Source organism: Ranitomeya variabilis, chromosome 1 (genome assembly GCF_051348905.1).
Source record: "Ranitomeya variabilis isolate aRanVar5 chromosome 1, aRanVar5.hap1, whole genome shotgun sequence".
NCBI classification, from domain to species: domain Eukaryota; kingdom Metazoa; phylum Chordata; class Amphibia; order Anura; family Dendrobatidae; genus Ranitomeya; species Ranitomeya variabilis.
The window spans coordinates 24,427,977-24,500,065 of NC_135232.1; the positions used below are offsets into that span (position 1 = coordinate 24,427,977).

Sequence of the window (72,089 nt, forward strand, 5' to 3'; positions counted from 1 at the left end):
GTCACAGTCTGATAAGCTGCAGCCAAGAAAGAAAAAAAAAAAAGAGACTGGGCTCACTCACGCTGCTCCTTTCGTTCACAGCAGGGTGCCAGCTCTTTGTGTCGGCTCATTCACAAACGACACATCACTAGCTGAGACGCAGTTGCAGCCACCGCTGGAGGAAGGTGAGTATTACATCTTCAGGGAGGGGGGCGGGAGGGAGGAGGGGGGGTGGGCACTTGACCCCAGAGTTTTATAAAAAAAAACAAAAAACCTAGCAGCGCAAATCCAGTTACTACAGAATCTGCCGCCCCCTCTCTTCTGCCGCCTGAGCCAAAGAGCTCAAATCGCCTCATGGTAGCAGCGTCACTGCTCACACGAGCTGCAGGGGGCAACATGCAAGAGGTGTTAGAGGTGCACAAATCAGAACTGGCGTTGGACAGAGGGGTTTTTATGACCAGGTTGTGGAGTGATTTCGCAATGACCGCAGATACGACAGGTACTGCAGCATCAATTCAAAGTGACAGGAGACAGCATTTGTCCAGTATGGTTACCAACTATTTTTCCTCCCTTATCGATGTTCTCCCTCAACCGTCATTCCCATTTGATTACTGGGCATCCAAATTAGACACCTGGCCAGAATTGGCAGAATATGCATTGCAGGAGCTTGCTTGCCCAGCTGCTAGTGTGCTATCAGAAAGAGTATTCAGTGCTGCTGGTTCAATACTGACCGAAAAAAGGACTCATCTGGCGACCCAAAATGTTGATGATCTAACCTTCATTAAAAAGAACCAATCATGGATTTCTAATTACTTTGCCCCACTTTTCCCGGCTGACACCTAGCTTTCCTGTAAAAAGGTCTTGCTTTTGGACTCGTCTTACTGACTTCTCCAATTTCTCCATTTGCAGCTGCTGAATGTCCACCATAGGCCATTTTTACACCTCCCTAAATGGGCTGACTCCCCCCACGGGGCCGTGGTCACAACTTGGCGCAATCACCCGTGCGAGTGCCGTTTGGCTGAACAGGTGGGTGTGCCCACTCTTAGGCGACGGCACTGGCACAGGGTCCCTCATAGTACAATGAAGTGTCTCTGGCGGTGGTGGTGCACAACCAACGACAGACACACCGTCGTAATATGAGGGGCCCTGGGCCAGTACCGCAGCCCACGAGAGAGTGTCCCCCCCCCCAGCTCGAACAGTGCTCTACCACTTGCAAAATTACCTCTCACTGCTCCACCACTGTTTAGTCTGTGCTGTTAAATCCTTCAATGGCACTGCCAATACCAATTTGTTGACATGATTGTTGATAGTAAAAATATACAGGGGCCCTGCCCTACATTTACACCAGTTAATACTTTGCGCCAACTACCACTGTCTGAAAGTCAGCAGAGGAGCCCACCCCTGTACCTAGGTATGGCACCTGTTTATTTGTGAATTTTTTTTTGGGCCAGACATTCACCTCACTTTATTATTTTGGCCTACTAACTGTGTCAGACACTACTTACAGTTGTCCTCCACTGAACAAAGCTAGGCCGCCTGCGTACTCCTGTAACCGATTTTTAACTGCATTTTGCCTATTACTTTTTTGGCCCTACTAACTGTGTCTGCCCCTCGGTGCAATCGTCCTTCGCTGACCACACCAATGCTGCCTGTGTAACCCTGTAACCTATTTAAACCTGCATAGAGCCTACTTTTTTATTTTAGGCCTAGTAAGTCTGTCTGCGGTCCCTCCTTGCAATCGTCCTCCGCTGACCACACCAATGCTGCCTGTGTAACCCTGTAACCTATTTAAACCTGCATAGAGCCTACTTTTTTATTTTAGGCCTAGTAAGTCTGCGCCACTCCTTCCAATTGTCCTCCGCTGACCACACCAATGCTGCCTGTGTACCCCTGTAACCTTTTTTTAAACTGTATTGAGCCAACTTTTTTGTTTAAGGCCTACTACCTGTGTCTGTCTGCGCCACTCAATACAGCTGTCCTCCTCTGAAAAAAGCTGAGCTTCAATTGTCAGGTTTTCAGCCTATAGGAATTTGAAAGCTGCATTGGGCCTACAAGTTTGGTTGGGGCCTACTAATGGTGTCTGCCGCTCCTTGGTGTTCTCCAGGTTTACTTGCCTGAGCTTCAATCTCCAGGCTCTCATTAAGTTGTTGTTAATATAACACGGCATTAGGCCTACTAGTTTGGTTGGGGCCTACTAACGGTGTCTGCCGCTCCTTGGTGTTCTCCTGTTTTTTTTTCCTGAGCTTCAATCTTCAGGCTTTCGGCCTATATTTGAAATATGAAACTGCATTTGGGATACTAGTTGCGTTGGGCCTACTACGGTGTCTGCCGCTCCCTGGTGTTGTCCTCCACTGGACAAAGCTGAGCTTCAATCTTCAGGCTCTCATTAAGTAGTTGTTAATATAACACTGCAGTTGGCCTACTAGTTTGGTTGGGGCCTACTAACGGTGTCTGCCGCTTCCAGGTGTTGTCCTCCACTGAACAAAGCTGAGCTTCAATCTTCAGGCTTTCATTAAGTAGTTGTTAATATAACACGGCATTAGGCCTACTAGTTTGGTTGGGGCCTACTAACGGTGTCTGCCGCTCCAAGGTGTTCTCCAGGTTTACTTGCCTGAGCTTCAAACTACAGGCTTTCGGCCTATAGGGAATTTTAAACTGCATTTGGGCTACTTGTTTGGTTGGGGCCTACTAACGGTGTCTGCCGCTCCTTGCTGTTCTCTTCCACTGAACAAAGCAGTGCCGCCTGTTTACTAATGTTACCAATTATGAACTGCATTTAGCCTAGTTACTTATTAGGGCCTACTCACTGTGTCAGTCTCTCATTACAGTTGTCCTCCACTGAACAAAGCAATGCCGCCTGGTTAGTCCTGTTACCAATTTTGAACTGCATGTAGCCTACTTTATTATTTGGGCCTTTATCTGTGTTTCCTCCTCATCCTGCCCATTGCCCAGCCACTGCTAGATGAGTCTGCTGGTACATTGACCCAGACCACTACATTCCCCTTGCACTCTACACAGCCAGAATCTGACCCTGCTGAAAGTAAGGTTCCCCTTCCCGCATGTTATACCACCTTACACAGGGACAAAGAGGAAGGTGCAGATGAAAGTGCAGGTTCCTTCATCAGGTGGGGGGGCATACTCGTTGGCGACGTCACTGGCACAGGGCCCCTCATAGTACGCAAAAGTGTCTCTGCCAGTGGGAGGCGCCACCCGCTGTCAAACACACCGCCGTAGTATGAGGGGCCCTGTGCCAGTGCCAATGCGAACGAGTGGGCCCCCCCTGCTTGCTCAGGATCACAGCACATGCAAAGTTGAAATACTTACCTCTCCCTGCTCCACCGCCGTGACGTAGTCCGCGTTTCCTGGGCCCACTAAAAACTTGAACCAGCCCTACCCCCCCCCAACTTTTGCCAAATGACCCTCAGTTTTCAATGCCTAACTATTATTATAAGGTAAATTAAGATTGACAAGCTTCAATAATAAGAATGGATGTTTTTGCCATTAAAATGGGCACTGTAGGTGTTTCTGTCCTCCACTCACTGCCGACTTTGCTTCCCCATTGACTTGCATTGGGTTTCGTGTTTTGGTCGATCCCCGACTTTTGGCGATAATCGGACGATTTCACTTGACTCGACTTTTCACAAAGTCGGGTTTCACGAAACCCGACTCGATCCTAAAAAAGAGAAAGTCGCTCAACCCTAGTGGTGAGTTCTCCTTCAATGGAAGTCTTCACACAGAGGCTGGACAGACATCTGTCTGAGATGGTTTAATGACTCCGGCATTGAGCCGGTGGTTGGACACGATGACCCCGGAGGCCCCTCCAACTCTAACATTCTATGATATAAGTTGGTCATCTGCAAAGATTCTGTAAAGGAAGCTTGTAATTGTAGAAAGCTGCCAATAGGGGGCGCTTGTGTGCGGCTTACATGTAATTGAATCAGGAGACCACTAGATGGCCTCCTATCTATTACTGTAAGGCTATGTGCACACGTTGCGGATTGGGGTGCAGAATTTTCCGTACAAAATCCGCATTTCCAGGCAAAAACCGCAAAAAAACGCAGGTGCGGATTTTATGCGGTTTTGATGCCGATTTTATGCGGTTTTTACCCCTGCGGATTTCTATTGTGGAAAGGATCAGAAACGCTGCAGTTCCGCACAAAAGAAGTAGCATGCTACTTCTTTTGTTCCGCAGCGGGTTTCATGCGGATTTTTCCGCACCATATTAGCACAGCCTTTTTTTTGTTTCAATTGATTTACATTGCACTGTAAATCACAGTGCGGAACTGCAGCGTTTCTGCGCAGAAAAATTCACTGCGGATCCGCACCAATTCCACATCGTGTGCACACAGCCTGAAATGTCCCCTAGAATTTGAGAAGCACATTTCCTGCGCTGGCCGCAGTTGAACCTCTGACTAGATGGCAGCAGTCTACCATTAAAGGAGTGAATGACAGGACTAGAACTCTAGCGCCACCTGCAGGAAGTAGCAATCCTAATAGTCAATATCGACTCTACTGAGCCTTGTCACATGATTTTGAGATTTTGGTTTTGGCTTTTATCCTAAGTCATGTGACAAGGCTCGCTCAATAGTTGGTATTGACTTTTAGGATTGATAATTCCTATAGGAGGCACGAGAGTTCTAGTCCTCTTCCTCTCTGAAGAGACAATTTGCATATTTCGCAAAGTAGCATTGCGGCTTAAGGCTATGTGCACACGTCAGGATTTCTTGCAGAAATTTCCTGAACAAAACCGGACATTTTCTGCAAGAAATCCGCATGCGGATTTTTCACTTTTTTTTTTGCGTATTTCTCGCGTTTTTTGCGCTTTTTTTTTCTTGGAAAAAAACACAACATATGCACAAAAATTGCGGAATGCATTATAAATGATGGGATGCATATGTATGCGTATTGTAAGCATTTTTATCGCATTTTTATAGCAAAAATACATGAAAGATCCGAAACATGTGCACACAGCCTAAAAGTCTCTTAAAGGTAGCATGTCAGGCTTCACATGTCACTCTCCCCTTGGATCCCAAACGAGGGCAGCAATGTAATTCAATAAAGTGACCACTAGATGTCACCAGTGTGCTCCCTGTAGCACACACAGTTTCAAAAATGTAACGCTATATAGTCACCACTAGGTGGCGTCTGGTTCAGCTCTCGCCACAAGGAATTTCTTATGGTGATCACTGATGATCACTAGGAGACACTGCTGCAATCTTCTACAGAACACACATTTCCATAGATTGTAATTCCAAAAGGAACCTCTAGAGGATGTCTTGTTACGATAGTCTCAAATAATAAGATAAAACAACCACTGGGAATCACCCAAGTAACACAGTATCTACATGGCATACATTCCATTACATGTAATTCTGGAATGTCACCACTAGATGGCGCAGAGAAATAATTGAGCTACTTCTAATTTAATAAAGTGACCACTAGATGTCACTCGAACATGACCTACTAGGCATAGATTCAGTTATATGTAGTTTCATAAACATACCACTAGAAGGCGACTTGGCCATTGTCTGTGTAATTTGAATAAATGACCACAAGGTGTCACTCGTTCATCACCTATAGGGCATATAGTCTATTACATGTCATTTTAAAATGCTACCACTAGATGGCACCTGAACACGATTTTTTGCGTGTAATTGGAAAAACCAACCACTAGATGTCACTCGTCCATCTCGTCAGGGGTATACATTCTGATACATGTAATTATAGAAACACACCACAAGGTGGCGCCTCCTCAGAGTCACGGCCCCGCTTGTAGACACGCAGAATATGACGTCACAGCTCCTCCTCCCTTTCATGACGTCTTTAATCCCCTCCCTCTCTTACGTCACTGCCCCGCCGGTAGGCGATATGCCCGCTCCGAGCGCGGTTTTGCGGGCGATCCTTTCCCGCTGGAGATCGTACAAATATCGGTTTGTCCCCCGCAGACTGATTGTATTTACAGAGGATCTGTAGACCCCGCAGCAAGGAGTGAAAGAGGGTCCGAACTATGTGCAAACGCCGGTGACCGCCAGGTGGCACCAGAGGTCCTGCCGCTTCCTTACAGTTTGTTGCTTCCGTGTAATTTTATGCCGCTGCCACAAGATGGAGCACGTCTTATTGTGCAACTTACCTGTAATTGCACAGACGGCCACGAGATGGCGACCGTGTACATTTGAAGCACATTTATAGCGTTAGTATGCAGATGAACAAAGGAACCACTAGATGGCAGCCGTGAGGCACTTAAGTTCATTCACTGCCGTGTACTTGCACTAGAGGGCAGCAGAGTACTACAGTGCATGCCATTCGGTAGATTCACCACTAGATGTCGCCCGTGTATAAGCTATAGCTACTTGTGCAGCTACTGCTTGGCGATCTGCAGGCACTACAACTCCCATCATGTCCTGGATTAAGGGGACAGAGACGGAACCTGTTCATGTGGATTCCCTCGCGGCAGCCACATTGTACGGAGCAAAATCTTACTTAGAACATACAGATTATACAAATAAAATATTAAATATAAATTAAATACAATTATAAGATTAAAATATGTATAAATATACAATAAATGTTAATAAAGTAATAAATCGCCATCAATGCAATAAATAAAAGTGCAAAGACGTGACATAGTGTATTCCCGTGCAGTGTCGGTGAGCGCTGCGGCACATTGGCCTTTTTCTTTGCATTTTTCCTCTATAGAAATGAATACAGGTGAAGACTATAAAGCCGCGAGAATAAAGCACAATCCTCTCTACGACTCCAGAATAAAGTCCTGACCCGCAGAAAGCGACGAGGCGGAATAAGCCATTGCTCGTGTCCTCGAGGGGTTAATACCTCGGCTCCTCACTTCTGCTCTTCTTCCTCCTCCAGGACGCTGCGCTGTGTGTCCGCCGGCCGCGCTGACAAGGTCGTGGCGGATGACGACGTCTGCTCCTCGCTCGTCACTTTCTTTCGGGTCCTGTTCACATGGGATATAAATGCACAGACGGATCTGCTGTCGCTGCTGCCCCCGACCACCCGCGCCATGTACCCTGCACCCGATACCAGCGGTCAGCAGCACAGACATCATCACACGCTGCACCCTGCGGACGCCATCTACGAGTGTCTGGGGTTCTACATCGATCGGCAGCCGAGCACCATGGAGGCCGCAGGAACCGGAGTGTTCGTCTCCAAAGGGTTTGTGCCTAAAGGAGCCGTAGTGTCAATGTATCCGGGTAATGTCCTAAATGTCCGCACCCAGAACATCCTGTGTACACGAGCACCCCCTCCGAAATCACAAAATATACCGCCCAGAACAGCAAATCTAAGTACATTACTGATCCTGAGTTACATACTGTATTATACTCCAGAGCTGCACTCACTATTCTGCTGGTGCAGTCACTGTGTACATACATTACATTACTGATCCTGAGTTACATCCTGTATTATGCTCCAGAGCTGCACTCACTATTCTGCTGGTGCAGTCACTGTGTACATACATTACATTACTGATCCTGAGTTACCTCCTGTATTATACCCCAGAGCTGCACTCACTATTCTGCTGGTGCAGTCACTGTGTACATACATTACATTACTGATCCTGAGTTACATCCTGTATTATACTCTAGAGCTGCACTCACTATTCTGCTGGTGCAGTCACTGTGTACATACATTACATTACTGATCCCGAGTTACATCCTGTATTATACTCCAGAGCTGCACTCACTATTCTGCTGGTGCAGTCACTGTGTACATACATTACATTACTGATCCTGAGTTACATCCTGTATTATACCCCAGAGCTGCACTCACTATTCTGCTGGTGCAGTCACTGTGTACATACATTACATTACTGATCCTGAGTTACATTCTGTATTATACTCCAGAGCTGCACTCACTATTCTGCTGGTGCAGTCACTGTGTACATACATTACATTACTGATCCTGAGTTACATCCTGTATTATACCCCAGAGCTGCACTCACTATTCTGCTGGTGCAGTCACTGTGTACATACATTACATTACTGATCCTGAGTTACATCCTGTATTATACTCCAGAGCTGCACTCACTATTCTGCTGGTGCAGTCACTGTGTACATACATTACATTACCGATCCTGAGTTACATCCTGTATTATACCCCAGAGCTGCACTCACTATTCTGCTGGTGCAGTCACTGTGTACATACATTACATTACTGATCCTGAGTTACATCCTGTATTATACTCCAGAGCTGCACTCACTATTCTGCTGGTGCAGTCACTGTGTACATACATTACATTACTGATCCTGAGTTACCTCCTGTATTATACCCCAGAGCTGCACTCACTATTCTGCTGGTGCAGTCACTGTGTACATACATTACATTACTGATCCTGAGTTACATCCTGCATTATACTCCAGAGCTGCACTCACTATTCTGCTGTGCAGTCACTGTGTACATACATTACATTACTGATCCTGAGTTACATCCTGTATTATACCCCAGAGCTGCGCTCACTATTCTGCTGGTGCAGTCACTGTGTACATACATTACATTACTGATTCTGAGTTACATCCTGTATTATACCCCAGAGCTGCACTCACTATTCTGCTGGTGCAGTCACTGTGTACATACATTACATTACTGATTCTGAGTTACATCCTGTATTATACCCCAGAGCTGCACTCACTATTCTGCTGGTGCAGTCACTGTGTACATACATTACATTACTGATCCTGAGTTACATCCTGTATTATACCCCAGAGCTGCACTCAATATTCTGCTGGTGCAGTTACTGTGTACATACATTACATTACTGATCCTGAGATTCATCCTGTACTATACTCCAGAGCTGCACTCACTATTCTGCTGGTGCAGTCACTGTGTACATACATTACATTACTGATCCTGAGTTACATCCTGTATTAGACTCCAGAGCTGCACTCACTATTCTGCTGGTGCAGTCACTGTGTACATACATTACGTTACTGATCCTGAGTTACATCCTGTATTATACCCCAGAGCTGCACTCACTATTCTGCTGGTGCAGTCACTGTGTACATACATTACAGTACTGATCCTGAGTTACATCTTGTATTATACTCCAGAGCTGCGCTCAGTATTTTGCTGGTGCAGTCACTGTATACATACATTACATTACTGATCCTGAGTTACATCCTGTATTATACCCCAGAGCTGCACTCACTATTCTGCTGGTGCAGTCACTGTGTACATACATTACATTACTGATCCTGAGTTACATCCTGTATTACACTCCAGAGCTGCACTCACTATTCTGCTGCAGTCACTGTGTACATACATTACTGATCCTGAGTTACATCCTGTATTATACTCCAGAGCTGCACTCACTATTCTGCTGGTGCAGTCACTGTGTACATACATTACATTACTGATCCTGAGTTACCTCCTGTATTATACTCCAGAGCTGCACTCACTATTCTGCTGGTGCAGTCACTGCGTACATACATTATATTACTGATCCTGAGTTACATCCTGTGTTATACCCCAGAGCTGCACTCACTATTCTGCTGGTGCAGTCACTGTGTACATACATTACATTACTGATCCTGAGTTACATCCTGTATTATACCCCAGAGCTGCACTCACTATTCTGCTGGTGTAGTCACTGTGTACATACATTACATTACTGATCCTGAGTTACATCCTGTATTATACCCCAGAGCTGCACTCACTATTCTGCTGGTGCAGTCACTGTGTACATACATTACATTACTGATCCTGAGTTACATCCTGTATTATACCCCAGAGCTGCACTCACTATTCTGCTGGTGCAGTCACTGTGTACATACATTACATTACTGATTCTGAGTTACATCCTGTATTATACCCCAGAGCTGCACTCACTATTCTGCTGGTGCAGTCACTGTGTACATACATTACATTACTGATTCTGAGTTACATCCTGTATTATACCCCAGAGCTGCGCTCACTATTCTGCTGGTGCAGTCACTGTGTACATACATTACATTACTGATCCTGAGTTACATCCTGTATTATACCCCAGAGCTGCACTCACTATTCTGCTGGTGTAGTCACTGTGTACATACATTACATTACTGATCCTGAGTTACATCCTGTATTATACCCCAGAGCTGCACTCACTATTCTGCTGGTGTAGTCACTGTGTACATACATTACATTACTGATCCTGAGTTACATCCTGTATTATACCCCAGAGCTGCACTCACTATTCTGCTGGTGCAGTCACTGTGTACATACATTACATTACTGATCCTGAGTTACATCCTGTATTATACCCCAGAGCTGCACTCACTATTCTGCTGGTGCAGTCACTGTGTACATACATTACATTACTGATTCTGAGTTACATCCTGTATTATACCCCAGAGCTGCACTCACTATTCTGTTGGTGCAGTCACTGTGTACATACATTACATTACTGATTCTGAGTTACATCCTGTATTATACCCCAGAGCTGCGCTCACTATTCTGCTGGTGCAGTCACTGTGTACATACATTACATTACTGATCCTGAGTTACATCCTGTATTATACCCCAGAGCTGCGCTCACTATTCTGCTGGTGCAGTCACTGTGTACATACATTACATTACTGATCCTGAGTTACCTCCTGTATCTCTTTTTTATTATAAAAGTACAAAACAAAACTTACAGGCAAAGCTTACAGACAAACTCAATAACAAAACAAATTATTCACAGTCCCCAAAAGTCCAATGTCCAGCATATTTATACAAACAAAATGTTCCTCCATTTCATTAATACCCCCAGCAAGGGAAGAGACCTCAACCTATATCCTTTTTCCTCTCCCCTTGTACCTTTTTCCCTCATACACACATACCCATGCATTCACCCCGAGAAAAATAAACAAAAGTCGGCCAACTGCCCTAAAGAAAGCAAATAGGCCACCTGGCCAAAACTTAATCATATATTATTATTATTTTTTTTTTTTTTTTTTTTTTTACCTCCTAAACTAAACCACCACCATTCCCCCAAAGGTCCCACGAAAGTTTGTGGCCTATCACACAAGGTCCCACGAGAGTTTGTGGCCTTCACTATACAACAAGGTCCACAGAAGTTTATGGCCCTTTTTTCCTCTTCTTGGCATCCCGCCGGACGTCCATTCTCCAAAACCCATCCCCCCACCCCACCTAAACTAAATCCCCCCTACACGCATCATAGTACACATGTAACATATATACAACCTTATAATAACATATAATCAATAATAACATAATAACCAATACACACCTTAACCATGACCAAAGAACAGGCCCAAGTTCAATGCTTGCAAGCCCTATACCCGGGTTACCAATTACAAAACAAAAATCTATAAGTGAGGGTTACAGCCCACCACCAGGAACTGGAGACCATAGAGGCTCTCACCCTAATCTACCGCACATCACCCTGACCCTCCCTAACAACACAAAAGAGAAAATCCTGTCCCTATAGCCCTACCAATCTCTCCCTACCTGCCCCTACCTGTCCCTCACTGACCCTCACTACCAACCTAATACTAACTACCTGTCCCTAAAGACTGTCCCTATCTGTCCCTCCCTGTCCCTACACATCTATCTGACCCTACAAAATAAAGATAAAAAAGACTAACTCAACCCTATCACAGGCACACAGAACCTAACTCTCCCTAGGGCACATTAAAGGAGAAACCCTTCCAAAGAAGAGAGGCCCTCCCTGCACCCAGCCTCTCAAACTCCAGCAAGCGCACTTTTGCCAGGTCACCCAGGATGTTCCTAATCACCTCTTCCCTGGGGAGGACTTTCCGCTGAGTAGACACTAGACACCGTGCATTCCACGTGTGGAACCTAGTTACTAAACTAACTAAGAAAACAGTGCCCCGATCTCGGCCACCAAGGGACCTGAATGCCCCATAGGCCCACTCCGCATAGGAAAGGCCTGCCAGCCTAGGCCAGCCAATGGAAGCACCCACCCTGCTGTAGACCTCTGTATTAAAGGGACACCGAAGCAGGAAATGCTCCATGCTTTCAAGCATACCGCCACACTCTTCGCGGGGACAATCCCGGTCATCAGAGCATCTGCACTTCAGGTTGTCCCTCACATACAGCTTCCCATGGAAGCAGCGCCAAGCCAAGTCCCAAAACTTCAAGGGGATCCGCTTAGAGTTCAATAACCCGAGCCCTACCTCCAGATCCCAGCTTGGGCAATCCCTGAGCGCCAGGGGCTTCTGAAAGTGGGTCAACAGGACCCTATTGTCAAGTAACCTTCTCGACATGGTCCTGATCTCCCACACTCCCAGACCCCACCGACGGATCACCTTCAGAACCGGGGTAGCATAAGCCGGAAGATGCCCATGAGGTGTTCGAAGGTCCTTTACCTGCCCTCCTGTCTCCCATTCCTGGAAGAAAGGCCGAAACCACCCCCTACAGGAGAATACCCACAGAGGAGCCCTCTCTGACCAGAGGTTGGCGATGTTTGCCTTAAGAAAGGTGTTTACTAGAAACACCACTGGGTTGACCATACCCAACCCTCCTAGTCTCCTCGTGCGGTACGTGACCTCCCTCTTGATTAGGTTCAGCCTATTTCCCCATAACAATTGGAAAAACAGGCTGTAGACCCGTGTCCAAAGAGGCTCTGGCAAGATGCAGACGCTGCCCAAATATATTAGCAAAGGAAGCAAATAGCCCTTGGCAAGACTAACCCTTTCCCTTAGGGTCAAAGACCAACCCTTCCACTGATCCACCTTCTGGGCGGCAATCTTAAGTCTGCCCTCCCAGTTTTGCTGGGGATAGTCCCCCGGGCCGAAACTGATGCCTAATATTTTTGCTGTGGCCTGAGGCCCTGGAAGGGTGTCCGGGAGATCAAAACTTGGATCTCCCCCTCCCAGCCAGAGACTCTCACACTTGTCCCGGTTGATCATGGAACCGGATGCCACCGAGTAGCGTTCAACCTCAGACATCACCCAATCTGCCTCCTCTCTCGAGGATACAAAAAGGGAAACATCATCAGCGTACGCCACTACCCTCAAGGCGGCCTCTGGCTCCGCCTGGTCCATCCTGACTCCCACCAACGGTCCACGCTCCACCCTCCTTAAAAGGGGGTCGATCGCAAACACGTATAACAGCGGGCTCAGAGGACAGCCCTGGCGGACACCAGACCTCACCTCAAAAGGGTGTCCGACCCAACCGTTCACGAGCGGAAAAGTCTCTGCCCCATTGTATAAAACTCTCAACCAATCAACAAACCTCCCAGGCAGACCATACCTCAGAAGGACGGACCAGAGGTACTCATGGTTAACCCGGTCAAAGGCCTTCGCCTGGTCTAAGGACAGCAAGTACCCCTTCCAGTGACCTGCCCTGCCCTGCTCCACTGCCTCCCGGACACCGAGCACAGCACTAAATGTACTGCGGCCTGGAACAGAGCAGTGCTGGGCCCCCGAAAGGAGCCGGGGCGCAAACTGCACCAGCCGATTAAAAAGCACCTTTGCCAGAACCTTTCGGTCCGTATTGAGAAGCGCTATGGGACGCCAATTCTCAATACGGGACGAGTCTTTACCCTTTGACAGGATAATCAGGGCTGACTTCCTCATTGAACTGGGTAGAATGCCCGAGGAGAGGCACTCATTAAAAACCTCAGTCAAGAGGGGGACCAAAGAGTCCCTAAAAGTCTTGTAGAACTCGGATGTTAAGCCATCCGGACCGGGCGACTTTTTGGGCCGGAGCCCATCAATCGCCCGTCTCACTTCCTCTTCCCTGATTGCTTCTGCCAAAACATGAAGAGAGGGGTCATCCCCTGGCTCAGGGATGGTTTCAGTCAGGAAAGCCGACATCTCATCCCGATCAGGATCCCTCCTCCCCAAGAGGTGCAAGTAGAAGGATCTGACCACCTCCAGGATCCCTGATTTGGATCTGTTCAGGGACCCCGTACTGTCAATCAGTCCTCTCACCATCTTACAATTCACTGACAACCTGCAGTTTCTGTAAGGGTCGGGCGAGCGGTACCTCCCGAAATCCCTCTCAAAAACCAAGGATGTGTGCCTATCATACTGGCACCCCTTGAGCAAGGTCTTCACCCTGGAGATTTCCTCTCGGTCCCCTCCAGTCGAGACGAGCTGCTCGAGTTTCCTCCCCAGCTCCCGATACAGGCGGTACCTGTTCAGGCCTCTGAGGCTCGAGAGCTGACGGAAGAACCCTGCGATCCTTCTTTTGAAGATCTCCCACCACTCAGACTTACTGCTACAAAGACCCAAGAGAGGTACCTGGCTCTGAAGAAATTCCTCAAAGGACTGTCTTACTTCCGCCTCTTCCAGAAGGGACGAATTCAGCTTCCATAGGCCTCTCCCCATCCGGGGGGTCTCTGTAACATTCAAAGTAAAGAAAATGAAACAGTGATCGGAGAACTCCACCTCAACAGCGGACACTGCAGAAGAGACGGCTTCCTCCTTTAAAAAAAACCTATCTATCCTAGACCTACTGCTTCCCCTAAAAAAGGTGAAACCCTCGTGACCTGGGGTGTGCCGGATGTGGACATCCACCAGGCGAGCTTCGCTTACTATGCTATTCAAGGCTACGCTATCATAAGCCAGCCGGTCTCCGGGGCCTCCCCTATCACGGAGTCTGGTTACAGTATTAAAATCCCCACCGAAGACCACCTGCCGGCTCGTAAAAAGATAGGGCTTGATCCTCAGGAAGAGACATTTACGGTCCCACTTGGATTGTGGGCCATAGATATTGATGAGCCGAAGCTCCTGTCCCCTCATGAAGACGTCAAGGACCAAACATCTCCCCATTTCTACCTCGATCACCCGTCTGCATTCCACCTCCACGGTCTTAAAAAGGACCGCTACCCCGCTATACGGCTCGGCCGCAAGAGACCAGTATGAGGGCCCACTCCTCCATTCCCTCTTTGCTTTGTAGATGGACCCCAGGTCCGTTAGTCTGGTCTCCTGCAAAAATAAAATATCAGCCTCAACCCGGGTGAAAAAATCAAAGGCCGTAAATCTAGCCGTATCTGACTTTATGCTGGCGACATTAATCGACGCCAGAGTCAACGGGGTAGGTTCCGCCATCATGGGTGATTGAGTTAGATGGCCTGTTTTTTAACCGTACCCCCTGTTTTCCTCTCCCCTTCTGAGGAGGAGCCCGACTCACCCCTCCTCTTTAAAGATACCGAGGTGTCCATATCCTCCTTTATAGCACTGGATTTCCCAGAAATAGATTCCTTGCCCCTGGACCCCGAGGTAGTCCCCCCTCCAGAGGAGTGTGAATCCCCCGGAGGACAGACCTCACCACTCCCCGAAGGAACCCCAGATGTTGCGACCGGCCCCTCACCCCCGACCTCCGACACAGCAGAGTCATCGAGGGCTTGGAACCGATTGGAGAGGGGGATCAGAGGGGAGTCAGCGAGCCCTTCCGTAGGCACCCCAGTGGCCAGGGGGGGGGGCTTAGATTTTTTAGCCTTGTTCTTCCTCTTCTTCCGACTCTTACTGGTACGATTGTCACCCGTTTTTTTAGGCTGCTCCACCACCTCTTCATCCAGACTTTCATACTGGGAAGAGTTATCAGAAGCAGCCAACTCCTCCCTCTCCATCCTCCGGATCTCCTCGCTCACCGCCTTCTCCCCCAGGGCCTCAGAGGCTTCGGCTGCCGTCTCCAGGGTGGGGGCAGTCATCACCCCAGTTGCCTGAGGCTTATCCTGCCCCCTGCCCTTACGGCTCCTCACCTGTTGCCACTGGTGGGCAGATGTACCAGCCTCGCCTTTCCTCACCGACCCCTCAGCTCCCCTCATGCCTCCACCCTCAGCCACAGCAGAAGTTGCACCACCGGGGACCCCCCCTTGGCTCCCCCCTGCCGGGCCAGAGATGGTGCTGGAAAAGGAACGGGGGCAGCGGCTATACGGGTGACCAAGGTCACCACACAGGTGACACCTAATGTCACCACAGGCCGCGGCAAGATGGCCTACCCCGCCACACAAGGCACATTTCTGTACCTTGCAGCCTGCGCTGAAGTGGCGGGGATCACCGCACCTGTGGCAGACCTTCGGTTGCCCCTGGTAGAAGATCTGGATTCTGTCCCTCCCCAGAAATGCTGAGGAAGGGATGTGGGTGACCGTACCTCCTGAAACCTTCAACTTTACCATGAAGGTCCAGCCCCCTGACCAAATGCCAAACTCGTCCCTATTTTTTTTAGGGACCTCGGTGACTTCCCCATAACGGGAAAGCCACGTCATTATGTCGACCCCAGAGAGTGACTCGTTACTTGTCAGAACGGTCACCCTCTTTACACTATTTTGGCGAGACACCGCCTGCACGGCAAAGTCTCGCCAGCCGGGCTCCCCCTTTGCCAGTTCGAAATTCGACCAGAAAAGCTCCAAGCCCTCTGGCCGAACAAAACTGACATCGAAGAAGGAGGTGCCAAACGGATGAATCAGGGCAAAGATGTCCGTCGCCCTGAAGTCCATCTTCAGAAGGAGCTCCACAACCCTCGCCCTTGGCGGGCACGCTTCACTGCCCCTCCACCGAAGACGGACCACATTCCGCCTGGCCACCCCCTGCCCGGCTGTCGGGAGGGACCAAACCGTTTCCCCTTCCCTTTTATCTTGGAAGGCAGTCTGGCCGTGTCTATCCAGCCAAAAGGCCAAGTCCACCACTCTTCCCTCTACTTCAATCGTCCGTTCTCCCTTTTTGAGGGCCTCCAGGAAGCGGCGCCGCAAAACGCTATCCCTGAGGTCCAGAGGCGAGGAAACCCCCTGACTAGACCCTGAGGCTCCAGCCACCACCCCCGAATAACTCCGAGAACCTGTGGCTGGGGGGGCAGATGGACCGGCCCCCTCCCCCCTTCTCCCACTACCATCAGACACCGTACTCACACTTGCCACCTTAGACGCACTGCCACTCGCATCCTCAACCATAGACACTTCCATACCCGCACCCTCCTCATCCACTCCATCAGTCACCCCACTCTCACTCACATACACACTGGGGTCAGTTTTATTTTGCCTCACCTTTTGGGTATTTCCAGGTTCACGGCTACCGCCACCTACTGGTGGCATCCTCCCTGCTGGGGGGTTTGGCACACACAGCGCTGCTGTCCCTTTAAGAGTCCTGCTGCCATGGGACTTAAGCAGCACAGCCTGACTTTCCACCATAGCAGGCGCAGAGTCTCCTCCCTCACTGGCAGGTAGGAGGCCAGGTGCAGACCCACCTCCAGCTCCATCCTGCCTTGTCACCGGAGCCCCCACCACAGGTAAGCCCCCAGACTCAGGGGACCCCACCAGGCAGGCGCCCTTGCTGCTATCTGCTGCAGTCCCTGCTCCATTGCTGACAGTAGCTAAGACCATTTTTTTTCCCTTTCTTTGGGAAGCCACGCCCCCAGCCTTCAGCCGCACAGCAGAGCTTTCCAAAGCTGCTCCTACATGGGCAGCGGGTGCCGAGGAGGCCACGCCCCCTGAGACCGGCCGCAGCGGGACCCCCAGAGCCGACCCAGAGCTGGATCCACCCCCAGGAATCCCCCCAGCGGTACCAGTCCCCTGAGGCACAGCACCCCCCACCACCACACCCTGGGCCACAAACAGCCTGGCCACAGCAACTCCAGCGGCTGGCCCCAGGCTAGGCCACTCCCCCTCATCATCCACCAGCGGCGGTGCCCCCAATGCAGGAGACCCCGACTTCACCGCAGACCCCGCCAGGGGAGGCCCCACCATTTTCTTTTTATGAGCCTGTAATGCCGAAGCCGCAGGCCCCTCCCCCTTTACTTTACTAGGTGCCTGGGACCCCAGAAGCGATCCAGATTTAGCGGATCCGTAAGTGGGGGACCCGGACACCCCAGCGCTCACCGCCGGAGATGCGGTCCCGGCTGCCACTCTCTTGCCCACCTCTGGGCCACCTTCCACACCATGCTCCATATAAGACACATCACTACCCCCTCCGTTACCACAAACAGAGGCAGCGCCCTGCGTGTCATGGCCTGTAATCTCCCCGCTCCCCCGCTGCGGACCCACAACAGAGTCCGAGCCGGGGTGGGTAGCGGGTGCCGCACAGCGGGATCGGGGGGCCCCAGAGAGGGGGACATACACATATTTCTCCACAGTAGATGTTTTCTTCTTCTTACTTTTTTTTGCCTTTCTCTTCATCCCCCTCCTGGTTGCCTCGTCCTCACAGATCTCATCCCCGAACCTCAACTGGTTAAAACGGACCGGGGACTCGATCTGCCGGATCTGCTGCATGACGAGGCAGCCCCCCTCGCTGCTACTACCACCATCCTCATCCTCCCCCTCGCTCCCGCTGTCCCCTGAAGGGCCAGAATCTGACGGGAGAGCCACCTGCTCGGGGGCTATCCCGCTATGCGACGCCTGGAGATCTCTTACCAGGCCACCAGGCGGTGGGTAGGGCGCGACCTCCTCCTCGCATTCCTCATCATCCTCCTCCACCACCTGGCTGGAGCTCCGTGACCCCTCCGGAGCCCCACCGGTCATGGCTCTGAACCGGTCGTCGTTCTCCAGCTTTTCACGGAAGGGCCCGCTGCCATCCAGGATCTCACACCTCCGGCTTTCCAGGTCTTGTATGGATTGTTTTATCTTCTTGACCGCAGCGGATAGCTCGGCCTTCCTATTGCCGGAGGCCCTGTCAGACCTGTCCTTAGCTACCCTCAACTCCCCCCAGAGGGATTTTAGCTTCCTTGAGGCGTCCTCATACTCGCAGAGGTGCGCATGGATGCGTGAACCATAGCCCACGGCGGATTCTCTAGCCGCCTTAGTACCCCAACCAAGGGGCACCGCTGCAGCACCCCTGCTCGTACTCGGCCTACCTCCGGGGGAAGGAGCCGCCGCGGCCTCAGGGGTCCTACGGGTCTTCATGCTGGATCCCTTGCCTGATCCTTGGCCAGATCTTGTGGCCCTAGCCGGAGTTGGAGTCCTCCCACCCCCCGCCGGCTTGGACCGGGAGGCGGGAGCCGGGGGCCCAGCCCCGGAGGCCAGTCCCAAAATGAGCCTTCTTTCCTGGGAAGGGGGCAGACAAAAAAGTCCTGGATGAAAAAGTTTACCTCCCTTCCCAGGAGCTCTCTCTATGCAGCACACAGAGCACACGGCAAGCAGGCTCCACCTCTTCCTGCTGTGCAGTCACTGTGTACATACATTACATTACTGATCCTGAGTTACATCCTGTATTATACTCCAGAGCTGCACTCACTATTCTGCTGGTGCAGTCACTGTGTACATGCATTACTGATTCTGAGTTACAGCCTGTATTATACTCCAGAGCTGCACTCACTATTCTGCTGGTGCAGTCACTGTGTACATACATTACATTACTGATCCTGAGTTACCTCCTGTATTATACTCCAGAGCTGCACTCACTATTCTGCTGGTGCAGTCATTGTGTACATACATTACATTACTGATCAAGAGTTACATCCTGTATTATACCCCAGAACTGCACTCACTATTCTGCTTGTGCAGTTACTGTGTACATACATTACATTACTGATCCTGAGATTCATCCTGTATTATACTCCAGAGCTGCACTCACTATTCTGCTGGTGCAGTCACTGTGTACATACATTACTGATCCTGAGTTACATCCTGTATTATACCCCAGAGCTGCACTCACTATTCTGCTGGTGTAGTCACTGTGTACATACATTACATTACTGATCCTGAGATTCATCCTGTACTATACTCCAGAGCTGCACTCACTATTCTGCTGGTGCAGTCACTGTGTACATACATTACGTTACTGATCCTGAGTTACATCCTGTATTATACCCCAGAGCTGCACTCACTATTCTGCTGGTGCAGTCACTGTGTACATACATTACAGTACTGATCCTGAGTTACATCTTGTATTATACTCCAGAGCTGCGCTCAGTATTTTGCTGGTGCAGTCACTGTATACATACATTACATTACTGATCCTGAGTTACATCCTGTATTATACCCCAGAGCTGCACTCACTATTCTGCTGGTGCAGTCACTGTGTACATACATTACATTACTGATCCTGAGTTACATCCTGTATTACACTCCAGAGCTGCACTCACTATTCTGCTGCAGTCACTGTGTACATACATTACTGATCCTGAGTTACATCCTGTATTATACTCCAGAGCTGCACTCACTATTCTGCTGGTGCAGTCACTGTGTACATACATTACATTACTGATCCTGAGTTACCTCCTGTATTATACTCCAGAGCTGCACTCACTATTCTGCTGGTGCAGTCACTGCGTACATACATTATATTACTGATCCTGAGTTACATCCTGTGTTATACCCCAGAGCTGCACTCACTATTCTGCTGGTGCAGTCACTGTGTACATACATTACATTACTCATCCTGAGTTACATCCTGTATTATACCCCAGAGCTGCACTCACTATTCTGCTGGTGTAGTCACTGTGTACATACATTACATTACTGATCCTGAGTTACATCCTGCATTATACTCCAGAGCTGCACTCACTATTCTGCTGTGCAGTCACTGTGTACATACATTACATTACTGATCCTGAGTTACATCCTGTATTATACCCCAGAGCTGCGCTCACTATTCTGCTGGTGCAGTCACTGTGTACATACATTACATTACTGATTCTGAGTTACATCCTGTATTATACCCCAGAGCTGCACTCACTATTCTGCTGGTGCAGTCACTGTGTACATACATTACATTACTGATCCTGAGTTACATCCTGTATTATACCCCAGAGCTGCACTCACTATTCTGCTGGTGCAGTCACTGTGTACATACATTACATTACTGATTCTGAGTTACATCCTGTATTATACCCCAGAGCTGCGCTCACTATTCTGCTGGTGCAGTCACTGTGTACATACATTACATTACTGATCCTGAGTTACCTCCTGTATTATACCCCAGAGCTGCACTCACTATTCTGCTGGTGCAGTCACTGTGTACATACATTACATTACTGATCCTGAGTTACATCCTGTATTATACTCCAGAGCTGCACTCACTATTCTGCTGGTGCAGTCACTGTGTACATGCATTACTGATTCTGAGTTACAGCCTGTATTATACTCCAGAGCTGCACTCACTATTCTGCTGGTGCAGTCACTGTGTACATACATTACATTACTGATCCTGAGTTACCTCCTGTATTATACTCCAGAGCTGCACTCACTATTCTGCTGGTGCAGTCATTGTGTACATACATTACATTACTGATCAAGAGTTACATCCTGTATTATACCCCAGAACTGCACTCACTATTCTGCTTGTGCAGTTACTGTGTACATACATTACATTACTGATCCTGAGATTCATCCTGTATTATACTCCAGAGCTGCACTCACTATTCTGCTGGTGCAGTCACTGTGTACATACATTACATTACTGATCCTGAGTTACATCCTGTATTATACCCCAGAGCTGCACTCACTATTCTGCTGGTGCAGTCACTGTGTACATACATTACATTACTGATCCTGAGTTACATCTTGTATTATACTCCAGAGCTGCGCTCAGTATTCTGCTGGTGCAGTCACTGTATACATACATTACATTACTGATCCTGAGTTACATCCTGTATTATACCCCAGAGCTGCACTCACTATTCTGCTGGTGCAGTCACTGTGTACATACATTACATTACTGATCCTGAGTTACATCCTGTATTACACTCCAGAGCTGCACTCACTATTCTGCTGCAGTCACTGTGTACATACATTACTGATCCTGAGTTACATCCTGTATTATACTCCAGAGCTGCACTCACTATTCTGCTGGTGCTGTCACTGTGTACATACATTACATTACTGATCCTGAGTTACCTCTTGTATTATACTCCAGAGCTGCACTCACTATTCTGCTGGTGCAGTTACTGTGTACATACATTACATTACTGATCCTGAGTTACATCCTGAATTATACTCCAGAGCTGCACTCACTATTCTGCTGGTGCAGTCACTGCGTACATACATTATATTACTGATCCTGAGTTACATCCTGTGTTATACCCCAGAGCTGCACTCACTATTCTGCTGGTGCAGTCACTGTGTACATACATTACATTACTGATCCTGAGTTACATCCTGTATTATACCCCAGAGCTGCACTCACTATTCTGCTGGTGCAGTCACTGTGTATATACATTACATTACTGATCCTGAGTTACATCCTGTATTATACCCCAGAGCTGCACTCACTATTCTACTGGTGCAGTCACTGTGTACATACATTACATTACTGATCCTGAGATTCATCCTGTAATATACTCCAGAGCTGCACTCACTATTCTGCTGGTGCAGTCACTGTGTACATACATTACATTACTGATCCTGAGTTACATCCTGTATTATACCCCAGAGCTGCACTCACTATTCTGCTGGTGCAGTTACTGCGTACATACATTACATTACTGATCCTGAGATTCATCCTGTATTATACTCCAGAGTTGCACTCAATATTCTGCTGGTGCAGTCACTGTGTACATACATTACATTACTGATCCCGAGTTACATCCTGTATTATACCCCAGAGCTGCACTCACTATTCTGCTGGTACAGTTACTGTGTACATACATTACATTACTGATCCTGAGATTCATCCTGTATTATACTCCAGAGCTGCACTCACTATTCTGCTGGTGCAGTCACTGTGTACATACATTACATTACTGATCCTGAGTTACATCCTGTATTATACTCCAGAGCTGCACTCACTATTCTGCTGGTGCAGTTACTGTGTACATACATTACATTACTGATCCTGAGATTCATCCTGTATTACTCCAGAGCTGCACTCACTATTCTGCTGGTGCAGTCACTGTGTACATACATTACATTACTGATCCTGAGTTACATCCTGTAATTATACCCCAGAGCTGCACTCACTATTCTGCTGGTGCAGTTACTGTGTACATACATTACATTACTGATCCTGAGATTCATCCTGTATTATACTCCAGAGCTGCACTCACTATTCTGCTGGTGCAGTCACTGTGTACATACATTACATTACTGATCCTGAGTAACATCCTGTATTATACTCCAGAGCTGCACTCACTATTCTGCTGGTGCAGTCACTGTGTACATACATTACATTACTGATCCTGAGTTACATCCTGTATTATACTCCAGAGCTGCACTCACTATTCTGCTGGTGCAGTCACTGTGTACATACATTACATTACTGATCCTGAGTTACATCCTGTATTATACCCCAGAGCTGCACTCACTATTCTGCTGGTGCAGTCACTGTGTACATACATTACATTACTGATCCTGAGTTACATCTTGTATTATACTCCAGAGCTGCGCTCAGTATTCGGCTGGTGCAGTCACCGTATACATACATTACATTACTGATCCTGTATTATACTGTTATGGACCTGGTGGTTTGGAGCACCCGAAATGACCTGATGGTTAAAATGAAAAAAAACTGGGACAAGCTCTGAGGACGTGGTAACTCTACTGACCGCAATCCCTAATCCTAGCACACACACTAGAAATAGCCGTGGAGCGTACCTAACTCTCCCTAGACGCCTCTTCACAGCCTAAGAGCTAACTACCCCTAAAGATAGAAATAGTAGCCTACCTTGCCTCAGAGAAATTCCCCAAAGTAAAGGTAGCCCCCACAAATATTGACTGTGAGTTAAGAGGAAGTAACAAACACAGGAATGAAACAGATTTTAGCAAAGGAGGCCGAATCTTCTCTAGACAGACAGAGGATAGGAAAGGGAACTATGCGGTCAGTATTAAAAACTACAAAAACCACGCAGAGTGTGCAAAAAGACCTCCACACTGACTCACGGTGTGGAGGTGCAGCTCTGCACCCCCAGAGCTTCCAGCTAGCAAGGAAATATCATAATAGCAAGCTGGACAAAAACATAGCATGTACTAAGAAATATATTCAAAAAAACAATGAACAGCAAATGGACTAGCAAGGACTTAGCTTCTGCTGGAGTAGACAGGTCATCTGAGAAATCCAGGAGAGATCTGAACCAGTACTGAGACATTGACAGCTGGCATGAATTAACGACCTGGGCAGAGTTAAATAGGGAAGCCAGCAGCAACAATAAACGAGGCAGCTGAGAAAGCCACCCTCAAAGATCAGCAGTTCCACTTAAAGCCACCAGAGGGTGTCCAAGAACAGAACTCACCAAAGTACCATTCACGACCACAGGAGGGAGTCCGAGAACGGAATTCACAACATTATACTCCAGAGCTGCACTCACTATTCTGCTGGTGCAGTAATTGTGTACATACATTACATTACTGATCAAGAGTTACATCCTGTATTATACCCCAGAGCTGCACTCACTATTCTGCTTGTGCAGTTACTGTGTACATACATTACATTTCTGATCCTGAGATTCATCCTGTATTATACTCCAGAGCTGCACTCAGTATTCTGCTGGTGCAGTCACTGTGTACATACATTACATTACTGATCCTGAGATTCATCCTGTATTATACTCCAGAGCTGCACTCACTATTCTGCTGGTGCAGTCACTGTGTACATACATTACATTACTGATCCTGAGTCACATCCTGTATTATACTCCAGAGCTGCACTCACCATTCTGCTGGTGCAGTCACTGTGTACATACATTACATTACTGATCCCGAGTTACATCCTGTATTATACCCCAGAGCTGCTCTCACTATTCTGCTGGTGCAGTCACTGTGTACATACATTACATTACTGATCCTGAGTTACATCTTGTATTATACTCCAGAGCTGCGCTCAGTATTCTGCTGGTGCAGTCACTGTATACATACATTACATTACTGATCCTGAGTTACATCCTGTATTATACTCCAGAGCTGCACTCACTATTCTGCTGGTGCAGTCATTGTGTACATACATTACATTACTGATCAAGAGTTACATCCTGTAGATCTTTTATTATAAAAATGAAAAACATAACAATAATAGCAGAAAACATAACAAAAATATTAGCCAGAAAATAATCAGTATACTGAACACTGGTCCAGCCGCTCATTCTCTCCTCTCACACATATTATACAGTATATACAGAACAATAACTTCAGGTCCGGTCACCAAACAAAATAATAATAACAAATAAAATAAACAATGGAAAACAAAGACTATATACATTTTTTTTTTTTTTTTAGTTTTAAATAAAATAACTACAAATTAAACAAATATATACAATACTAAGCTATCCTCCATTCCCAACCCCCCGCACTGACCTGAGAGCTGGTCCTGCGTCTCATGCCTCAGTCCATGTCCAACGTCCATAGGCCAGATCAGGCAGTGCCAGTTTTTCCCCCAAACAACCCAGTGACCCATAGTCCCACAAGATAATCCCACCTCCCCCCTTTTCCCACCACCCAACCAAATACCTACACCCAATTCTATATCCCTATATACAATATATACACTATATACAGCAGCACACACCACAATAATTACAAAACACGAAGCCCAAGTTCGGCGCCTGCAGCCCTACATCACTGTATAATGATCAAACAAAACAAAAATGTACAGTGTCAGCAGCAGCCCACCACCAGGAAAGGAGATGACCAGACTAGGGCACACTAAAAGAAAAGCCCCTCCAGAGGAGCGCGGCCCTCCGTGCGCCCAGTCTCCCATACTCCAGAGAGCGCACCTGCACCAGGTCACCGAGTATGGTCCTAAACACATTGTCCACTGGGAGGATTTTTCGTTGCGTCGATACTAAGCACCGTGCGTTCCACGTGTGATACCTAACCACTGCGCTAACTAGAAATAAGGTGCAGCGGTCCCGACCACCCAGGTCTCCGAAAGCTCCATAGGCCCATTCTGCATAGGAGAGACCGGCCAGCCGAGACCAGCCAATGAAGGCGCCCACCCTGTTGTACACCTCTGTGTTGAAGGGACAATGAAGCAGGAAGTGGTCCATGCTTTCCAGCAAGGTACCACAATGCTCCCGAGGACAATTCCTGTACTCAGAGCTCCTACACTTCAGATTGTCCCTCACACACAGTTTCCCATGGAAGCAGCGCCAAGCCAAGTCCCAAAACTTCGAGGGGATCCGGATAGAATTCAAAAGATGTAAACCCACCCCAAGATCCCGACTTGGGCAGTCCCTGAGCGCCAGAGGCCTCTGGAAATGGGTCAACAGAACCCTACTGTCAAGTAGTTTCCTTGGCAGAGTCCTGATCTCCCACATTCCCAGACCCCACCGACGAATTACCTTCAGGACCAAGGTAGCGTAAGCCGGAAGATGTCCATGCGGTGTGCGAAGATCCTTCACTTGCCCTCCTGTCTCCCATTCCTGGAATAAAGGCTGAAACCATCCCCTACAGGAGAATACCCACGGAGGAGCCCTCTCTTTCCAGAGGTTTGCGATATTGATCTTAATGAAGGTATCCACAAGGAATACCACAGGGTTGACCATACCCAACCCTCCTAGTCTCCTCGTACGGTAAGTAACCTCCCTCTTGACCAGGTTCAGTCTATTCCCCCATAACAGTTGGAAGAACAAACTGTAGACCCGAGTCCAGAGAGATTCCGGCAAGATGCACACACTGCCCAGATAAATCAGTAAAGGGAGCAGGTAAGTTTTGCTCAGGATCTCCTCCTCCCAGCCAGAGACTCTCACACTTATCCCGGTTGATCTTGGACCCGGATGCCTCCGAGTAGCGATCTACCTCTGACATCAGCCACCCTGCCTCCTCGTGAGAGGAAGCAAACACAGTGACATCATCGGCATACGCCACCACCCTCAGAGTGGCTTCCGGTGCTGCCTGATCCATCCCGATCCCGGCCAACGGTCCACGCTCCACCCTCCTAAGAAGAGGGTCAATCGCAAACACGTACAGCAGCGGGCTCAAGGGACAACCCTGGCGAACACCGGACCCAACCTCAAAAGAGCTACCAATCCAACCATTCACAAGCGGGAAACTCTCTGCCCCACTGTACAAGGTCTTAAGCCAATCAACAAACCCCCCCGGCAGGCCATATCTCAGAAGGACGGACCAGAGGTACTCGTGATTAACCCGATCAAACGCTTTTGCCTGGTCCAGTGACAGCATGTACCCCTTCCAGTGACCAGCCCTACCCTGCTCCACTGCCTCTCGGACACAGAGCACAGCACTAAATGTTCTGCGGCCTGGAACAGAGCAATGCTGGGCCCCCGAAAGGAGTCGGGGTGCAAATTTCACCAGCCGATTAAACAGCACCTTTGCCAGAACCTTCCTGTCTGCATTGAGAAGCGCTATGGGACGCCAATTCTCAATGCAAGACGGGTCCTTACCCTTTGACAAGATGATCAGAGCAGACCTCCTCATTGACTTCGGCAGAGTGCCCGAGGAAAGACAGTCATTGAATACCTCAGTCAAGAGGGGAACCAAAACGTCCTTAAAGGTCTTATAGAATTCAGATGTTAAGCCATCTGGACCAGGCGATTTTTTGGGAGCAAGCCCTTCAATCGCCAACTGAACTTCCTCTTCCCTGATCATTTCTGTCAAAACGTCAAGAGAGGGGTCTACCCCTGGTTCGGGGACAGCTTCTGCCAGGAAAGCCGACATCTCATCCAAATCAAGATCCCTCTTCCCCAAGAGGTGCGAGTAGAAGGATCTGACAACCTCCAGGATCCCTGATCTGGATCGCCTCAGGGACCCCGTAGTGTCGACCAGTCCTGTAACCACTTTACTATTCACTGACATCTTGCAGTTTCTGTAAGGGTCGGGCGAGCGGTACTTCCCGTAATCCCTCTCAAAAACCAAAGATGCGTGTCTATCGTACTGACACCTCATAAGCAAAGATTTCACTCTGGAGATCTCCTCGCGGCTACCTCCAGTTGAGACAAGATGCTCGAGTTTCCTCCTCAGACCCTGATACAGGCGGTACCCGCTCAGACTCCTGAGGCTCGAGAGCTGGCGGAAGAATCTCGCCACCCTTTCCTTGAACATCTCCCACCACTCTGACCTACTACTACAAAGATCCAGTAAGGGTACCTGGCTCTGAAGAAAATCCTCAAAGGACTGTCTTATCTCCGCTTCTTCCAAGAGAGACGAATTGAGCCTCCAAAAGCCTCTTCCCATCCGGAGGGTCTCTGTAACATTCAGAGAAAACAAAATTAAACAGTGGTCGGAGAACTCCACCTCAACAACAGACACTGCTGAAGAGACAGCTTCCTCCTTTAAATAAAACCTATCTATTCTGGACCTACAGTTACCTCTATGATAGGTGAACCCCTCGTGGCCTGGGGTGTGCCGAATGTGGACATCCACCAGGCGAGCCTCACTAGCTATACTATTAAGGGCGACGCTATCATAAGTCAGCTTGTCTCTGGAACCTCCTCTATCTCGGGGCCTCGTGACAGCATTGAAGTCCCCTCCAAAGACAACCTGCCGACTTGTAAAAAGGTAGGGCTTGATCCTCATAAAGAGACACTTCCGGTCCCACTTAGATTGGGGACCATAGATGTTAATGAGCCGGAGCTCTTGTCCATTCATGAGGACATCTAAGATCAGGCACCTCCCCATTTCTAACTCAATAACCCGTCGGCATTCCACCGGTGCGGTAAAAAGGACCGCCACTCCGCTATACGGCTCGGCCGCAAGAGACCAATAGGAGGGCCCGAGTCTCCACTCCCTCTTAGCTTTAAACACATCTGCCATGTTTGGCAGCCTGGTCTCTTGCAAAAAGAAAATGTCAGCTTCAACCCGGCTGAGAAAATCAAAGGCCGCAAATCTAGCTGTATTTGACTTTATGCTGGCGACATTAATGGACGCCAGCGTCAACGGAGTGGGTTCCGCCATCATTGGTGATTGAGTTAGATGGCTTTCTTTTTCCCACTCCCCTTATCCTCTGCCTCAGAGGAGGAATCCTTCCCCCTCTTTAATGACATGGAGGTATCCATTTCCACGCATTTTTTATTTTTTTCGTCCTCGTCTCCGGACTCTGGGCCAGTCCCTCCCTCCAAGGATCTTACGTTCCCAGAAGGAGGAGACTCGGCGCCCCCTGTGAGCCCCGCCGAAGCCAGAACCTCACCCTCAGCTTCCTCCTCAGAGGAAGAGATGTTTTCAAGGGCTTGGAACCGGTTAGAAAGACCAACCAGAGGGGAGTCGGTTTTTCCTTCCTTAGGTACCTTGGTCAGAGTGAGAGAAGATTTTTTATCTCCCTTCTTTCTCTTCTTTTTGGTGCCGAGCTTACGCTTGTCCTCTAGCCACTGCCTATTATCCTCATCCATACTTTCATAATGGGAGGACTCTGAGACAGTGGCACTCTCCTCCCTGTGGATCCTCCTGACCTCCTCATCCAACTCATCATCCCTTGGGGCCTCAGCAGCAAGACTGGCATCCAGGACAGGGGCCGCCCCAGTAGCCCGAGGCTCGCCCAGCTCCCTATCCTGTCTGCGCTTGTCTAGACGCCTTAGCTGGGCAGGCGTCTTTTTATTGCTTTTCTTCCTTGGCCCCTCAGCTCCCTCACCCTTGCTAGTCCCTTCCACAGCAGAATCAGCCTCACGGCTTTCTCCCACCGGGGTCACGACTGCGTTAGCGAAGGAGCGAGGACAACGGCTGAATGGGTGACCTAACTCACCACACAGGTGGCACCTAATCTCCACACAAGATGCAGCAAGATGGCCGACATCCCCACACAATGCACACTTCTGCACAGTGCAGTTTGCGCTGAAGTGTGTGGGGTCGCCGCACTTGTGACAGAGCTTCGGTTGCCCCTGGTAGAAGACCAGGATACGATCCCTACCCAGGAAGGCAGATGATGGTATGTGGGCAACCGTACCACCTGAACGCTTAAGTTTTACCATAAACGTCCAGGCCCCTGACCAGATACCAAACTCGTCACGGTTTTTCTTTGGCATCTCCACTACCTCTCCATACCGGCCAAGCCACGTCATGATGTCATAACAAGAAAGCGACTCGTTACATGTCATCACGGTCACTTTCTTGACTTGATTTTGGCGAGACACCGCCTGAACGGCAAAGTCTCGCCAGCTGGGCTCATTTTTTGCCAACTCATAGTTCGACCAGAAAAGTTCAAGCCCCTCCGGCCGAACAAAGCTGACATCAAACTCAGGTGTGGAATAGGGATGTATCAAGGCGTAGATGTCAATCGCCTTGAAGCCCATCCTCAGCAGGAGCTCCACAACCTTCGACCTTGGAGGACACGCATCACTGCCCCTCCACCGAAGACGGACCACATTCCTACGCACACTACCCGGCCCGGCTGTTGGGAGGGACCACACTGTATCCCCCCCTCTTTGCTCTCGGAAGGCCCCGAGGCCATGCCTCTCTATCCAGAAGGATAGATCAACCTCTCGACCCTCTACCATTAGTGATCTCTCTCCCTTCTTTCGAGCCTCCTGGAGACGCCGTTGCAACATGCCGTCCCCAGAGCCCAGAGACGAGGAGGACGCCCTATTTCCCCCGGAGGTGACAGCGGCATAACTCCTGACAGGTGCTGCCACCACCGGGGGGGCAACCGGACCAGTGACCACATCCACACCAACAGTATCACCATTACCCACCTCCATAACCTCCTCACCCTCCACCAAACCAGCAACCACACCACTAGACAAAGAGTTTTCCTCATCCATACCCACCACCACATTCACTCCTGCTGGACCAGTGACAACAGGGGGTGACATTTTGGCCTCCGCATCATCAGGCACAAGGGGCTGAGTCTCCTCCACAGAACTGGAGGTGACCTCACCCCTGGTTTTATGTGTGCCCTCCGCATCATCAGTTGATATTTTCCGCTGCTTCATGGTTGCTACCAGGCGCCGCTGATCTTTCGCTGCTGTGAGGCACCGCTGATCCTTAGCATCAGGATCTTGTTGACCAGCGGCGCCAACACAGAACAGGACTTTGGTGGGAGGACCGGAACGCCCTGCCCCGGTAACCCCCTCACACTGCCGCAGCTTCTCAACTAAGTGATCAGCGGCAACAGCATTCAGGGGCACCGAGGCTACCGGAGCTGCCCCTGACACCGGGCTGCTCCCCCCTCCCACTGGGGAGCACACCACAGTATCGTGGCCTGATTTTTCGCCCGCCGCCGGGCCGCCCTCACTGTCCAGCCTCTCGGCTGATGCACCTGCTGCTACGTCCCCGCTACTACAAGCAGAGACGGAGCTCTGCGCCTCACTACATTGCTTTATAGTCTCCCCGCGCCTTTGCACCGGATCCACAGCAGAACCCGGGCTGGGCTGGGCAACGGGGCTTATACAGTGAGGTGACCCTGCAGCCGACTCAGGGGGTACAGGGAGGGGGGCATATACATAGCTTACCGCTTCCTGCAGCTTAGGTTTGATCTTCACCTTTTTTTTCCGGCCCCCAGGTGCCTCCTCTGGCAAATCATCACCAAGATGGAAGTTCTGAAGGCACACTGGGGACTCCAGGAGCTTGATCTCTGCCATTAGTGCCCCTCCCTGGCCGATGTCACTGTCCTCCCCAGAGCCAGCAGAACTGCGACGAGATGTCATTGTCGCCTGTCCAGCAGGGACCTCGCTGCACGTGGCCTGTGAGTGACTAAGCAGGCTGCCAGGTGGGGTTTTCTGCTGGTCATCCTCCTCCTTCTTATCATCATCATCATCATCATCATCCACCTGGCTCCCAGGCTGCAGCCCTATCTGCCTTTGCTCTCTGTTATCAGCCATTTCTCTAAATCGGTCTTCATTTTGCAATTTTTCTTTAAATGGTCCACTTTTTTCTTGGATAAAGGCTTTTCTTACCTCCAGGTCATTAATTTCAAGCTTCAGCCTCTTTACCTCCGCCTGGAATTGCGTCTTCCTGGGTCTGGAGGCGCCTGCAGCTTTTGCGCTTGTGCAGCGCAGCTCCTCCCGGAGCCTTCTCAATCTATTGCTTGCTTCTTCATACTCACGAAGGTGGCTCATGACCCGGGAGGCATAGGTGGACACAGACTCCCGGGGTCTCTGCAGCGCCCAACCCTCCTCAGTGAGGTCGGCCTCACCTCCGTGAGCACTCAGCTTTCCTCCGGAAGGGCCGTCATCCTGCACGCTAGCAAGCTTCTCCTCCATGGAAGCCTTGCGGCTTCTCTGGGTCTCTGCAGACCTGGGGGGAGTAGGAGCCACATTGCTGCGACTCCTGGTGGAGCGTCTCACCCCCGAATCCTCTGATGTGCAGGCTGGTTGCTGGTTCTTTCTGCCCCCCGCCAGCCTGGTCCGGGAAGCAGAAGCCTGGGACTTGGCCCCCTCATTCATCCCAGGAAACCCACTCACTCCCTGGGTAAGAGAGAGAGCAGGTCCCCGGGCGGAGAGGTGGTGGTTCCCAGGAGCTCAGGAGCACACTGCAGGTTCAGCAGCGACCGCACCCACAATCAACACAGTGAGTAGCAGCTGAGCAGAGCTGCACCCACTATCCTGCTGGTGCAGTCACTGTGTACATACATTACATTACTGATCCTGAGATTCATCCTGTATTATACTCCAGAGCTGCACTCACTATTCTGCTGGTGCAGTCATTGTGTACATACATTACATTACTGATCCTGAGTTACATCCTGTATTATACTCCAGAGCTGCACTCACTATTCTGCTGGTGCAGTCACTGTGTACATACATTACATTACTGATCCTGAGATTCATCCTGTATTATACTCCAGAGCTGCGCTCACTATTCTGCTGGTGCAGTCACTGTGTACATACATGACATTACTGATCCTGAGTTACATCCTGTATTATACTCCAGAGCTGCACTCACTATTCTGCTGCAGTCACTGTGTACATACATTACTGATCCTGAGTTACATCCTGTATTATACTCCAGAGCTGCACCCACTATTCTGCTGGTGCAGTCACTGTGTACATACATTACATTACTGATCCTGAGTTACCTCCTGTATTATACTCCAGAGCTGAGCTCACTATTCTGCTGGTGCAGTTACTGTGTACATACATTACATTACTGATCCTGAGTTACATCCTGAATTATACTCCAGAGCTGCACTCACTATTCTGCTGGTGCAGTCACTGTGTACATACATTACATTACTGATCCTGAGATTCATCCTGTATTATACTCCAGAGCTGCGCTCACTATTCTGCTGGTGCAGTCACTGTGTACATACATGACATTACTGATCCTGAGTTACATCCTGTATTATACTCCAGAGCTGCACTCACTATTCTGCTGCAGTCACTGTGTACATACATTACTGATCCTGAGTTACATCCTGTATTATACTCCAGAGCTGCACCCACTATTCTGCTGGTGCAGTCACTGTGTACATACATTACATTACTGATCCTGAGTTACCTCCTGTATTATACTCCAGAGCTGAGCTCACTATTCTGCTGGTGCAGTTACTGTGTACATACATTACATTACTGATCCTGAGTTACATCCTGTATTATACCCCAGAGCTGCACTCACTATTCTGCTGGTGCAGTCACTGTGTACATACATTACATTACTGATCCTCAGTTACATCCTGTGTTATACCCCAGAGCTGCACTCACTATTCTGCTGGTGCAGTTACTGTCAGGGCCGGCGTTAGGGGCAGGCAGACCAGGCAGCTGCCTGGGGCCCCCACTCCCCCAGGGGCCCCCAGCTAGCGGCAAATCACGCAGCCGCTATGGGGCCCCGGGCCCCTGTGAGGCAGGGGGCCCGCCTGCCGCCAGCGCTGACTCCCCCGCCGCATTGAACTGTACCGGCATCTGCCGGTACAGTTCAAAGCAATGATGGAGGAGAGAGCGTCACCTGACGCCCCCTCTCCCATCATTCCCCGCTCTGCCTCTGACACAGCGGGTGCGCGCGCACTCACTGTGTCCCAGGCAGAGCAGCTGCAGCCGCCGACACAGGAGCAGCGCGGGCACGTGTGGAGAGGTGAGGAGCTTGTGTTTTTTTTTTTTCTTTTTACTGGACGGGGAGAGGAGAGGGGAGGAGGGGAGAGGAGAGGAGAGGGGGGGATGTGAGCTGTGGTGTACACCACTGGGGGCTGTGCTGTATACTACTGGGGGCTCTGCTGTATACCCCTGGGGGCACTGCTGTACACCACTGGGGGCTGTGCTGTATACTACTGGGGGCTCTGCTGTATACCCCTGGGGGCACTGCTGTACACCACTGGGGGCTGTGCTGTATACTACTGGGGGCTCTGCTGTATACCCCTGGGGGCTCTGCTGTATACCCCTGGGGGCTCTGCTGTATACCACTGGGGGCTGTGCTGTATACCCCTGGGGGCTCTGCTGTATACCCCTGGGGGCTCTGCTGTATACCCCTGGGGCTCTGCTGTATACCCCTGGGGGCTCTGCTGTATACCCCTGGGGGCTCTGCTGTATATTACTGGGGGCTCTGCTGTATATTACTGGGGGCTGTGCTGTATACTACTGGGGGCTCTGCTGTATACCCCTGGGGGCTCTGCTGTATACCCCTGGGGGCTCTGCTGTATACCCCTGGGGGCTCTGCTGTATATTACTGGGGGCTCTGCTGTATATTACTGGGGGCTGTGCTGTATACTACTGGGGGCTCTGCTGTATACCCCTGGGGGCTCTGCTGTATACCCCTGGGGGCTCTGCTGTATATTACTGGGGGCTCTGCTGTATATTACTGGGGGCTGTGCTGTATACTACTGGGGGCTCTGCTGTATACCCCTGGGGGCTCTGCTGTATACCCCTGGGGGCTCTGCTGTATACCCCTGGGGGCTCTGCTGTATACCCCTGGGGGCTCTGCTGTATATTACTGGGGGCTCTGCTGTATATTACTGGGGGCTGTTCTGTATACTACTGGGGGCTCTGCTGTATACCCCTGGGGGCTCTGCTGTATACCCCTGGGGGCTCTGCTGTATACCCCTGTGGGCTCTGCTGTATACCCCTGTGGGCTCTGCTGTATACCCCTGTGGGCTCTGCTGTATATCCCTGTGGGCTCTGCTGTATACTACTGTGGGCTCTGCTGTATACTATATGGAGGACTATGGCGTGTGCATTTTAATATATGGAGGACTATGAAGAGTGTATTATACTATATGGAGGACTGTGGAGCACATTATATTATATGGAGGACTATGGGGTGTATTTTACTAAACAAGTAAAATGCTGCATATTCATTGGGTGATTGGATTGTTTATGCCGGAATAAAAATCATTGTTCTCAGCAGCACATCACCCTATGTAAACTGTAGATGTGCTGCTGATAACATGATACTGTATGGTGATCTGTTAGTGATCTATTAGTGATGGTTCTGTCCCATCATTCTTTCTCAGATGGTGGAAAGAGGCCGGGAAACAAGCGTCCAACGACTTCAGTATTGTCGATCACACTCGTTTAGCGGCCTGAGATCAGCGCAGGTAAATACAACCGAAATGCTTCTGTGTGACGTGCAATATGTTAGCATTTGGGGCCCCATTTTAAACTTTGCCTAGGGCCCCACTTTGCCTAAAACCGGCCCTGGTTACTGTGTACATACATTATATTACTGATCCTGAGATTCATCCTGTATTATACTCCAGAGCTGCACTCACTATTCTGCTGGTGCAGTCACTGTGTACATACATTACATTACTGATCCTGAGTTACATCCTGTATTATACCCCAGAGCTGCACTCACTATTCTGCTGGTGCAGTCACTGTGTACTGATCCTGAGTTACATCCTGTATTGTACCCCAGAGCTGCACTCACTATTCTGCTGGTGCAGTCACTGTGTACTGATCCTGAGTTACATCCTGTATTGTACCCCAGAGCTGCACTCACTATTCTGCTGGTGCCGTCACTGTGTACATACATTACATTACTGATCCTGAGTTACATCCTGTATTATACTCCAGAGCTGCGCTCACTATTCTGCTGGTGCAGTCACTGTGTACATACATGACATTACTGATCCTGAGTTACATCCTGTATTATACTCCAGAGCTGCGCTCACTATTCTGCTGGTGCAGTCACTGTGTACATACATTACATTACTGATCCTGAGTTACATCCTGTATTATACCCCAGAGCTGCACTCACTATTCTGCTGGTGCAGTCACTGTGTACATACATTACATTACTGATCCTCAGTTACATCCTGTGTTATACCCCAGAGCTGCACTCACTATTCTGCTGGTGCAGTTACTGTGTACATACATTATATTACTGATCCTGAGATTCATCCTGTATTATACTCCAGAGCTGCACTCACTATTCTGCTGGTGCAGTCACTGTGTACATACATTACATTACTGATCCTGAGTTACATCCTGTATTATACCCCAGAGCTGCACTCACTATTCTGCTGGTGCAGTCACTGTGTACTGATCCTGAGTTACATCCTGTATTGTACCCCAGAGCTGCACTCACTATTCTGCTGGTGCAGTCACTGTGTACTGATCCTGAGTTACATCCTGTATTGTACCCCAGAGCTGCACTCACTATTCTGCTGGTGCCGTCACTGTGTACATACATTACATTACTGATCCTGAGTTACATCCTGTATTATACTCCAGAGCTGCGCTCACTATTCTGCTGGTGCAGTCACTGTGTACATACATGACATTACTGATCCTGAGTTACATCCTGTATTATACTCCAGAGCTGCGCTCACTATTCTGCTGGTGCAGTCACTGTGTACATACATTACATTACTGATCCCGAGTTATATCCTGTATTATACTCCAGAGCTGCGCTCACTATTCTGCTGGTGCAGTGACTGTGTACATACATTACTGATCCTGAGTTATATCCTGTATTATACTCCAGAGCTGCACTCGCTATTCTGCTGGTGCAGTGACTGTGTACATTACATTACTGATCCTGAGTTACATCCTGTATTATACTCCAGAGCTGCACTCACTATTCTGCTGGTGCAGTCACTGGGTACTTACATTACATTACTGATCCTGAGTTATATCCTGTATTAAACTCCACAGCTGCACTCACTATTCTGCTGGTGCAGTCACTGTGTACACACAATGCATTACTGATCCTGAGTTACATCCTGTATTATACCACAGAGCTGCACTCACTATTCTGCTGGTGCACTGTGTACATACATTACATTAGTGCTCCTGAGTTACATCCTGTATTATACTCCAGAGCTGCACTCACTATTCTGCTGGTGCAGTCACTGTGTACATACGTTACATTACTGATCCTGAGTTACATCCTGTATTATACCCCAGAGCTGCACTCACTATTCTGCTGGTGCAGTCACTGTGTACATACATTACATTACTGATCCCGAGTTACATCCTGTTTTATATCCCAGAGCTGCACTCACTATTCTGCTGTGGATGTGAAAAGTCATTGTACAGATATGAGTAACACAAAACTAAAAGTTATAGAAGTGGATTAGAGATAAAACTAGGAATTCATTTCTTCTCTGATCCGGAATTTGCCTTCTTTGCTTTGTCCTTGAGGAGTTTTTGCTCGGATTTTGCCTGCGCGTTTGAGGTCGTCTTCTCCCTTATTTTGCAGGTGCCGTCTATCAGAGTTTTGAGCCCATCTTCTTTCAATCAATCGGAAATCCATTTATTTTCAGATGCCTCGATGGGATTCTCATTGATGGGAGCGACAAGGGAATCTCGAAGTCCGTGTACAGGTGAGAGGAGCTGTGACGGGTGTGGACAGCACCTTGAATTTTTTTTTTTTTTTAACTTAAATGTATATATTTTTGTATAAAAATAATATGTTGTTATTAGGAATGTTGCATTGTTCGCCTTCTACATCCTCTATGTATCACTGTACACAGTAGCTTGAGTTCCCAGCAATCTGCCAGTGAGCACGGATTTCATTTTTCAACTGGTCATAAATCAACATAGAAGATGGTTCAGGAGAAGAGAGATGAGAGTTACAGATCAGAGAGCACGATCACTGACAAATCACTGGTAACTCATCCTCCAGTCTGCTATGTACCGTGATACATAGAGGATGTAGAAGACAAATGAGACAACATTTTATATAATATCCTACTGGAATAATTATGCTTAGACACAAATTTGTGCATTGAAGTAACACAATTGTGCCAGAGGTGTCCGTATCCTGTAATATTTTAGGAACCTCTGTCCCCCATGACACGCAAGAGACGTCACAATCTGCAGCAAAAAAAAAAGCGGGCGGGAGGTTTCTATAAATGCCATCCACTTTGCTGGAGGAACGCTCGGGGTCTTCAGAAATCTGAAGCGATTAGAAGATGTTGGAAAGCCTGAACATGTGAACAGCGAGTTATCGCTACCTAGGAACGCTCAGAATCCGTCTTCTCAGCAGTTTTTAATGTGTTTTTCGGACAGAAACTCCCTGATAATCCCGTAGGCTGACATGGGATTCTCCATCTGCCCTTTTCAGCTTTTAGCCACAGGGTGGCGCTGTGCAGACACTGAACAAGCAGGAATCGTGCAGAATTGTGAATACAGTGCTTTCTTCCAGCTTTATTCCAAACGCAGTGTGATCCCGGCCTAAATGGGATGTTCTGTATCTTGAAAATCTTGCAGGGGCTTTTGTTTCAGGTCGTGCAGCAGAAGAGATCAACTCGGACCCCTGAAGATGTGTGACATCACCTGGCTGACCAGCGCCCCCCTCAATCCCCTGGCGGTGGGGCAGTATGTGAATAACTGCTCTAATGGTAATATACCCAGGTGTCATCTGCGGCCCCCCGCTCACATCACACATTTCCTCTACATGTGCAGCCGTCACACAGGTGGGGTCACTGCTTCACGTCTTCTTCCCGCAGAGCACGCGGCCAACATCTCTTACCAGGAATTCGATGTCCCGGAGTCTTTCCCAGTGGAGCTGAGGCAGTACATCCCCAATATCCGCTACTCCCATGATGTGGAGGGGTCAGTATGGACATATGCATCCCCTGCGGGGGTCTCCCCTACATAGCAGGGTGCATTTTTCACCATTTTTGCACTTACTCCTCGTCTTCTCTTTCTTAGGCCGTTGCGCTGTGTGGTCCTCATTGCTCTCAGAGACATTCGCTGCGGAGAAGAACTTTTCTCAAACTACTTTACTCTCGTTCAGTGACTCCCGGATGGAGATCGGACTCCGCAGGAGATGCTTCAGTTCTCTGCGGTCCTGGAGAAGGACCGGCTCCGAGTGGGGAAGGGGCTCTGCGGTTGTTTTTTACATGCGGAGGATCCAGGATACATTATTTTTTTACATATATAGAAAATATTTAAGAAAATGACATTTTTGCTAAATAAATACGGTAGATACAATAAATCCATTATTTGAAGGGGGTGAATGATAATCTGCATAGTGAAGGGGTTGCAGCGCGAGGAGGAAGCACGAATCACAGCTGCAACTGTCCAACAGCAGTCTCTTCCCAAGGATCTGCACCTTTTCTATGTGCCACTAATTAATAACCGTCCAGGAGATTATGAAGATATCCCACCACTGCCACCAATCGTCAGGACCAAGAGATTATGAAGATATCCCACCGCTGCCACCAATCATCAGAACCATCACACAATTGCCTGATGATCGATGGACGAGTCAACAACTACTATGGCTATTGGGCAGGTTATTGGGCGCTTTAACAGTGAATGTATAAAATATATATTGTACATCCGGTTCCAAACTCTTTGGTACGGTCACTTCCGCAATAACCGGAGAAAAACGCCGTCTCCAACCGTTTATTAGAGACAAATTGGACACCCGTCACTGGTAACGTTGAGCCTCACATGGCTGCTGGGATGCGGTTTATAGAACAAGAGGAACAAAGCTAATAAATATTTTATGTTTAATCCAACAATTAGGCCAAACATATACAAGACAATATAGTATATACAGTCACTTAAAAAGATAAAAGAAAATTGGTAGACTTTTTGGTAGCAGATTAATCTCTGTACTGTCCAGCCATTCAACAGTAATTATATGTTTCTTCAGGAGCAAAGATAACAGCTTACAACTGGTATTTGTTATAGCTTAGGATCTTAGCATCTTGTTTTACTTGCAGAGTGAAAGTAAAACTGCTCCAGCTACACACACAGTGAGAAGGAACATCCTGGTTCTTTTTTTCTTAACAATGTATTATTGTCAATATAACATTACTGCTGGAGACAGAAACTCATCACTATTAAACAGTACTAAATAGTAGATGATGCAATATATACAATAATAAGCATTTTTCCAACACCCCCACTCAACAACTACTTATCTTGTTATTCCCATAGTGGTTTTGAGTTCTTCAAATTTGTTTCTTTTAAGTGGCTTTGTCATAATATCGGCTATCATCTGATCAGTCTCTCAATAAACCCAATTATGCCACATACTATCAGATCATGTGATGATGTATAACATCAATATTTTTGGTTCACATATGGATCTCACTGCATGCAAGTTTCATGCCTCCTCGGTTGTGTTCATAAACCGCCGTAGGTTGAGTTTACCTAGATAAATTAATAATTGATTTAATCAAATATCTTTGTGACTTGCATGGGCTGCAGACACCTACTCTGCTTCTGTAGATGGCAAGGCTACAGACACCTGTTTTCTACTAGTCCAAGAAATTGAATTTTTCGCTAAGCTTGAACAAATAGCAGTTTGTCGATTTACAATCACCAAACCCCTTAACACCCAATGATGGACATAGCACGTCATGAGCGGACTTGACTGTCACTGAACTTTAGGAAGGCAAAGTTTGAGCAGCTTCGAGATGCCCTTAATCTGGTAGACTGGGACAGTATCCTCAGAAATAAGAATACAGATAATAAATGGAAAATGTTTAAGAACATCCTAAATAGGCACTGTAAGCGGTTTATACCTTGTGGGAATAAAAGGACTAGAAATAGGAAAAACCCAATGTGGCTAAACAAAGAAGTAAGACAGGCAATTAACAGTAAAAAGAAAGCATTTGCACTACTAAAGCAGGATGGCACCATTGAAGCTCTAAAAAACTATAGGGAGAAAAATACTTTATCTAAAAAACTAATTAAAGCTGCCAAAAAGGAAACAGAGAAGCACATTGCTAAGGAGAGTAAAACTAATCCCAAACTGTTCTTCAACTATATCAATAGTAAAAGAATAAAAACTGAAAATGTAGGCCCCTTAAAAAATAGCGAGGAAAGAATGGTTGTAGATGATGGGGAAAAAGCTAACATATTAAACACCTTCTTCTCCACGGTATTCCCGGTGGAAAATGAAATGCTAGATGAAATCCCAAGAAACAATGAAAACCCTATATTAAGGGTCGCCAATCTAACCCAAGAAGAGGTGCGAAACCGGCTAAATAAGATTAAAATAGATAAATCTCCGGGTCCGGATGGCATACACCCACGAGTACTAAGAGAACTAAGTAATGTAATAGATAAACCATTATTTCTTATTTTTAGGGACTCTATAGCGACAGGGTCTGTTCCGCAGGACTGGCGCATAGCAAATGTGGTGCCAATATTCAAAAAGGGCTCTAAAAGTGAACCTGGAAATTTTAGGCCAGTAAGTCTAACCTCTATTGTTGGTAAAATATTTGAAGGGTTTCTGAAGGATGTTATTCTGGATTATCTCAATGAGAATAACTGTTTAACTCCATATCAGCATGGGTTTATGAGAAATCGCTCCTGTCAAACCAATCTAATCAGTTTTTATGAAGAGGTAAGCTATAGGCTGGACCACGGTGAGTCATTGGACGTGGTATATCTCGATTTTTCCAAAGCGTTTGATACCGTGCCGCACAAGAGGTTGGTACACAAAATGAGAATGCTTGGTCTGGGGGAAAATGTGTGTAAATGGGTTAGTAACTGGCTTAGTGATAGAAAGCAGAGGGTGGTTATAAATGGTATAGTCTCTAACTGGGTCGCTGTGACCAGTGGGGTACCGCAGGGGTCGGTATTGGGACCTGTTCTCTTCAACATATTCATTAGTGATCTGGTAGAAGGTTTACACAGTAAAATATTGATATTTGCAGATGATACAAAACTATGTAAAGCAGTTTATACAAGAGAAGATAGTATTCTGCTACAGATGGATCTAGATAAGTTGGAAACTTGGGCTGAAAGGTGGCAGATGAGGTTTAACAATGATAAATGTAAGGTTATACACATGGGAAGAAGGAATCAATATCACCATTACACACTGAACAGGAAACCACTGGGTAAATCTGACATGGAGAAGGACTTGGGGATCCTAGTTAATGATAAACTTACCTGGAGCAGCCAGTGCCAGTCAGCAGCTGCCAAGGCAAACAGGATCATGGGGTGCATTAAAAGAGGTCTGGATACACATGATGAGAGCATTATACTGCCTCTGTACAAATCCCTAGTTAGACCGCACATGGAGTACTGTGTCCAGTTTTGGGCACCGGTGCTCAGGAAGGATATAATGGAACTAGAGAGAGTACAAAGGAGGGCAACAAAATTAATAAAGGGGATGGGAGAACTACAATACCCAGATAGATTAGCGAAATTAGGATTATTTAGTCTAGAAAAAAGACGACTGACGGGCGATCTAATAACCATGTATAAGTATATAAGGGGACAATACAAATATCTCGCTGAGGATCTGTTTATACCAAGGAAGGTGACGGGCACAAGGGGGCATTCTTTGCGTCTGGAGGAGAGAAGGTTTTTCCACCAACATAGAAGAGGATTCTTTACTGTTAAGGCAGTGAGAATCTGGAATTGCTTGCCTGAGGAGGTGGTGATGGCGAACTCAGTCGAGGGGTTCAAGAGAGGCCTGGATGTCTTCCTGGAGCAGAACAATATTGTATCATACAATTATTAGGTTCTGTAGAAGGATGTAGATCTGGGGATTTATGATGGAATATAGGCTGAACTGGATGGACAAATGTCTTTTTTCGGCCTTACTAACTATGTTACTATGTCACTGTGAGTGAGTTCAGTGAAGACAGTTGAGCGGCACAGGAGGAGGTGCGGGGACCCATGCCATCGGTCCCAGCAACCAGATTGCTGACTGACTGATCTCAGCATGACCACACAGGAGGTGCTGAAATATCAGCACCTCCTGCCCAATCAGAGCAGGAGCTCGGCACTGTTAGTGTCCGAGCTTTTGCACTATCAGGGACCAGCACCGCTCCTGGCTGTTTAATTCCCCCCATATGCTGCATTTAGGAGGCAATCAGAGGGATGGAAGCTCCCTCTGCCTTCAGATCAGCGCTCCCGCTACAGTCAATCGTTGCAATGGTGACCTGGGGTCATCATGATGACCCCCAGGTCACCAAGCTATGGAAAGCTTCTGAGACCAAGCTCAAAGCATATAAAAGTAAAAAAAAAAAAAAAAAAAGTGAAAGTCCCACAGAGCGACTAAGCAATAAAAAAGAACAACATAATAATAAAAAATACCCTAATAAATACACATTTCTCCTTCGCCTCATTGGGGGACACAGGACCGTGGGTGTATGCTGCTGCCACCAGGAGGCTGACACTAAGTTAACACAAAAAGTTAGCTCCTCCTCTGCGGTATACACCCTCGTGCTGGCTCCCAGAGAACCAGTTCTTGCTTAGTGTCGGTAGGAGGCACACGGACGGGTCTGCTATTCAGACCAAAAACTATTATTTTATTTTTACATTTTTACCATTTTTACATTTGATTTTATTTTTCACAATGAAGGAAGGGGCGATGGATCCTTTCAAGGCTCCAATCTCCCTGAAACATCAACAGGCGAGCACGGAGAGTGTCGCCTCTCCATATCCTCTCCTGCGACGTGAAATGCCATTCCTGAGCTGATTCTTAGGGGCGACGGGTCCATTCATGGGCACCGATCTCCCCACACCATCAACCGACAAGCACATGGAGTGTCGCTTCCATGTATCCTCTTTCACAGCCAGGCCTATTGCCGGACATTCTGCCCTGTCTCATCCTAGGTGATTACCCTTTGGATGTACAGAGGCCTACCTCGTGGTGTCCGAGCAGCCCCCACTGCACCACCACTGTTAAAGCGGAGGGTACAAGGAGGCAGTTGGTCCCTCTCCACCTCCCTTCTAAAGGGATGGTGGATTGAGGGTTTTCCCCTTATCTCTGCACCGTCCAAAGAAGCAGCAGCACAGGAGGACCTGCAGCAAGCTGCCTTACCTGCCACCCGGCAGCTTCTCCGGGTAAGTGCCGGGGCTGGAGAGCTCCTTTCAGGTGGTCTGGGGCGGCGCTGGTTAAGGGGGACCCATTTTGACTGTGGGAGCATGCATTCGGCCATATTCCTGCATATTTAGTCCCCAGCTTCAGTCCTGTACTCGGCCGCAACCGCTGTCTCCGCCCATGCGATGATGCCATGCGAAGGTTCCGCTCACCAGTCCTGGCGCTTCTCGCACAGCACATGAAGCACCTCTGAATTCTCGGGGGCCATCTTTCTCCCCCCATACCACCTCAGGACACACTATCTGCCATCAGGACTGGCAGCAAGTGTTCCCAGCGCAGGAGTGATGCAGCTGGAGAAACGCAGGAGGAGCGGGGACACAGACCTGGGTAAGGGAGCGCTGCATTATACATCCCCCTCCCTGTTGTAACCCCTTTTCTCAGCAGTATCCCTTCTCGGCAGCCCCTAATATTATAGGCATACCTCCCAACTTTTGAAGATAGGAAAGAGGGACAAATTTTAGGCCACGCCTCTGACCACACCCATTCATAACTAGCCACACCCATATCCACGTCCCAACCACACCCATTAAGCACTGCTGATCACACTGTTTCATAAAGAATAATTATAAACAAAAAAATATGGCCACACAGTGCTCCATACTGTATAATGGCCACACATGATGCTCCATACTGTATAATGGCCACACATGATGCTCCATACTGTATAATGGCCACACATGATGCTCCATACTGTATAATGGCCACACATGATGCTCCATACTGTATAATGGCCACACATGATGCTCCATACTGTATATTGGGCGCACATGATACGTCGTACCGTATAATGGCCACACATAGCTACTCCTACACATGCGGCTGCGCTCCGTACACACGCGCTCCGCTCCATACACCTCGAACACACGCGGCTCCGCTCCGTACACCTCGTACACATTTAGCTCCGCACCATACACCTCATACACACATGACTCCGCTCCGTACACCTCATACACATGGCTCCGCTCCGTACACCTCATACACACACGGCTCCGCTCCATACACCTCATACACATTCAGCTCCGCTCCATACAACTTTTGCCTTTTGAAAAGATTTTTTATAATTTTTTCTATTTTTTCTCTGGCGACCCCTTAGGGTCGGCGCCCTAGGGGCCGCCTAGTTCGCCTATACGTTCGGGCCGGCCCTGCCAATCAGCGCCATAGGGGTTAATCAGGTGAGGTGACATGGCCATCACCCCACCTACTGTGACGGCTGTGATTGGTGCGACGTCACACAGCACCAATCACAGCCTGTCACATGCTTTTTTCTTTTTTTAACTTTACTGTCATGTCGCTGTGATTGGCTGGTCATAATTGACCAGCCAATCACAGCGATCGCTGATGCGGGGGGTGGTGCAGCCCCCCGGGGCTACATGCAGAGATGATCTGCTGTCAGGAACCGCAGCCATCGGAACCCGATCGCCGCGCGATGCCACGCGGTGACCGGAAAATGGCGGCGCCGTACTAGTACTGCGGTTGGCACAAATGCAGTGCCCGCAGCGCAGTACTAGTATGGCGCATGGCGCGAAGGGGTTAAAGATAGGTACGCAGGATGCATGTAGAAGTATGCAGAAGTAGGCGGAGGACATATGCAGCCCAACGCAAAGCCCCGAACGCTAATGTGAACTTAGCCTAACACATACATGCAGGAGTATACTGACACATACAAGTGCTTCTCACTAAATTGGAAAATCATCAAAAAGTTAATTTATTTCAGTTGTTCAATACAAAAAGTGTAACTCATATTTTATAGTCATTACACACAGAGTGATCTATTTCAAGTGTTTCTTTCTGACCATAACCACATGTAGAATCTATGGGGATTGTCAAAAGGAAGATGAGACACCAGACCCAACAATGCAGACGAGCTGAAGGCTGCGATCAAAGCAACCTGGGCTTCCATAACCCCTCAGCAGCGCCACAGGCTGATCGCCTCCATGCCACGCCGCATTGATGCAGTAATTGATGCAAAAGGCGCCCCGACCAAGTATTGAGTGCATTTACTGAACATACATTTCAGTAGGACGACATTTCGGATTTTAAAATCATTTTTCAAGCTGGTGTTATAAAGTATTCTAATTTACTGAGATAATTACTTTTGGGTTTTCATTGGCTGTAAGCCTTAATGTTGATGATTAACAGAAATAAACACTTGAAATAGATCACTCTGTCTGTAATGACTCTCTAATATATGAGATTCATGTTTTCTATTGAAGAACTGAAATAAATTAACTTTTTCATGATATTCTAATTTAGTGAGAAGCTCCTGTATGTAACGGACTGTACTGTAGTTTCATCCATCAGACACTAGATGGCGCAGTGGTTACCAGTGACGTCAGGGGTCCTGCAGCCTCTAGTCAGCAATAGCAGCAGTAAACTTTGCCGGGTGCGGTGGCGTGCGCCTGTAATCCCAGCGACCAGGGAGGCTTAGTCTGGTGGAACGCTGGAGTCCAGGAGTTCGAGGCTGGCTGGCACTGGGCTATGTCAATTGGGGGTCTGCACTGAGTTGAGCAATTAATATGGTGGCTGCTGCTGGGGTCTCAGAGCTTACCAGGATATGAATGAGGGGTAAACCGGCCCGAGATGGAAAGGGAGCACGGTTACACCCACAAGCTGATCAGTAGTGAGACTACGCCTGTGAATAGCCAGTGTATAACAGCGTGACACAGACTTTTTATGCGCACAGATAATATTCATTTTATCAGGGAATGATGTATTGTCTAAATCTTATTACCAGTAGAGACCGCTCTGGCCTAAACCTTCAGGACAGAACAGTAATCACTCGCACTGAGCAATTCCCGCTATAATAAGGTTGCAGTGCAGCCATCATCAGGGAATAATGTATTGTCGAAATCAGGTTTTTTTGGTCAATGTTTTTGTTCCCCATATAACAATCTGTGTTAGAAATAAAAAGTAGTAATATATATTATTATTTTTCAGAATATTTTCCCAGGCTCGAGTTCATGAGTTCATCCAGCAGAGGGCGCATCACCGCGACTCGAGGTAACTACAGGACATTCCCCTGCATTCCATTCATTCACCAAGTTTTACAGACAGGAGCACAGCTGCATTAGCAGAGCTCCTGGGTGTAAAATGATTTAACCCCTTCAGATGGATTTACAGTGTGGGACAAGACTGAACGACGGAAGGTATGGAATATTGTTGTTTGTTTTTTTAGCTTTATTTCAGGTGACAAGGGTCTTCAGGTGGATTGAGAGTATAATAAAATATTAAAACACCCTGCGTCTTTATTTCATTAAAATACTTTTTAATAATGTGTGTGTTTTATTAACCACATTGTACTGTTGGATTAATAATGGATAGGTGTCATAATTGACGCCTCTCCATTATTAACCAGGCTTAATGTCACCTTACAATAGCAAGGTGACATTAATCCTTCATTACCCCATATCCCACCGCTACACGGGAGTGGGAAGAGAGAGGCCAAGTGCCAGAATAGGCGCATCTTCCAGATGTGCCTTTTCTGGTGTGGCTGGGGGCAGATGTTTGTAGCCGGGGGGGCGGGGGCAATAACCATGGACCCTCTCTAGGCTATTAGTATCTGCCCTCAGTCACTGGCTTTCCCACTCTGGCGGAGAAAATTGCGCGGGAGCCCACACCAATTTTTTCCTGGATTTAACCCTTTAATTTAATAGCTAGAGACCCCAAATTTTGCACACATACACTTCTTACATTAGTAAAGAGGAATATGTAATAAAAGAAGGGATATGAGATGGTTTACTGTATGTAACCATGTCTCAGATCCTGTCGGGTTTGTGAAGGAGAGAGCAAAGGCCGGCAATTGAATTATCGGCTTTTCTGCTATCTAGCGCTATATGAAATATAAATATATATATATGTGTCTGTATACACTGTGTTCCAAATTATTATGCAAATTGGATTTAAGTGTCATAAAGATTTAATTGTTTTGTTTTTCAAATAAACTCGTGGATGGTATTGTGTCTCAGGGCTCAATGGATCACTGAAATCAATCTTAAACACATGTGATAATTGGTTTTCCAGGTGCTTCTAATTAAAGGGAAACTACTTAAAAATGATGTTCCACATTATTAAGCAGGTCACAGTTTTCAAGTAACATGGGAAAGAAAAAGGATCTCTCTGCTGCTGAAAAGCATCAAATAGTGCAATGCCTTGGTGAAGGGATGAAAGCATTAGAAATTTTCCAAAAACATAAACGTGATCATCGTACTGTTAAGAGATTTGTGGCTGTATCTGAGCACAAATGTGTTTGTGCTGATAAAGGCATAATGAGGAAGATTTCTGCCAGGCAAGTTCATCGGATTAAGAGAGCAGCTGCTAAAAAGCCATTACAAAGCAGCAAACAGATATTTGAAGCTGCTGGTGCCTCTGGAGTCCCTCGAACCTCAAGGTGTAGGCTCCTTCAAAGGCTTGCTGTGGTGCATAAACCTACTATTCGGCCAACCTTAAACAGTGTTCACAAGCAGAAATGGTTGCAGTGGGCCCAGACATACCTGAAGACTAATTTCAAAACAGTCTTGTTTACTGATAAGTGTTGAGCAACCCTGGATACTCCAGATGGATGGAGTAGTGGATGGTTGGTGGATGGCCACCATGTCCCAACAAGGCTGCAACGTCAGCGAGGAGGTGGAGGAGTCATGTTTTGGGCCGGAATCATGGAGAAACAGCTGGTAGGGCCCTTTAAGGTTCCTGAAGGTGTGAAAATGACCTCTGCAAAGTATATAAAGTTTCTGACTGACAACTTTCCTCCATGGTATAAAAAGCAGAAACGTGCCTTCAGGAGCAAAATCATCTTCATGCTGACAATGCACCATCTCATGCTGCAAAGAAAACCTCTGAGACATTGGCTGCTATGGGCATAAAAGGAGATAAACTCATGGTGCGGCCACCATCTTCCCCTGACCTCAACCCTATAGAGAACCTTTAGAGGATCATCAAGCAAAAGATCTATGAGGGTGGGAGGCAGTTCACATCAAAACAGCGGCTCTGGGAGGCTATTCTGACTTCATGCAAAGAAATACAAGCAGAAACTCTCCAAAAACTCACAAGTTCAATGGATGCAAGAATTGTGAAGGTGACATCAAAGAAGGGCCCTATGGTAACATGTAACTTGGCCTGTTAGGATGTTTTGGCGTTAAATAGCTTTTTTGTTCAGTGAATGTGACCTCCTAATGCTGCAAATTCCACAAATGAGCATTTTCAGTTCTTTAAAACATATCAAATGTTTAGAAATTCTACTGTGCATAATAATTTGGAACAGTGCAGTGTGAGTTTTTATTCATTTTGGAGATTATACTGTTATCATTGGGAGGTTTCTTCAATAAAATTTTATGTATAATCTAATGGGTGATGACTTTTATTAGACTGACTGTCATTTGCACCGACCATTTAGGAAAATCTGATAAATATGTCATTTGCATAATAATTTGGAACATAGTGTATATATACCTATTCTATTCTATTCTGTCAGTGTGATTTTACTGTACACCGCACTGAATTACCGACTTTTCTATAGAACACCGCTGCGTATTTCTCGCAAGTCACACGCATGGTCCGTGTGTAATCCGTATTTTTCTCGCCCCCGTAGACTTTCATTGGCGGATTTTTTGCGCAATACGGTGACAAACGCGGCATGCTGCGATTTTCTACGGCCGTACAAGACCGTATAATACGGATCCGTAAAAAACAGCAGATAGGAGCTGGGCCATAGAGAATCATTGTACCGTGTGCAATCTGTATTTTCTGCGCCTCTCATACGTCCGTAAAACTCACCAGTGTGACGCCGGCCTCACAGGCAGGTATGATAATGTCTGACCAGGGTTTATAGAGAGAGGAAATGAGCAGGTCAGGAGCATCTGTGAGAGGGAGGTGCAGGTCTCTAACCAGCATACCAACAGCTGGTAACCTCTTCAGCGCCAATGGAAACAAAGTTAATTTAATATGAGGAACAAAACACACAGGCTAAATGGAAGAGCTGTGGTTCAAAACACATAAAAATCGTCTAACCCCAATTCTGCTGGTTTCAGCATTCGTCCTGGTCTCAGATTTCACCAGATCCCATGCCTCAGATAACAGAACAAAGCAGACACCTATGCCGAGTCTGAACAGAGAGTTTGTGCTTTAGAAATGACAAACCGCCCTCATACAGAAGTGTAAGCTACACCAGGTACAACGGGAGGCCGCCCAGTAGCTGAGCCATGTCCATCAGACAGCGAGCACAGTGCGCAGCCCAAAGCTTACTCCATAGTTATATACACACATGTAACAGGTATAAACTAACACATACATGCAGCTCTACACTGACTTATGGTACTGACTGTATGGCAGTTTCATCCTGCAGACACTAGATGGCGCTGTGGCTCCTGCAGCCTCTAGTCAGTAATAGCAGCAGTAGACGTCGCCGGGTGCGGTGGCGTGCGCCTGTAATCCCAGCTACCAGGGAGGCTGAGGCTGGTGGATCGCTTGAGTCCAGGAGTTCTGGGCTGCCCTGTGCTATGTCGATCGGGTGTCCGCACTAAGTTCGGCATCAATATGGTGACTCTGTGGGAGCTCGGAGCTACCAGGTTGTCCTAATGAGGGGTGAACCGGCCCAGGTCGGAAACGGAGCAGGTCAAAACCCCCGTGCCGATCAGTAGTGGGACCGCGCCTGTGAATAGCCAGTGTAGAGCAGCCTGGACAACACAGCGTGACCCAGACTTTTATACACGCAGAAAATATTCAATTTATAGCACAAAAATCATCATTATATCATTACCCTCAAATACATCTGGAATGATTAATATTAATTTGAAGCTCAAGATAATAAACTGTACAAAACTTTTACATTTTTCATAAAATACGTATCTATCCATGTATTTGTATTTTTTCACTATTTCTCCATATTCTGCTTTTCTGCCTCCTGATCTCTATGTGAGCGCTACTGACACCTACTGGTAGAACTAAGAAAATGCTTCTATCTGTGTGCAGTACTGGTTATTACCAGTAGAGACCGCTCTGGCCTAAACCTTCAGGACAGAACAGTGATCACTCGCACTGAGCAATTCCCGCTATAATAAGGTTGCAGTGCAGCCATCATCAGGGAATAATGTATTGTCGAAATCAGGTTTTTTTGGTCAATGTTTTTTTTCCCCATATAACAATCTGTGTTCAAAATAAAAAGTAGTAATATAATATTATTATAACTAGATGGTGGCCCGATTCTAACGCATCGGGTATTCTAGAATATGTATGTAGTTTATAAAGATTTATGAATAATTCAATGAATACACAGGATTTTCCGGGTAAAATATATTTATTATCATTAAATTTTATTGCTCAAAGAACTTAATACAACTGAACGAAATTATTAAACAGATCATCAAAATATATAAACCATTACATGAATATCTAACTGTATTTAAATAAATCATCGGACGAAAGAAGTATATCGACACTATAATATATTTGTTAACAATATCAACCCAAAATATTTATCTACACCACATTGATTGACTGAACGTGTTCAGTAAATGTGACTGAACTACGTGGCACTGTGACTGACAGAACTTGTTCAGTAAACGTGACTGAACCACGTGGCACTGTGACTGACAGAACGTGTTCAGTAAATGTGACTGAACTTCATCACACTGTTACTGACAGAACTTGTTCACTAAACGTGACTGAACTACGTGGCACTGTGACTGACAGAACTTTTCAGTAAACGTGACTGAACTATGTTGCACTGTGACTGACAGAACTTGTTCACAGGGCCGGCGTTAGGGGCAGGCAGACTAGGCAGCTGCCTGGGGCCCCCACTGCCCTAGGGGCCCCCAGCCAGGGGCAGACATACTGTTGATGGCACTGCTCCAGGGCCCAGAGGTGGAGGGGGCCCCTGCAGGTAGGCTCGGTATCATGCAGGGTCGGGCCCCTCTCACTCCCTCCTGTAATCATGTTACATCGGGTGCCGGGGAAGAGAGCGGGGCGCGAAGTGCAGGAGATCAAAAAGGGGGCGTGTCATGCAGGGAGAGACGCTGGCCAATGAACGCTTTCCTTACCTCACAGTGACCAGACTGAGGAGAGCGTTCACTGGCTGCCGTCTGTCCCCCTGCATGGAGCGTCCTAATGGTGAGTGCTCACCTACAGTCAGGGGCCCCGGCTGCACAGCACATAGAGACAGCAGTGGAGGAAGAGCAGGACTTACAGGGGGTCTTCTGCTCCCTCCACTGTTCTGTTCAGAGCAGGCTGCAGCGTCTCCTCACAGAGCAGAGATGGGGGAGGAGCTCACTGCACGGCAGCAGCAGGGGGCCGATATCAGTACTGCCTGCTCTGTGCCCCATCCCCCACAGTGGGGTCTGCAGCCCTCTCCAGCTGAACTGACCTGCAGGGCTCATCTGATCACCTATACAAGATTAGTATGTGTGTATGTATATGCTTGTATATGTATGTGTGCATCTGTGTGTATCTATGTGTATGTTTCTATCTGTGTGTGTGTATCTGTGTATGTACAGTATATGTGTGTATGTATGGTATAGTTGTATGGCTGTGTGTGTATGCATGTACAGTATGTGTGTATCTGTGTATGTGCAATAAATTTGTATGGATATATGGTATATATGTATGTTTATGTGCATGTACATACAGTATATGTGTATGTATATGTGTGTACGGTATGTGTATATACTGTATGTGTGTATGTACAGTACGTGTATGTGTATATGTTCGGTATATGTGTGTGTATGCATGTAGGGTATATGTATGTATGTACGGTATGTGCATTTGGGTGTATTTTATATGTATGTACGGTATGTGTGTACTATATGTATATAACTGTATCTGTGTATGTACGGTATATGTGTGTGTATCTGTGTGTATGTTCGGTATATGTGTGTACGGCATTTGTGTGAATGTACGGTATATGCATGTGTGTATGTACGGTATGTGTATGTATGACGGTATATGTATGTGTATCTGTGTGTATGTATGGTATATGTATGTTTGCATATACTGTATTTGTATGTGTGTGTACGTACGGTGTATGTATGTGTATTTGTGTGTATGTATGGTATATGTATGTACGGTATGTGTATACTATATGTGTATATAACTGTATGTGTGTATGCATGTAAGGTGTATGTCTGTGTATGTACGGTATGTGTATCTGTGTGTATGTACGGTGTATGTATGTACAGTATATGCTGGAACAAAAATCATTGTTCTCATCAGCACATCGCCCAGTTAAAACTGCAGATATTCTGCTAAGATGATACTGTATGGGGACAGATTGATTTACTAGTGATCATTCTGTCCCCAGCCAGTGTAAAGAGGCTGGAAACAAGTGGCGAATGACTTCAATATTGTTGATCACGCTCGTTTAGTGGCCTGAAATCAGCGCATGTAGCTACAACCAAAATGTTTCTGTTGGTGCAATATGTTAGCATTTGGGGCCCCATTTTAAACTTTTGCCTAGGGCCCCACTTTGCCTAAAACCGGCCCTGCTTGTTCAGTAAACGTGACTGAACCACATGGCACTGTGACTGACAGAACATGTTCAGTAAATGTGACTGAACTACGTGGCACTGTGACTGACAGAACTTGTTCACTAAACGTGACTGAACTACGTGGCACTGTGACTGACAGAACTTTTCAGTAAACGTGACTGAACTACTTGGCACTGTGATTGACAGAACTTGTTCAGTAAACGTGAGTGAACTATGTGGCGACCAATCAGCGACGTGGGATTTCCGTTACAGACAAGCAGACAGAATTAGACGATTATATAGTAGATTATTATTTATGTTTAGAGCACCATTGAGTCCATGTAATGGGTTACATACAGTGTACAAATAAAAAAAAACGGTGAACAAACTAATAATGACAGACTGGTACAGAAAAGAGAGGGCCCTACCCTTGCAGGCCTACAGTCTTGAGGATAATGGGATGGAGACAGTAGGATAGGGGGTTGTGGCAGCTGAGGTGGTGGTGAGGTGGTAGTAGGGTCGTGTCAGGCTGTAGGCCTTCCTGGAGAGGTAGGTTTTCAAGTTCCGTCTTAAGGTTCCGACTGTGGCAAATAATCAAAAGTGTTGAGGCACAGAGTTCCAGAGGATGGGGGACACTTATGAGTAGTCTTGGAGGCAATTGGGGGTGAAATGTATGAGTGTTGACAATAGAAGGAGGTCTTGGGAAGACCGGAGGTTGCGTGTTGGAAGATATCAGGAGATTAGGTCGTAGATATATGGAGGAGAAAGATTATGGATGGCTTTGTGGGTCAGTGTTAGCAGATTTAACTAGATACGCTGGTGAATTGTCATGCTGTGGTGGTCTTCGGTAAAGAAGGGGGGCCTTACACTAGAAAGGCCCAAGTCTCTGACCTTACTATGCTCCTGTTAGTGTCCTAATCCATATCATCCAACTTTTGAAGATGGTAAAGAGGGACAAGTTTTAGGCCACGCCTCTGACCACACCCATTCATAACTAGTCACACCCATATCCACGTCCCAACCACATCCATTTAGCACTGCTGATCACCCTGTTTCATAAAGAATAATTATAAACAAAAAAATATGGCCACACAGTGCTCCATACTGTATAATGGCCACACATGATGCTCCATACTGTACAATGGCCCCACATGATGCTTCATACTGTATAATGACCACACATGATGCTCCATACTGTACAATGGCCCCACATGATGCTTCATACTGTATAATGACCGCACATAATGCTCCATACTGTATAATGGGCCCACATGATGCTCCATACTGTATAATGGCCACACATGATGAAACATACTGTATAATGACCACACATGATGCTCCATACTGTATAATGGCCCCACATGATGCTCCATACTGTACAATGGCCTCACATGATGCTCCATACTGTATAATGACCACACATGATGCTCCATACTGTACAATGGCCCCACATGATGCTCCATCAGGGTCGGACTGGGGTGCCTAGGGCCCTAATACCTCATTAGGAAAATAAGTTTCTGTCAGCAGTGAATGATGAGTCCGGATGTTCCTGAGCTCCCGGATTTCTCTACACTCGGCCTCTGATTTACAGGGTTGTTTTTTTTTTTAAACTGAATTAGCAGCGGAGGGCAGAGAAAGTCAGGAATTCCTGAATAATCAGGACTCATCATTTTGTGCTGGAGCTCCCAATACAAGATTGTGGTACAACTGAGTGACCCGGCATTCTGCTATGGGGATCTGTCACTAGTTTGTTTCCCTTAGTTAGGACACCATGAAATCAGCACAGACAGATTCCCTGTAACAGAATCCCTGGATAACACCTATGGTAATTTCACACTAGCGAGTCCACTGCGGGATGCCCACTGCTTGTATCCCACAGTGGACCCGCTCTGGAGGAGGATCGTGCCGACATTATACGGATATATTCTCATATATAATGCTGGGTGCATTATATACAATGTTTTGAGTCAGAGTGAAATCCTTCAGGTGTATCGGACACCTCTTTAAAGGCTCTCTGTTAGCACAGAATGACTATTGATACCAAGCACAGCCGCTCAGATCATCATGGCGGCCAATTATTTATATACACCTTCCCACCTGCTTGTTTCCCATCCATTTCCATCCTTCTCTGACTCTATGAAGTCAGAGCTGTCAATCACATTAGAGGGGGTGGAGAATGATGGAATACAAACAGGTCGGAAGGTGAATGTACATGATTGGCCCCGCCGTGAAGCACCGAGTGGTAGGACTTAGTTTGAACAGTCATTCTGCACTGACAGAGTCCATTTAAGGGTAACTTGTCATCTTCAGAAACATTATTTATCTGCAGATATAGGGTTAATCTGCAGGTAAATGGGGTTTAAAGCCTGGTTAGCCGGCATAATGGGAAAGCGTTGGCTGCAGGGAGAAATTTACACTTTATTCTCCCTTCCGCCAGTCGCTTCCTGTGATAGGGTCGGTGCAAGGAGGAAGAAATTACAGTCACCGCTAACTACAAAGTGAGCGTGCTGGAATAACGTCCCGACATGGATTGTGACATCGTCCAGGGAGCCCAACCTCAGGCTGGGCATCACTGAGCGACTAACATGGCAGCAGCACGTGACACCCATCAGCAACCTGCAGCTGCGTCACAGGAGGCTGATGGGTGCAGGTACCGGCCATCTAAATGCCGCTGTCAGTGATTGACAAGGGCATTTAAATACCTAAAACAGCAGCAATCAAGGTGAGTTCTGATCACAGCTGTTACAGGCAGATGCCGGCTGTGTATTACATCCGACATCTGCCTGATATGGAGCAGGCTCAGCTCCTGAACACGCTCCATACAATCATATCCCTAAGGTGACAGTTATGACAAGGTTAGAAAATTTCACATGTCTGTTCCTAAACATGGACAGACAAATGGAATTCCCCAACATGTGAAAGAACCCTTATAGATTTAGTAAATGTGCCCAAACATACAAAAATTTTTACACTCCAGAATACACATCTTACAAAAATACATATAATTCCAAATACATAGGCACAAACACGCACAAACATGCAGACAGGCACAAACACGCAGACAGGCACAAACACGCAGACAGGCACAAACACGCCAGTACATGAATACATCACCTTAACCACCATCAGTACATGGTACATCAATTGTAGTGTCAGGTCAGTCCCATATACCTTTGTATCACATGAACCTACAACTCCCAGTATGTCCTTAACAATCGAGATACTGGGAGTTGTTGTCATCAGTCATCAACCTGCGGACCATACAGGAACCACAGCACTGATGAGATGCAGGCTGGATCACAAATAAACGTTTACATCCAGGTATCTTACCTGTGACCTCTTCTCTGCTTGGAGTCTTTCTCTTTCTTTTCGTCTCCAACTTGTCCAGACTCCATGATGACTCTTCTCATGCACAGCTGTTCTCCGTCGACCTCCATCGACCTAAAAATAGCAGAGTCATTACAATGCTCCTGAATAAAAATATCTGCCCGACACTGAGCCCTTGTATAGACTATTAACACTCACAATGCCCCTGCGCTAAACATGACCCACATACTATTCTTATGGCACATGCCCTCCTCACTGAGCTCTCTTTTCTATACTGGGCCTCCTCTTCACACTGTCCTCTCACATGGTGTCCCCACTATACTGCCCATCTCTATAATGTGCCCCCTCATCACACTGTCAAGGTGAAAATATATTTCTTTATATACTTTTTGTACTTTTATATCTTATACTGTAAAACAATAAGTTTTTCCTATCTGCTTGCGAATATAATTGTATTTAAAGATGGCCGCCAGTGTTCAGTTTTGTTTCAGTTTAGTGACCGAAGGGTTAAGATTCATTTCTTTGGAAATCGAAACTTAGAGAAGTAAGAAGAGGAGGAATCCACCAGGAGACATCTGACGAATCAGGAGGAGATTGAGCACTAGACGTATACTGCTGAAACCCCGCCTATTGCATTCCCTTTTTAGTACTGTGTATTTTAGAATAAAGCCAGTTGCTGTGACCGTTACACACATGTGTGTGGATCCACGAGCATGCACTGAGATTGAACCAGCTACCTGTCTGACTCATTCTTACCCGGTACCACATGCTTATAGTTTAATTTGGAATGACTGGTGAAGGAAGGATGTATTTGTCGTTACGACCCCGACAACACTACCGCTCTACAGCATACTATTCCCTCCTTGCTGTGCCCCCACACTGTCCCCCCATACTGCCCCATCTATATACCTCTCTCCACACTATGTAGTCTCTGTTCTGTGTACCCTCACTCTTTTCTCCCCATGCTGTCTCCTCTCACTCTCCATATTGTCTCCTCATACATCCCCCTTCTGTTCCCACACCCATTCCCCCCTCCCCTCATTCACCATACTGTTTCTTACCACATTCTCCGCATACTGTATCCTAAAATTCCCCCCCCCATCTCTCCCCAATTAAAATATTTGGAAGAGTACAAAGACACACAAAGAAATACAGAAGCACATATACACACACACGAAGACATGCATTAATAGACACACGCACACACACTTGCAGATTGCGCACACACACAGAAATGGGGTGTAAGAATCATGTCGGTCTGGTAGTCTGGGGCAGGTATTTCTCGCCCAGGTATTTGTCCTATGTGAATTAGGCCGCTCAGTATCTTCAGGATAATTACCAAATGAATAAATATAAAAATGTAAATTTTATTGTAACAATGATAAAAAACACATGACATATTTTAATACAAAGATGACAGGAAAAACCCTAGTAGCAAACATCCAGGTCACAGGCAGAAAAGAAAAAGTAAAAAACACATCAGGGTATTATCACAAGTCAGCATAAGTATCAGCGCCAAAAGGCATGGTGTGACTATATTATATGGTTTAAAGGTCCATGTGGACATGCATCTCCCATGCGTGAAGCTAGTTACTGTGCCTACCTAATGCAAGACTGCTTACCCATGATGGAATAGTTACTCTGCCTGGGGCTCCGAATACCCCGAATACAAAAAACTGATGTGTTTTTTACTTTTTCTTTTCTGCCTGTGACCTGGATGTTTGCTACTAGGGTTTTTCCTGTCATCTTTGTATTAAAATATGTCATGTGTTTTTTATCATTGTTACAATAAAATTTACATTTTTATATTTATTCATTTGGTAATTTTCTTCTTTTTTCTACATATTTATTCGTATAAAAACTCCCTTTTTTTTGTTAAATTAAGTTATTTGGAGTATACGCTACTAATTTCCATTTATATACATGGGTAAGGACAATCAACCGCTTACATTTACACACAGATGGTGTGGGGCCCATGTGATTTCTGTTGGTTTGATTTTATTAGCTTCAGGATAATGATGGGTTAATGAGTGCGGGAATAAAGGATGACCAGCTGAGGGTTTCCGGGGTCAGCCTGGGGCACACAGATTGCCTGTCTGTGTGAGACAAACGTGAGTGAGAGCTGTGCTCAAGGACTGTGTGTTGTTAGCTGGGTGGGAGAAGCCCCCCCAGTTGTTAGATAGCAGCGTATTTGTTTAGTTAGTGCCGGACAGGCTAGGATTTATTAATATGCTTTGTTTTATCTATGTTGCTTTCACGTTAATAAATCTGACCTGAAGTCAGTCTGCTAAGAAACCTGCTGTACGCCTCAGATTCAATGCACAAACCACGTGACCTTTGACCCCAGCAAAGGCGATCCCGAAGTGTTTTGTCACATTGTGGTGGAGAACGCGGGCACTTACGTGGCACAGGCGACAGTATGGAAGACGTGGTGAAAGCCCTAGTACAGTCCACTGCCGCACAGCATGAAGCTAATCGCTTGATGTCCGCACAGCTGAAGGAGTTAATGGACATGACGGTTGCAGACCGCCAGCTCCTCCAACAGGTGGCGCAGCGCCTGCTGAGCATGCCTGAGGCAGACCCGCAAGCAGAGTCCAGAAGGATCCATGTGAGTCGATACTGGCAAAAGTTGACTGCAGAAGATGACGTCGAGGCATACCTGACAACGTTTGAGCGGACGGCATTGAGGGAGAAGTGGCCGAAGGCACGATGGGCCGATTTGATTGCTCCGTTTCTCTCCGGCGAGGCCCAAAAAGCTTACCATGACTTGGACCCGGAAGTCGCTCAGGACTTCGAGAAGCTGAAAGTTGAGATCCTGGCCCGGCTGGGTGTAACGACGGCTGTCCGTGCACAGAGGGTACACCAGTGGACATACCAGCAAGATAAACGGGCGCGGTCTCAGATGTTCGATCTGATCTGCTTGACAAAGAAATGGCTGCAACCCGAGGTACTGACAACACCCGAAATAATCCAGCGGATTGTCTTGGACAAGTACCTGAGAGTACTACCACCAGCGCTGAAAAAGTGGGTAAGCCAAGGAAATCCCACGACAGCGGATCAACTTGTGGAGTTGGTCGAGCGTTATTCCGTGACAGAAGGACTTCCCGACGAAACCGCTAGCACCCGGTCTGTGCCTTCTCCTCGTGGAACCGGTACGACTGTTCCAGCGACTACGGGTGAAGGAAAATTGCCAAAAACTGTGGGGGAGGAACACGGGACTGCTCGCACTCCGAGACCGAGAGTGTTGGACGGTGGTCTCAGTAGGGGGCCTGTTAGGTGTTTCCTGTCATGATTCTCAATGGCGAGAGAACATAGCCCAGCATATATGAGAACTAGCTCTTGGAAGATGGAAACTATACTGACCATGAACTAAACCTGCCGCACAACTAGAAGTGGCCGGGTAGCATGCCTACGTTTTTTAACCCTAGATGCCCAGCGCCAGCCAGAGAACTACCTAATCCTAGCAGAGGAAAAGACAGTCCTGGCTCACCTCTAGAGAAATTTTCCCAAAAGGCAGACAGAGGCCCCCACATATATTGGCGGTGATTTTAGATGAAATGACAAATGTAGTATGAAAATAGGTTTAGCAAAATCGAGGTCCGCTTTCTAGATAGCAGGAAGACAGAAAGGACACTTTCATGGTCAGCAGAAAACCCTATCAAAACACCATCCAGAAATTCCTTTAAGACTCTAGCATTAACTCATAACACCAGAGTGGCAATTTCCGATCACAAGAGCTTTCCAGACACAGTAACGAAACAGCAGCTGTGAACAGGAACAAAATGCAAAAACACACAAGGACAAAAGTCCAACTTAGCTGGGAGTTGTCTAGTAGCAGGAACAAGCACAGAAGGCTTCTGATTACATTGTTGACCGGCAAGAAACTGACAGAGGAGCAAGGTTATATAGCGACTCCCACATCCTGATAGGAGCAGGTGAACAGAGGGGATGATGCACACAAGTTCAATTCCACAAGTGGCCACCGGGGGAGCCCAGAATCCAATTTCACAACACTGGTCGCCGTAAATAATGAGGACACCAGGTTGCAGTCTTTTTACCTCTTTACTGAAGGTTTTAGAGTCCTCAGTCCAGAGCGCTGTCAACAGGGCTGTCTGAGACCGGCCGGTCCAAAGGCACAAGGAGCCCAGAATCCAATTTCACAACAGTACCCCCCCCTCAAGGAGGGGGCACCGAACCCTCACCAGAACCACCAGGGCGATCAGGATGAGCCCTATGAAAGGCACGGACAAGATCGGAGGCATGAACATCAGAGGCAGTGACCCAAGAATTATCCTCCTGACCGTTTTCCCTCCATTTGACCAGATACTGGAGTCTCCGTCTGGAAACACGAGAGTCTAAGATCTTTTCCACAACGTACTCCAACTCACCCTCAACCAACACCGGAGCAGGAGGCTCAACGGAAGGCACAACCGGTACCTCATACCTGCGCAACAATGACCGATGAAAAACATTATGAATCGAAAAGGATGCAGGGAGGTCCAAACGGAAGGACACAGGGTTAAGAATCTCCAATATCTTGTACGGGCCGATGAACCGAGGCTTAAACTTAGGAGAAGAAACCCTCATAGGGACAAAACGAGAAGACAACCACACCAAGTCCCCAACACAAAGCCGAGGACCAACACGACGACGGCGGTTGGCAAAAAGCTGAGTCTTCTCCTGGGACAACTTCAAATTGTCCACCACCTGCCCCCAAATCTGATGCAACCTCTCCACCACAGCATCCACTCCAGGACAATCCGAAGATTCCACTTGACCGGAGGAAAATCGAGGATGAAACCCCAAATTACAGAAAAACGGGGACACCAAGGTGGCAGAGCTGGCCCGATTATTGAGGGCGAACTCCGCCAAAGGCAAAAAAGCAACCCAATCATCCTGATCCGCAGACACAAAACACCTCAAATATGTCTCCAAGGTCTGATTAGTCCGCTCGGTCTGGCCATTAGTCTGAGGATGGAAAGCAGACGAAAAAGACAAATCTATGCCCATCCTAGCACAGAATGCCCGCCAAAATCTAGACACGAATTGGGTCCCTCTGTCAGAAACGATATTCTCAGGAATACCATGCAAACGAACAACATTTTGAAAAAACAGAGGAACCAACTCGGAAGAAGAAGGCAACTTAGGCAAGGGAACCAGATGGACCATCTTAGAGAAACGGTCACACACCACCCAGATGACAGACATCTTCTGAGAAACAGGCAGATCCGAAATAAAATCCATCGAGATGTGCGTCCAAGGCCTCTTCGGGATAGGCAAGGGCAACAACAATCCACTAGCCCGAGAACAACAAGGCTTGGCCCGAGCACAAACGTCACAAGACTGCACAAAGCCTCGCACATCTCGTGACAGGGAAGGCCACCAGAAGGACCTTGCCACCAAATCCCTGGTACCAAAGATTCCAGGATGACCTGCCAACGCAGAAGAATGAACCTCAGAGATGACTCTACTGGTCCAATCATCAGGAACAAACAGTCTACCAGGTGGGCAACGATCAGGTCTATCCGCCTGAAACTCCTGCAAGGCCCGCCGCAGGTCTGGAGAAACGGCAGACAATATCACTCCATCTTTAAGGATACCTGTGGGCTCAGAATTACCAGGGGAGTCAGGCTCAAAACTCCTAGAAAGGGCATCCGCCTTAACATTCTTAGAACCCGGTAGGTACGACACCACAAAATTAAACCGAGAGAAAAACAACGACCAGCGCGCCTGTCTAGGATTCAGGCGCCTGGCAGACTCAAGGTAAATTAAATTTTTGTGGTCAGTCAATACCACCACCTGATGTCTAGCCCCCTCAAGCCAGTGACGCCACTCCTCAAAAGCCCACTTCATGGCCAAAAGCTCCCGATTCCCAATATCATAATTCCGCTCGGCGGGCGAAAATTTACGGGAAAAAAAAGCACAAGGTCTCATCACGGAGCAGTCGGAACTTCTCTGCGACAACACCGCCCCAGCTCCGATTTCAGAAGCGTCGACCTCAACCTGAAAAGGAAGAGCAACATCAGGCTGACGCAACACTTGGGCGGAAGAAAAGCGGCGCTTGAGCTCCCGAAAGGCCTCCACAGCATCAGGGGACCAATCAGCAACATCAGCACCCTTCTTAGTCAAATCAGTCAATGGTTTTACAACATCAGAAAAACCAGCAATAAATCGACGATAAAAGTTAGCAAAGCCCAAAAATTTCTGAAGACTCTTAAGAGAAGAGGGTTGCGTCCAATCACCAATAGCCTGAACCTTGACAGGATCCATCTCGATGGAAGAGGGGGAAAAAATGTATCCCAAGAAAGAAATCTTTTGAACCCCAAAAACACACTTAGAACCCTTCACACACAAGGAATTAGACCGCAAAACCTGAAAAACCCTCCTGACCTGCTGGACATGAGAGTCCCAGTCATCCGAAAAAATCAGAATATCATCCAGATAAACAATCATAAATTTATCCAAATAATCGCGGAAAATGTCATGCATAAAGGACTGGAAGACTGAAGGGGCATTTGAAAGACCAAAAGGCATCACCAAATACTCAAAATGGCCCTCGGGCGTATTAAATGCGGTTTTCCACTCATCCCCCTGCTTGATTCGCACCAAATTATACGCCCCACGGAGATCAATCTTAGAGAACCACTTGGCCCCCTTTATGCGAGCAAACAAATCAGTAAGCAGTGGTAACGGATATTGATATTTAACCGTGATTTTATTCAAAAGTCGATAATCAATACACGGCCTCAAAGAGCCGTCTTTCTTAGACACAAAGAAAAAACCGGCTCCTAAGGGAGATGACGAAGGACGAATATGTCCCTTTTCCAAGGACTCCTTTATATATTCTCGCATAGCAGCGTGTTCAGGCACAGACAGATTAAATAAACGACCCTTAGGGTATTTACTACCCGGAATCAAGTCTATGGCACAATCGCACTCCCGGTGCGGAGGTAGTGAACCAACCTTGGGTTCTTCAAAAACGTCACGAAAGTCAGACAAGAATTCAGGAATCTCAGAGGGAATAGATGATGAAATGGAAACCAAAGGTACGTCCCCATGAGTTCCTTTACATCCCCAGCTTAACACAGACATAGCTTTCCAGTCGAGGACTGGGTTATGAGATTGCAGCCATGGCAATCCCAGCACCAAAACATCATGTAGATTATACAGCACCAGAAAGCGAATAACCTCCTGGTGATCCGGATTAACACGCATAGTCACTTGTGTCCAGTATTGTGGTTTATTACTAGCCAATGGGGTGGAGTCAATCCCTTTCAGAGGTATCGGAGCCTCCAGTGGCTCCAAATCATACCCACAGCGTTTGGCAAAGGACCAATCCATAAGACTCAAAGCAGCGCCAGAGTCGACATAGGCGTCCGCGGTAATAGATGACAAAGAACAAATCAGGGTCACAGATAGAATAAACTTAGACTGTAAAGTGCTAATTGAAACAGACTTGTCAGGCTTCTTAGTACGCTTAAAGCATGCTGATATAACATGAGTTGAATCACCACAATAGAAGCACAACCCATTTTTTCGTCTAAAATTCTGCCGCTCGCTTCTGGACAGAATTCTATCACATTGCATATTTTCTGGCGTTTTCTCAGTAGACACCGCCAAATGGTGCACAGGTTTGCGCTCCCGCAGACGCCTATCGATCTGAATAGCCATCGTCATGGACTCATTCAGACTCGCAGGCACAGGGAACCCCACCATAACATCCTTAATGGCATCAGAGAGACCTTCTCTGAAAATCGCCGCCAGGGCGCACTCATTCCACTGAGTAAGCACAGACCATTTGCGGAATTTTTGGCAGTATATTTCAGCTTCATCTTGCCCCTGAGACAAGGACATCAAGGCCTTTTCCGCCTGAAGCTCTAAATGAGGTTCCTCATAAAGCAACCCCAAGGCCAGAAAAAACGCATCCACATTGAGCAACGCAGGATCCCCTGGTGCCAATGCAAAAGCCCAGTCTTGAGGGTCGCCCCGGAGCAAGGAAATTACAATCCTGACCTGCTGTGCAGGGTCTCCGGCAGAGCGAGACTTCAGGGACAAAAACAATTTGCAATTATTTTTAAAATTTTGAAAGTGAGATCTATTCCCCGAGAAGAATTCAGGCAAAGGAATTCTAGGCTCAGACATAGGTGCATGAACAACAAAATCTTGCAAATTTTGTACCTTTGTGGCGAGATTATTCAAACCTGTAGCTACACTTTGAAGATCCATTTGAAACAGGTGAACACAGAGCCATTCAAGGATTAGAAGGAGAGAAAGAGAGGAAGGCTGCAGTATAGGCAGACTAGCAAGAGATTCAATTAAGAGCACACTAAGAACTAGAGGAAAAAAAAAAAAAAATTGTAGCAGACTTCTTTTTTCTCTCCTTTCTCAGCCAGTAATTTAACCCTTTTTTAGGCCGGTCAAACTGTCATGATTCTCAATGGCGAGAGAACATAGCCCAGCATATATGAGAACTAGCTCTTGGAAGATGGAAACTATACTGACCATGAACTAAACCTGCCGCACAACTAGAAGTGGCCGGGTAGCATGCCTACGTTTTTTAACCCTAGATGCCCAGCGCCAGCCGGAGAACTACCTAATCCTAGCAGAGGAAAAGACAGTCCTGGCTCACCTCTAGAGAAATTTTCCCAAAAGGCAGACAGAGGCCCCCACATATATTGGCGGTGATTTTAGATGAAATGACAAACGTAGTATGAAAATAGGTTTAGCAAAATCGAGGTCCGCTTTCTAGATAGCAGGAAGACAGAAAGGACACTTTCATGGTCAGCAGAAAACCCTATCAAAACACCATCCAGAAATTCCTTTAAGACTCTAGCATTAACTCATAACACCAGAGTGGCAATTTCCGATCACAAGAGCTTTCCAGACACAGTAACGAAACAGCAGCTGTGAACAGGAACAAAATGCAAAAACACACAAGGACAAAAGTCCAACTTAGCTGGGAGTTGTCTAGTAGCAGGAACAAGCACAGAAGGCTTCTGATTACATTGTTGACCGGCAAGAAACTGACAGAGGAGCAAGGTTATATAGCGACTCCCACATCCTGATAGGAGCAGGTGAACAGAGGGGATGATGCACACAAGTTCAATTCCACAAGTGGCCACCGGGGGAGCCCAGAATCCAATTTCACAACAGTTTCCGCTGCCGTGAGAAGGGCCATATTTCTGCGAACTGTCCTGTTATCACTGAACCCATGCAGTGCGATGTTACAGACTCTAAGAAACGCATGTCTTTGGTTACACGGCTAGTGAAAGTGAATGCGGGTCAAAATGATATAGCGAAACACTTGTGTGAATTATCTGTTGATGGGAAAAGTGTTGTGGCATTACTAGATTCTGGAAGTGTGGTGACTCTGGTGAAAGCTAGTCTGGTGGTACTTCCATCTGGTTCGTCTGACAAATTTTCTGTAACGTGTGTGCATGGTGACACCTGCTCGTACCTAACAGCGGTCATATCGATTTCCACTCCCTATGGGTCTGTGCAACACAAGGTGGGACTCGTTCCCGCATTGTTACAGGATGTAATCCTGGGCAGGGATTTTCCCCATTTCTGGCAGTTGTGGGAGAATCAGTTGCTCCTTCACGGTAGCTGTGAGTCTTTTCCCATGTCATCTGGAGGTCCCGAACTCTTAGAGGAGGTCCCACAGGAAGACGTTGCTGGGGAGGTTATTGAAACTAACCTTCAGTTCCCCTTCTCAGTTCTGGCGGGGGAAACTGAGGAAACTGAGGAAACTCAGCGAGAGGCGGAGGCAGACAGCCATCCAGCACCTTGCCTGCCAGATTTGGGAGTCCAGTTGGATGACTTCCACAGCGAGCAAATGAAAGATCCTACCCTGATTCCGGCTAGGAAAAATGTAAAAATGATAGATGGGGTACCCGTAGAACCTGACACTAGGCTAGCGTACCCGTACATGGTTCTTGAAAATGATTTGCTCTACCAGGTAGAGAAAAAAGGAGAAGACACTGTGCAACAGTTAGTGGTACCCAAACCTTATCGGCGGAAGGTACTGGACCTGGACCTGGACCACGGACATATAATGGGGGGACATCTGGGGGTACAGAAAACCACAGAAAGGATATCGCATTGTTTTGTGTGGCCCGGAATACATAGTGATGTACGTAACTATTGTGAGTCCTGTCCAGAGTGCCAAATCTCTGCGCCTAAAACTCGGTTCTGTAGCCCTTTGGTACCCCTCCCTATCATTGGAGTCCCTTTTGAGAGAAATGGGATGGATCTGGTTGGGCCCCTTCCCCGGTCCGCACGTGGGCACCAACATATCCTCGTCATCATGGACTATGCCACTCGTTACCCAGAAGCCATCCCTTTGCGTAAAACTGCTACCAAAACGATCGCCAAAGAGTCGGTGCAAGTGTTTAGTCGGGTGGGAATTCCAAAACAGATACTCACCGACCAGGGGACTCCCTTTATGTCGAGGGTGATGAAGGAGCTCTGCAGACTCTTACAAATAGACCAGTTGCGTACGTCTGTCTATCACCCTCAAACAGATGGCCTGGTTGAGCGGTTCAACAAAACCTTAAAACAGATGCTCCGGAAGGCGATAGACAAAGATGGGAAGAACTGGGATTACTTGCTACCCTATTTGCTGTTTGCCATTAGGGAAGTTCCCCAGTCTTCCACAGGGTTTTCGCCTTTCGAACTGTTGTACGCCCATCGTCCCCGGGGACTGTTGGACGTCGCAAAAGAAACCTGGGAAGGTCAAGTCACTCCCTTTAAAACGGTGATCGACCATGTAACACAAATGCAGGACCGTATTGCCGCTGTCATGCCCATTGTTAGGGACCATATGTTACAGGCCCAGGGAGCCCAGAGGCAAAGTTATCATAGAGGTGCTAAGGTCCGTACGTTTGCATCCGGGGATAGGGTGTTGGTCTTAATCCCTACAGTGGATAGTAAATTCCTGGCGAAATGGCAGGGCCCCTTTGAGGTCATGGAAAGAGTTGATGAAGTGAACTATAAAGTGTACCAGCCCGGTAAAAGAAAACCAGAACAGATTTATCATGTGAATCTGATAAAACCCTGGAAAGACCGCTCTGCCCTAACGGCGGATCTGCCCCGTCCGGTTTGCGCACCTACGGTACCGGAGGTGCAGATTGCCGAGACTCTCTCGGAACAACAAAAATCTGAGGTTAAGCAGTTTTTGTTACAGAACCGACAGTTTTTCTCGGAAAAACCTGGCCGGACTAAGCTGGTGAAACATGAGATTGTTACAGAGCCTGGTGTCACAGTTCATGTGAAGCCATACCGGATGCCGGAAGCACGCCGTGAAGCCGTCTCCCGGGAGGTGGTGGCAATGTTGGAGTCATTGAGGAGTCACACAGCGCCTGGTCCAGTCCAATCGTGTTGATACCTAAGCCGGATGGCTCCATACGGTTTTGTAATGACTTTAGGAAACTGAATGCGGTTTCTAAATTTGATGCGTACCCTATGCCTCGGGTCGATGAGTTAATCGACCGGCTGGGTAAAGCCCGATACATTACGACCCTGGATCTAACAAAGGGGTACTGGCAGATCCCTCTGGCCGAAGCGGCCAGAGAGAAGACGGCATTTGCTACACCGGAAGGTCTGTTCCAGTATGTCTACATGCTGTTTGGACTTCACGGAGCTCCAGCAACGTTCCAGAGGTTGATGGATCGAGTCTTGAGGCCCCACAGGCAGTACGCTTCGGCCTACCTGGATGACATCGTAATTTACAGCTTGGATTGGGAAACTCACCTCCGGAAGGTACAGACGGTGATTGATGACCTGCGAGACGCAGGCTTAACGGCAAACCCCAAGAAATGTCACATCGGGCTTGAAGAAGCCCGATACTTGGGTTACGTGATTGGCAGAGGAGTGGTTAAACCACAGATCGACAAAATACAGGCAATACAGGGCTGGCCGCAACCAGTGAACAAGAAACAAGTACAAGCTTTCCTGGGGATCGCCGGCTATTATCGCCGGTTCATACCCAATTTTGCAGCCATGGCTACCCCCTTGACGGATCTTACCAAAGGGAAGGGTTCTGTCATGGTAAAATGGACCTCAGCGGCTGGAGAGGCCTTCCGCAGCCTGAAACGAGCTTTGTGCTCTCAGCCCGTACTAGTGACTCCTGATTTCAGCAGCGAGTTTGTGGTCCAAACTGATGCTTCTGATACTGGGGTCGGAGCTGTACTTTCCCAGGTGAGGGACGGAGTGGACCACCCGGTCCTCTACCTCAGCCGGAAACTGAATGTACATGAGCAGAGGTATGCCGTGGTTGAAAAAGAGTGCCTAGCCATTAAATGGGCTCTCGACTCCCTCAAGTATTACCTGGCAGGTAGGAAGTTTAAGCTGGTCACGGACCATGCCCCTCTCAAGTGGATGCACCTCCACAAAGACCGTAATAGTCGGGTAACCCGGTGGTTCCTTGCCCTGCAGGCTTACTCTTTCACGGTGGAACACCGCCCCGGGGTGCAGATGGGGAATGCTGATGCCCTGTCCCGAGTGCACTGTTTCGAGAGTGTTCTTGCTCGACCTGAGTGGTCTGAGCAGGGGGGGAGGATATGTAAGAATCATGTCGGTCTGGTAGTCGGGGGCAGGTATATCTCGCCCAGGTATTTGTCCTATGTGAATTAGGCCGCTCAGTATCTTCAGGATAATGATGGGTTAATGAGTGCGGGAATAAAGGATGACCAGCTGAGGGTTTCCGGGGTCAGCCTGGGGCACACAGATTGCCTGTCTGTGTGAGACAAACGTGAGTGAGAGCTGTGCTCAAGGACTGTGTGTTGTTAGCTGGGTGGGAGAAGCCCCCCCCAGTTGTTAGATAGCAGCGTATTTGTTTAGTTAGTGCCGGACAGACTAGGATTTATTTTTATGCTTTGTTTTATCTATGTTGCTTTCACGTTAATAAATCTGACCTGAAGTCAGTCTGCTAAGAAACCTGCTGTACGCCTCAGATTCAATGCACAAACCACGTGACCTTTGACCCCAGCAAAGGCGATCCCGAAGTGTTTTGTCACAGGGGACACACACACATATACACACAGGCAAGCGCACTTATGCATGCAAAAGTGCATATGTAAACACACAGACAGTCATGCTCATACACACAGAAATTCACGCTCAGACAAGCACAAAACACACACACGTGAAGACACAGACAGAAATGCACACATAGACTATGTTGAGGGAGGATCTAAATTGATCCTTCACAGTTAACTCAGTGATTTCCAAATTAATCTACAGGGTGTTGCCGGCAACTGAAAATGACCAGACGGAGACGTGTGCCTCTGTATGGGGATCGAGCAGATCTCTGGCCCCTGCTTTATTGTATATCACTTTTCATAATCATAGAAATTATACTTCAACCAATCAGCATAAGAACACGCTCACAGTTCTTAACCTATAAGAATGCAGGAAAAACTTAACTCATGAGAATACAGAAAAATCGGAAACTACATATATGGTCATGTCTTCTTGGCATAGAAAAACACATCTCACAGGTGCCTCAAAGTTTTGTATAGGGAGTCTCTTATCTGGTTCAGGCCAAGACACTCTGGCCTTGGAGCAGAACATAAACAATAGCCTAGTTGAATAACAGGCTTGTGAACAACAAGATAAAGTTACTTCATGGCAGCTGTAACCTTTTACCTAATTAAATAACAGAATTTATCTTTAAGCAACAAGAAAATGGAGTCGAAAAGCACAAAATGGAGAATCTTTCTTCATTTCTTCCTTCACATTCCCCCCTAGATAAATTTTGTTAATTAATGTCCAGCATCAGAGGTACTATCCCAAGCTCTAAGCTCGAGGGGTACTGGTCTTCACATGACTGGTGCCATGTTACCAGCCATGGGTGTTGCGGCGTACCCGTCCCCCCTGTATACTAGAATTTACGAATAACAATTATTGATAACAGTAGTGGGGATCTTTTGAAAATAGCCATGCGCTTGGCTTCAACATCTTCATCAGGTAACTTTGTGAAATCGGTGTAGAGAAGAGCAGGGGTGGCAACGCTTTTGGTTTCATCATTAGTTGTCTTAGTGCAGAGTTTCCTAATACATACAGAAATACACCAAAGAACAAGTTTTGCTATTACATACATAACAAGGATAAAGGCAACAATATATAACAAACTTTGCAAGATTTCAGCTATCCAGTCCCCAGGTCCCTCAAACCAATTGGCTGGATTAAGAAAGGAGAAGGTGTCTGCCACCAACTGTCCTTATTACGGTCATTGTCTTTATCATATTAATCTCTGAGTCTTTGAATATCCTCTAACTTTAACTTAAACTTCATAGTGCTACTGGGATCTGTATAATGACAGCATGCGGGTCCAATAACCAGACATGTACCCCCCTGTGCTGCTGTTAAGTAATCCAGTACTACAGTATATTGATTAGTGACTATGATAAGTAGTACAGTAGTATTAAGTATATCCAATATATCCCAAATTTGATCATCTACTCTGTGGCCCTAACCAATTTATCCCACATTTGTGTAATCATAGGGTAAATGAAAACAAAACTGACAATTTTATTGGCTATACCCATCTGTACTACATGTGGTCTCCCCAAAGGGAAAAACCAAAACATTAGGTCCCCTTATTTGCTATTAGTCTGTTTAACCAGCTTGCAGTGCGATGCGTAGATCCACGTCAGCCTTCCTTCCAGCTTTACTGACATAGGAATAATGAGGAGGATTTGGTAGGGACCATCATACAAGGGTTCTAGTCCGTGTTTTGCGACATGCCTTTTCACGACCACAAAACCACCAGGCTTCAAAGTTGTGACAAGTGTTGGTTTCTGCTGAATCTGGAAGGGAAGAAAAAAACTAAAACATGGGTGTTAGTAAGATTTTTACTAGGCTGAATAACATATTGAACAGCACTGTCAGTTTCTTCTGATAACTACTGAGGCTGGAAATTTGCAACTGAGGGCCAAGCACTAAACAATATCTCATATGGGGACAGGCCATGTTTTGCCTTAGGGGTAGTACGAATGTGGTACAGTACAATGGGTAGGAGCTCTGGCCATGGAGCCGTAGTCTCCTGCATAATTTTGGTCAATTGTCCCTTCAGTGTGCCGTTCAGCCTCTCAACTTTCCCACTGGATTGTGTATGGTACGGAGTATGGAGGACTACAGTGGATCCAAGCATTGTCAGAACCTCCTGATACACATGAGAAGAAAAAGCCGGACCTTGGTCACTTTCGACGACTCCTGGAACACCGTATCTGCATATAACTTCCATCACCAGTTTCTTCGCTGTGGTCTTTGCAGTCATGTTGGTAACAGGGAATGCTTCTGGCCAATTGGAGAACATGTCGACAACTACCAGACAATATTCATACCTTCCAGACTTAGGCAACGTGATGTGGTCCACTTGGAGCCTTTGGAAAGGATAGTCGGTCTTAGCAAGGTGTTTCGGGGGTACA

The 72,089-nt window shown here is 47.3% G+C and overlaps 1 protein-coding gene across 2 annotated transcripts; it reads left to right on the forward strand.

Annotated features, from left to right (window-relative positions):
- Positions 1 to 6,846: 6,846 nt before the first annotated feature.
- Positions 6,847 to 40,057, forward strand: LOC143803406 (SET domain-containing protein 9-like). Of its 2 annotated transcripts, none has more exons than XM_077281403.1 (5): positions 6,847 to 7,152; positions 37,271 to 37,394; positions 38,299 to 38,414; positions 38,523 to 38,628; positions 38,728 to 40,056. In XM_077281403.1, exons 1-5 carry the CDS (start codon positions 6,954 to 6,956, stop codon positions 38,813 to 38,815), a joined length of 633 nt encoding a protein of 210 aa, XP_077137518.1. In that variant the 5' UTR covers positions 6,847 to 6,953; the 3' UTR covers positions 38,816 to 40,056. The 2 variants fall into 2 exon arrangements, with proteins under 2 accessions (XP_077137518.1, XP_077137519.1); XM_077281404.1 differs by having other exon boundaries at positions 6,857 to 7,190; positions 38,728 to 40,057.
- The last annotated feature ends 32,032 nt before the right edge of the window (positions 40,058 to 72,089 follow it).

Excerpts from the sequence above, each read along its gene's own strand:
- LOC143803406 (XM_077281403.1), top strand. The coding sequence starts at position 6,954 with ATGCACAGACGGATCTGCTGTCGCTGCTGCCCCCGACCACCCGCGCCA. Across the intron at positions 7,153-37,270 it reads GGAGTGTTCGTCTCCAAAGG|GTGCCGTCTATCAGAGTTTT; the intron begins GTTTGTGCCTAA and ends CTTATTTTGCAG. Across the intron at positions 38,415-38,522 it reads TGTGAATAACTGCTCTAATG|AGCACGCGGCCAACATCTCT; the intron begins GTAATATACCCA and ends TTCTTCCCGCAG.